The sequence below is a fragment of the Coffea arabica genome, chromosome 1c (assembly GCF_036785885.1).
Source record: "Coffea arabica cultivar ET-39 chromosome 1c, Coffea Arabica ET-39 HiFi, whole genome shotgun sequence".
Taxonomy (NCBI): domain Eukaryota; kingdom Viridiplantae; phylum Streptophyta; class Magnoliopsida; order Gentianales; family Rubiaceae; genus Coffea; species Coffea arabica.
Genome location: NC_092310.1, coordinates 41,903,075 through 41,975,163, shown reverse-complemented (window position 1 = coordinate 41,975,163; position 72,089 = coordinate 41,903,075). Strand labels below are relative to the sequence as shown.

At 34.8% G+C, this 72,089-nt stretch overlaps 1 protein-coding gene and 1 pseudogene across 1 annotated transcript; both read left to right on the top strand.

Moving 5' to 3' along the window:
* The first annotated feature begins 39,215 nt into the window (after window positions 1-39,215).
* Window positions 39,216-41,248, top strand: LOC140006505 (peroxidase 1-like). Its single transcript, XM_072048484.1, has 4 exons — window positions 39,216-39,530; window positions 40,001-40,192; window positions 40,360-40,525; window positions 40,654-41,248. The coding sequence occupies exons 1-4, from the start codon at window positions 39,273-39,275 to the stop codon at window positions 41,049-41,051; spliced, it is 1,014 nt and encodes a 337-aa protein (XP_071904585.1). The 5' UTR covers window positions 39,216-39,272; the 3' UTR covers window positions 41,052-41,248.
* A 9,434-nt stretch (window positions 41,249-50,682) lies between these two features.
* On the top strand, window positions 50,683-61,247 carry LOC113739698 (peroxidase 1-like; annotated as a pseudogene).
* The last annotated feature ends 10,842 nt before the right edge of the window (window positions 61,248-72,089 follow it).

Below are 72,089 nucleotides of genomic sequence, written 5' to 3'. Positions count from 1 at the left end.
TGAGAACTTACCAAAGGGAATGCCATGAGAGTATCTTGAGCAGGAATACCTTTAGAACCTATATTTTCAATGCACTCCTCAAGAGGGGTGAAAAATGAGTCATTAAAACTCACCTCTTGAGGCTCAAAGTTAGTTTCAAAGGTATTATCATGTGAAATGGACATTTGCTCATTGAAATATAATTGAGATTCATCATTTTCATCAAAATGCGACCCATTTTCACATACAACATTCCCACCATTCATGCTAGGATCATTTTGCACATTATTAGAGGAAATAACTTCACACAATGCACTCAATTGCTCATGTATTCTACTAAAGTGAGAAGTCAGTTCATCTATTCTTTCTTCAACCCTATCAAAACGGTCGGAAGTTGCATTAGCTAATTTTTCTAAAGCTAACTCCCAAGATGGCTTAGAATCATTAGCTACTTTTTCTATTGCCAACTCCCAAGATGGTTTTGATTCATATTGGACACATTCAGATTGGTAATCATAAAAATATGAATAATCACTATAAGTACATTGATCATCCCAACCATAAGCAGGAGAATTGCTCCATTTAGCACTATATTGATCAAAACAAGGATTGTAATGCTCTAATTCATCATAATAATCCACATTTTGTGCTTGCATACATGTATGAGTAGCATGATAACCTCCACACAAGTCACAAATCACATGATAAGAATTAAAAACGTTAACATTCCTCCCTTGCTCAATTTCATGCATAATTGTGTCCATTTGAACTTGTAGCATCATAACATCAAATTTAGCCTTTAAGCACCTTAAACCATCTTCAAAAGACATACATTCAGTAAATTCTTGGTTACTTCTGTTGAAGGAGCTTTGCACTTGGTAACCATCCATTGTCATGCTTCCACTTCTCAAGCATTGTCCTCCAAATTGACCTACCCTTCTCATTACCTAAAATTGCTTTTAAACAAGCTCAAAAGCAAAATTAGTAAGAAAAATAGGTAATTAAACACATACACACATAAAACACAAAAATAACAGAAAATAACATCAAACTATAACTAATAAAATGTCTAAACTAATAAAGTTGCTCTTCACACCGATATTGCCAAATCTTCCCCGGCAGCGGCGCCAAAAACTTGACGGGTATTTTACATACGTACAAGTTAAAAAACCGAATTACACCCGTTCACTGCAAGTATACAGGTCAACTAGTAGTTTAGGGTATATATCGGGTCGATCCCACAGGGAAGAGTGAACAATTACCGGTATTACTAAAGCTTCTCTATTATTTAGACTATCAATGAATTATAACAAATTTAACCTACTGAAATTATATAAAATAACAAATAAAAGCTCCTTAGGTTGTGGTATCCCTAACTACTCATGCAAGTGCTATATTTGGATCATTGAGTACTACATCTAAGCTAATTATGGTGTAATTTCCTTAAACATGTGAAACCTACTTTCGTAGTGAATCAACTATACTCATAACTAATCCATACCTATTTTCATGGTTATGAAATTAGCTACAAGTTCATTTCTTCAATGAAATTACATGAAATGAATCACTAAAAACCACATAAGTGCACCTCTACTTTCGTGAGTGTACTCCCTATGTTTAGCACTTCTTGAACTAGTGTTAAATCTCAATTTTCATTGCAGAAATAACACCTTAGATAATCACAATTAATGGTACCAGATTAATCATGATTTAAAGAGCTAAAGTGCTAAATAACTTGCTCAAATCATAGCAGTTAAATAGCCAAATGATAAACACTAACAATCATAGAAAGTTCAACCAAACCCAAGGCATAAACTTTAGAAACACATAATAGACATAAATTCCAGAACTTGCATAATAACCATAGTTAAGAATCCAATACAAAAGATAAAGAATTGGAGTAGAGATAACCCATGTCACTTGAGCTTCAACTTCTCCTTCTTCATCTCCATCTTCATCCTAATCTAGCTATTATACAAGAATGGATTAACTACACTTACTACACTATCCTACACTAAGGAAATGAAAGAACTACATTTCTGCACTTCAAGTTCTCTCCCGTATGTTTCTGAATCTTGCTCTATCTCTGCTATGGACTCCCCCCTTTTTCTTGTTGCAATGAATTTGACTCTTTTATGATGAAAGGTGGTCAAGAAATGAGGATTACATCTCCCTTTTACAGCTGGGAATGTTTCTCACATGTCTAGCAACGCATGTGAGTTGGTGGAGGTGAAATTGAGTTTTCCGCGTAAAAAGCAGACTTCTCTGACCACAATCCGGCCAGGAATCCGGCCACAAATCCGGCCGGATTGCTACAGTAAATCTGGGCTGCTACAGTGATCCGAGCTGCTACAGTACCTCGGATCCGTATGGATCCGAGCTCGGATCCACTAACCCAGAAACAGCCGAGGGTTCGGATGAATAGTTGATCCGAGTGTGGATCACTTGCTCTGTTTTTGGCCCAACTTCAACCGATCTTTTCTTGATGTTAGAGGCTGAACCAGCTCATGTCTAAAACACGAAAGTTGTAGCCTTTTGACTTATCTTTCCAATGCATCAAGAATCACCTCATTTGGATCTGTGTAGGCTGAGATATGACTGAAATACCCTTGCCTGCTCCATGCCTTGTTCCAGTTTCGACCAATAGCAATTGACTCTGTACTTCGGCTTTTTGACCTGGAAAACCTTCAAACTGGATTCAGATGTCTTCACCAAAGTTGTAGATCTATCTCTTATCTTCAAATGGATTCAAGAGTCATCCCAATCCGATCATTGTAGCTCAAGTTATAGCCGAAATACGAAAATGTGTCAAAACTGTCAAAATACACAAAATCCAAGTAAAAAGTGATAAAAACCTCATTTAATCACTTAAAAGCATTTTTCACCAATTATAGCCAAAATGATTCATATTCTTCCAATAATATACCCAAAGTGACTAAAAATAATATAAAATGTCATACAATTATTACGTAAATTAGTCACTTATCAAACTCCCCCACACTTAAATCATTGCTTGTCCTCAAGCAATTCACACATAATCAAATGCAATGATTCAAGAGGTGAAATAATATATGCACTTTGTCCAATTTAATTCCTCAAGACTTGGAAAATAATCATTATACAATTATTCAATTTACACTAAATACTCATAATATCAAGTAAAGGAAAGATAATTATACCCTAAATTCAACAAGTTAAACTTAATCTCTTACCCTAATTTAATTTTACAAATAAGCAAATCACATAGTCAATTTATAGCTTTCCTCCTCCTATAATCATCTTTTTCTCAAAATTCTATAACTAAGAGGGATTTATTCACACAAATTTTACTTAAATAGTGAGAATGCCTTTTTACGCGAAAATCGATACTTTTAGGTGAAGATCCCCGGTTACTCAACATTTCACTTATTCAAGTTGCTATGCATACTCTTAATTCAAGTACCTTTTTGCGCGAATGTCGACATTTGTAGATGCCAACCCCCGGTTACTCGGTACGTGAATCATTGGAGTAGAACAATTTTTATTTACTTTCTTTTCTTTTCTCTTTTTTTTTCTTTTTTTTTCTACTTTTTTTTTCTTTTTCAGAAATAAAGGACAATAAATAGATATTCCCTCTTAGAAAATATATAAGAATAATCAAAGGAAGAATATAACCTTTATCGACTATATCAATCACTTCCTTGCAAAATTAATTAAAGAGAAGAAATCTCATTAAACATGTAAAATTATAGGCATAATTTTCCTCACTTTACCAAATATACTTTCTAAAATGTAAAAATTCTAATTGCGTAATAACAATTTCCAAGTTAAATGAGGACTAAACCTTCCAAAATACATATAACATTTCAACAATTGGAAGAATAAGGTTGGAACAATTAGCCCTTTTTTGAATGAGAATGCAAGAATTTGAAGAACTTTTGGGCCATAGTGAAATATTGGAAAAGATTTTAGAAAAATTTTTACAGAGTTTCTCCTTATAAATGGAAGAAAACTCCCTGCCAACAAACCCAATTTCAAGCAAATTATCCACATGGCAAACATTTCAAACACAATTCCAACATTTCTAAGCATTTATATCCACAAAATATCATCACATGGCAAGTAAATGCAAGTTTAATATTTTCCTCCCCCACACTTAAACTTCACATTGTCCTCAATGTGAGAAAGGAAAAATAACGAAAATAAGAGAAAGTAATACTCCCCTAATGAACTTGCGCGATCCGAATCCATGGCAATGTGATGAATTTCCAACTTTACTTGAAAGAATGGAGACTTCAATTAATGCACCTTGAAAAAAGACAAAAATACAATTCTTAAGAATAAAAGCTTGCAACCAACAAGAAGAAAAGTGGAGTTGAAGGAGGAAAAAGAGGGAAGAATGAGGAAAAGTGGTCCGAGGCTTCGTTTGGAAAGGATCCGAGGTCGTTTTTGAAAGGATCCGAGGTCGGATCATGATAAGTGAGCTCGGATCAAGAAGCTCAAATTTTTTCTGATTGCAGAAGTGGATCCGAGGCCTTGGATCCATATGGATCCGAGCTCGGATCAAGAAGCTCGAAGTTTTTTTCTGATTGCAGAAGTGGATCCGAGGCCTCGGATCCATTGAATCTGCACTTATTGCAGAATTTTTGCAATTTTCAGTTTGACCTCAATTCTTCAAAATACACCCTAGATCATTTCTATGTCAAAATAAACCATTCATGCACATGTAAAATGATCTAAACATGCATTCTAAACCTCTTTAATGCATCAAAAACCATAATTACTGAATTTGAGGTATTGAGATCTTTGATCAAACTTCGCTTTTTCACCTCATTTGGTCACTTTTCTCAAAACCTACAAATGAAAAACAACAAAATTACTCAAACTTATACTTTAAACATAAAATCACTCCAAAGTAACATGAACTTAAACAAACATTGGGTTGCCTCCCAATAAGCGCTTCTTTAAAGTCAATAGCTTGACTATTTCTCCTCCATTTTTCAAGGAGGTTTAGTTAACGAATAATCCACCATTTTAGGCCTTGGTGGATCATTGTAAGGTGACTTAATAGCAAAAGCCACATGATCTAATGATGTGAGAAATGGAAGTGACTTACCTATCCCAAGTGGTTCATAGATATTACCTTGAATATGCACCACTTGAGAACTTACCAAAGGGAATGCCATGAGAGTATCTTGAGCAGGAATACCTTTAGAACCTATATTTTCAATGCACTCCTCAAGAGGGGTGAAAAATGAGTCATTAAAACTCACCTCTTGAGGCTCAAAGTTAGTTTCAAAGGTATTATCATGTGAAATGGACATTTGCTCATTGAAATATAATTGAGATTCATCATTTTCATCAAAATGCGACCCATTTTCACATACAACATTCCCACCATTCATGCTAGGATCATTTTGCACATTATTAGAGGAAATAACTTCACACAATGCACTCAATTGCTCATGTATTCTACTAAAGTGAGAAGTCAGTTCATCTATTCTTTCTTCAACCCTATCAAAACGGTCGGAAGTTGCATTAGCTAATTTTTCTAAAGCTAACTCCCAAGATGGCTTAGAATCATTAGCTACTTTTTCTATTGCCAACTCCCAAGATGGTTTTGATTCATATTGGACACATTCAGATTGGTAATCATAAAAATATGAATAATCACTATAAGTACATTGATCATCCCAACCATAAGCAGGAGAATTGCTCCATTTAGCACTATATTGATCAAAACAAGGATTGTAATGCTCTAATTCATCATAATAATCCACATTTTGTGCTTGCATACATGTATGAGTAGCATGATAACCTCCACACAAGTCACAAATCACATGATAAGAATTAAAAACGTTAACATTCCTCCCTTGCTCAATTTCATGCATAATTGTGTCCATTTGAACTTGTAGCATCATAACATCAAATTTAGCCTTTAAGCACCTTAAACCATCTTCAAAAGACATACATTCAGTAAATTCTTGGTTACTTCTGTTGAAGGAGCTTTGCACTTGGTAACCATCCATTGTCATGCTTCCACTTCTCAAGCATTGTCCTCCAAATTGACCTACCCTTCTCATTACCTAAAATTGCTTTTAAACAAGCTCAAAAGCAAAATTAGTAAGAAAAATAGGTAATTAAACACATACACACATAAAACACAAAAATAACAGAAAATAACATCAAACTATAACTAATAAAATGTCTAAACTAATAAAGTTGCTCTTCACACCGATATTGCCAAATCTTCCCCGGCAGCGGCGCCAAAAACTTGACGGGTATTTTACATACGTACAAGTTAAAAAACCGAATTACACCCGTTCACTGCAAGTATACAGGTCAACTAGTAGTTTAGGGTATATATCGGGTCGATCCCACAGGGAAGAGTGAACAATTACCGGTATTACTAAAGCTTCTCTATTATTTAGACTATCAATGAATTATAACAAATTTAACCTACTGAAATTATATAAAATAACAAATAAAAGCTCCTTAGGTTGTGGTATCCCTAACTACTCATGCAAGTGCTATATTTGGATCATTGAGTACTACATCTAAGCTAATTATGGTGTAATTTCCTTAAACATGTGAAACCTACTTTCGTAGTGAATCAACTATACTCATAACTAATCCATACCTATTTTCATGGTTATGAAATTAGCTACAAGTTCATTTCTTCAATGAAATTACATGAAATGAATCACTAAAAACCACATAAGTGCACCTCTACTTTCGTGAGTGTACTCCCTATGTTTAGCACTTCTTGAACTAGTGTTAAATCTCAATTTTCATTGCAGAAATAACACCTTAGATAATCACAATTAATGGTACCAGATTAATCATGATTTAAAGAGCTAAAGTGCTAAATAACTTGCTCAAATCATAGCAGTTAAATAGCCAAATGATAAACACTAACAATCATAGAAAGTTCAACCAAACCCAAGGCATAAACTTTAGAAACACATAATAGACATAAATTCCAGAACTTGCATAATAACCATAGTTAAGAATCCAATACAAAAGATAAAGAATTGGAGTAGAGATAACCCATGTCACTTGAGCTTCAACTTCTCCTTCTTCATCTCCATCTTCATCCTAATCTAGCTATTATACAAGAATGGATTAACTACACTTACTACACTATCCTACACTAAGGAAATGAAAGAACTACATTTCTGCACTTCAAGTTCTCTCCCGTATGTTTCTGAATCTTGCTCTATCTCTGCTATGGACTCCCCCCTTTTTCTTGTTGCAATGAATTTGACTCTTTTATGATGAAAGGTGGTCAAGAAATGAGGATTACATCTCCCTTTTACAGCTGGGAATGTTTCTCACATGTCTAGCAACGCATGTGAGTTGGTGGAGGTGAAATTGAGTTTTCCGCGTAAAAAGCAGACTTCTCTGACCACAATCCGGCCAGGAATCCGGCCACAAATCCGGCCGGATTGCTACAGTAAATCTGGGCTGCTACAGTGATCCGAGCTGCTACAGTACCTCGGATCCGTATGGATCCGAGCTCGGATCCACTAACCCAGAAACAGCCGAGGGTTCGGATGAATAGTTGATCCGAGTGTGGATCACTTGCTCTGTTTTTGGCCCAACTTCAACCGATCTTTTCTTGATGTTAGAGGCTGAACCAGCTCATGTCTAAAACACGAAAGTTGTAGCCTTTTGACTTATCTTTCCAATGCATCAAGAATCACCTCATTTGGATCTGTGTAGGCTGAGATATGACTGAAATACCCTTGCCTGCTCCATGCCTTGTTCCAGTTTCGACCAATAGCAATTGACTCTGTACTTCGGCTTTTTGACCTGGAAAACCTTCAAACTGGATTCAGATGTCTTCACCAAAGTTGTAGATCTATCTCTTATCTTCAAATGGATTCAAGAGTCATCCCAATCCGATCATTGTAGCTCAAGTTATAGCCGAAATACGAAAATGTGTCAAAACTGTCAAAATACACAAAATCCAAGTAAAAAGTGATAAAAACCTCATTTAATCACTTAAAAGCATTTTTCACCAATTATAGCCAAAATGATTCATATTCTTCCAATAATATACCCAAAGTGACTAAAAATAATATAAAATGTCATACAATTATTACGTAAATTAGTCACTTATCAAACTCCCCCACACTTAAATCATTGCTTGTCCTCAAGCAATTCACACATAATCAAATGCAATGATTCAAGAGGTGAAATAATATATGCACTTTGTCCAATTTAATTCCTCAAGACTTGGAAAATAATCATTATACAATTATTCAATTTACACTAAATACTCATAATATCAAGTAAAGGAAAGATAATTATACCCTAAATTCAACAAGTTAAACTTAATCTCTTACCCTAATTTAATTTTACAAATAAGCAAATCACATAGTCAATTTATAGCTTTCCTCCTCCTATAATCATCTTTTTCTCAAAATTCTATAACTAAGAGGGATTTATTCACACAAATTTTACTTAAATAGTGAGAATGCCTTTTTACGCGAAAATCGATACTTTTAGGTGAAGATCCCCGGTTACTCAACATTTCACTTATTCAAGTTGCTATGCATACTCTTAATTCAAGTACCTTTTTGCGCGAATGTCGACATTTGTAGATGCCAACCCCCGGTTACTCGGTACGTGAATCATTGGAGTAGAACAATTTTTATTTACTTTCTTTTCTTTTCTCTTTTTTTTTCTTTTTTTTTCTACTTTTTTTTTCTTTTTCAGAAATAAAGGACAATAAATAGATATTCCCTCTTAGAAAATATATAAGAATAATCAAAGGAAGAATATAACCTTTATCGACTATATCAATCACTTCCTTGCAAAATTAATTAAAGAGAAGAAATCTCATTAAACATGTAAAATTATAGGCATAATTTTCCTCACTTTACCAAATATACTTTCTAAAATGTAAAAATTCTAATTGCGTAATAACAATTTCCAAGTTAAATGAGGACTAAACCTTCCAAAATACATATAACATTTCAACAATTGGAAGAATAAGGTTGGAACAATTAGCCCTTTTTTGAATGAGAATGCAAGAATTTGAAGAACTTTTGGGCCATAGTGAAATATTGGAAAAGATTTTAGAAAAATTTTTACAGAGTTTCTCCTTATAAATGGAAGAAAACTCCCTGCCAACAAACCCAATTTCAAGCAAATTATCCACATGGCAAACATTTCAAACACAATTCCAACATTTCTAAGCATTTATATCCACAAAATATCATCACATGGCAAGTAAATGCAAGTTTAATATTTTCCTCCCCCACACTTAAACTTCACATTGTCCTCAATGTGAGAAAGGAAAAATAACGAAAATAAGAGAAAGTAATACTCCCCTAATGAACTTGCGCGATCCGAATCCATGGCAATGTGATGAATTTCCAACTTTACTTGAAAGAATGGAGACTTCAATTAATGCACCTTGAAAAAAGACAAAAATACAATTCTTAAGAATAAAAGCTTGCAACCAACAAGAAGAAAAGTGGAGTTGAAGGAGGAAAAAGAGGGAAGAATGAGGAAAAGTGGTCCGAGGCTTCGTTTGGAAAGGATCCGAGGTCGTTTTTGAAAGGATCCGAGGTCGGATCATGATAAGTGAGCTCGGATCAAGAAGCTCAAATTTTTTCTGATTGCAGAAGTGGATCCGAGGCCTTGGATCCATATGGATCCGAGCTCGGATCAAGAAGCTCGAAGTTTTTTTCTGATTGCAGAAGTGGATCCGAGGCCTCGGATCCATTGAATCTGCACTTATTGCAGAATTTTTGCAATTTTCAGTTTGACCTCAATTCTTCAAAATACACCCTAGATCATTTCTATGTCAAAATAAACCATTCATGCACATGTAAAATGATCTAAACATGCATTCTAAACCTCTTTAATGCATCAAAAACCATAATTACTGAATTTGAGGTATTGAGATCTTTGATCAAACTTCGCTTTTTCACCTCATTTGGTCACTTTTCTCAAAACCTACAAATGAAAAACAACAAAATTACTCAAACTTATACTTTAAACATAAAATCACTCCAAAGTAACATGAACTTAAACAAACATTGGGTTGCCTCCCAATAAGCGCTTCTTTAAAGTCAATAGCTTGACTATTTCTCCTCCATTTTTCAAGGAGGTTTAGTTAACGAATAATCCACCATTTTAGGCCTTGGTGGATCATTGTAAGGTGACTTAATAGCAAAAGCCACATGATCTAATGATGTGAGAAATGGAAGTGACTTACCTATCCCAAGTGGTTCATAGATATTACCTTGAATATGCACCACTTGAGAACTTACCAAAGGGAATGCCATGAGAGTATCTTGAGCAGGAATACCTTTAGAACCTATATTTTCAATGCACTCCTCAAGAGGGGTGAAAAATGAGTCATTAAAACTCACCTCTTGAGGCTCAAAGTTAGTTTCAAAGGTATTATCATGTGAAATGGACATTTGCTCATTGAAATATAATTGAGATTCATCATTTTCATCAAAATGCGACCCATTTTCACATACAACATTCCCACCATTCATGCTAGGATCATTTTGCACATTATTAGAGGAAATAACTTCACACAATGCACTCAATTGCTCATGTATTCTACTAAAGTGAGAAGTCAGTTCATCTATTCTTTCTTCAACCCTATCAAAACGGTCGGAAGTTGCATTAGCTAATTTTTCTAAAGCTAACTCCCAAGATGGCTTAGAATCATTAGCTACTTTTTCTATTGCCAACTCCCAAGATGGTTTTGATTCATATTGGACACATTCAGATTGGTAATCATAAAAATATGAATAATCACTATAAGTACATTGATCATCCCAACCATAAGCAGGAGAATTGCTCCATTTAGCACTATATTGATCAAAACAAGGATTGTAATGCTCTAATTCATCATAATAATCCACATTTTGTGCTTGCATACATGTATGAGTAGCATGATAACCTCCACACAAGTCACAAATCACATGATAAGAATTAAAAACGTTAACATTCCTCCCTTGCTCAATTTCATGCATAATTGTGTCCATTTGAACTTGTAGCATCATAACATCAAATTTAGCCTTTAAGCACCTTAAACCATCTTCAAAAGACATACATTCAGTAAATTCTTGGTTACTTCTGTTGAAGGAGCTTTGCACTTGGTAACCATCCATTGTCATGCTTCCACTTCTCAAGCATTGTCCTCCAAATTGACCTACCCTTCTCATTACCTAAAATTGCTTTTAAACAAGCTCAAAAGCAAAATTAGTAAGAAAAATAGGTAATTAAACACATACACACATAAAACACAAAAATAACAGAAAATAACATCAAACTATAACTAATAAAATGTCTAAACTAATAAAGTTGCTCTTCACACCGATATTGCCAAATCTTCCCCGGCAGCGGCGCCAAAAACTTGACGGGTATTTTACATACGTACAAGTTAAAAAACCGAATTACACCCGTTCACTGCAAGTATACAGGTCAACTAGTAGTTTAGGGTATATATCGGGTCGATCCCACAGGGAAGAGTGAACAATTACCGGTATTACTAAAGCTTCTCTATTATTTAGACTATCAATGAATTATAACAAATTTAACCTACTGAAATTATATAAAATAACAAATAAAAGCTCCTTAGGTTGTGGTATCCCTAACTACTCATGCAAGTGCTATATTTGGATCATTGAGTACTACATCTAAGCTAATTATGGTGTAATTTCCTTAAACATGTGAAACCTACTTTCGTAGTGAATCAACTATACTCATAACTAATCCATACCTATTTTCATGGTTATGAAATTAGCTACAAGTTCATTTCTTCAATGAAATTACATGAAATGAATCACTAAAAACCACATAAGTGCACCTCTACTTTCGTGAGTGTACTCCCTATGTTTAGCACTTCTTGAACTAGTGTTAAATCTCAATTTTCATTGCAGAAATAACACCTTAGATAATCACAATTAATGGTACCAGATTAATCATGATTTAAAGAGCTAAAGTGCTAAATAACTTGCTCAAATCATAGCAGTTAAATAGCCAAATGATAAACACTAACAATCATAGAAAGTTCAACCAAACCCAAGGCATAAACTTTAGAAACACATAATAGACATAAATTCCAGAACTTGCATAATAACCATAGTTAAGAATCCAATACAAAAGATAAAGAATTGGAGTAGAGATAACCCATGTCACTTGAGCTTCAACTTCTCCTTCTTCATCTCCATCTTCATCCTAATCTAGCTATTATACAAGAATGGATTAACTACACTTACTACACTATCCTACACTAAGGAAATGAAAGAACTACATTTCTGCACTTCAAGTTCTCTCCCGTATGTTTCTGAATCTTGCTCTATCTCTGCTATGGACTCCCCCCTTTTTCTTGTTGCAATGAATTTGACTCTTTTATGATGAAAGGTGGTCAAGAAATGAGGATTACATCTCCCTTTTACAGCTGGGAATGTTTCTCACATGTCTAGCAACGCATGTGAGTTGGTGGAGGTGAAATTGAGTTTTCCGCGTAAAAAGCAGACTTCTCTGACCACAATCCGGCCAGGAATCCGGCCACAAATCCGGCCGGATTGCTACAGTAAATCTGGGCTGCTACAGTGATCCGAGCTGCTACAGTACCTCGGATCCGTATGGATCCGAGCTCGGATCCACTAACCCAGAAACAGCCGAGGGTTCGGATGAATAGTTGATCCGAGTGTGGATCACTTGCTCTGTTTTTGGCCCAACTTCAACCGATCTTTTCTTGATGTTAGAGGCTGAACCAGCTCATGTCTAAAACACGAAAGTTGTAGCCTTTTGACTTATCTTTCCAATGCATCAAGAATCACCTCATTTGGATCTGTGTAGGCTGAGATATGACTGAAATACCCTTGCCTGCTCCATGCCTTGTTCCAGTTTCGACCAATAGCAATTGACTCTGTACTTCGGCTTTTTGACCTGGAAAACCTTCAAACTGGATTCAGATGTCTTCACCAAAGTTGTAGATCTATCTCTTATCTTCAAATGGATTCAAGAGTCATCCCAATCCGATCATTGTAGCTCAAGTTATAGCCGAAATACGAAAATGTGTCAAAACTGTCAAAATACACAAAATCCAAGTAAAAAGTGATAAAAACCTCATTTAATCACTTAAAAGCATTTTTCACCAATTATAGCCAAAATGATTCATATTCTTCCAATAATATACCCAAAGTGACTAAAAATAATATAAAATGTCATACAATTATTACGTAAATTAGTCACTTATCAAACTCCCCCACACTTAAATCATTGCTTGTCCTCAAGCAATTCACACATAATCAAATGCAATGATTCAAGAGGTGAAATAATATATGCACTTTGTCCAATTTAATTCCTCAAGACTTGGAAAATAATCATTATACAATTATTCAATTTACACTAAATACTCATAATATCAAGTAAAGGAAAGATAATTATACCCTAAATTCAACAAGTTAAACTTAATCTCTTACCCTAATTTAATTTTACAAATAAGCAAATCACATAGTCAATTTATAGCTTTCCTCCTCCTATAATCATCTTTTTCTCAAAATTCTATAACTAAGAGGGATTTATTCACACAAATTTTACTTAAATAGTGAGAATGCCTTTTTACGCGAAAATCGATACTTTTAGGTGAAGATCCCCGGTTACTCAACATTTCACTTATTCAAGTTGCTATGCATACTCTTAATTCAAGTACCTTTTTGCGCGAATGTCGACATTTGTAGATGCCAACCCCCGGTTACTCGGTACGTGAATCATTGGAGTAGAACAATTTTTATTTACTTTCTTTTCTTTTCTCTTTTTTTTTCTTTTTTTTTCTACTTTTTTTTTCTTTTTCAGAAATAAAGGACAATAAATAGATATTCCCTCTTAGAAAATATATAAGAATAATCAAAGGAAGAATATAACCTTTATCGACTATATCAATCACTTCCTTGCAAAATTAATTAAAGAGAAGAAATCTCATTAAACATGTAAAATTATAGGCATAATTTTCCTCACTTTACCAAATATACTTTCTAAAATGTAAAAATTCTAATTGCGTAATAACAATTTCCAAGTTAAATGAGGACTAAACCTTCCAAAATACATATAACATTTCAACAATTGGAAGAATAAGGTTGGAACAATTAGCCCTTTTTTGAATGAGAATGCAAGAATTTGAAGAACTTTTGGGCCATAGTGAAATATTGGAAAAGATTTTAGAAAAATTTTTACAGAGTTTCTCCTTATAAATGGAAGAAAACTCCCTGCCAACAAACCCAATTTCAAGCAAATTATCCACATGGCAAACATTTCAAACACAATTCCAACATTTCTAAGCATTTATATCCACAAAATATCATCACATGGCAAGTAAATGCAAGTTTAATATTTTCCTCCCCCACACTTAAACTTCACATTGTCCTCAATGTGAGAAAGGAAAAATAACGAAAATAAGAGAAAGTAATACTCCCCTAATGAACTTGCGCGATCCGAATCCATGGCAATGTGATGAATTTCCAACTTTACTTGAAAGAATGGAGACTTCAATTAATGCACCTTGAAAAAAGACAAAAATACAATTCTTAAGAATAAAAGCTTGCAACCAACAAGAAGAAAAGTGGAGTTGAAGGAGGAAAAAGAGGGAAGAATGAGGAAAAGTGGTCCGAGGCTTCGTTTGGAAAGGATCCGAGGTCGTTTTTGAAAGGATCCGAGGTCGGATCATGATAAGTGAGCTCGGATCAAGAAGCTCAAATTTTTTCTGATTGCAGAAGTGGATCCGAGGCCTTGGATCCATATGGATCCGAGCTCGGATCAAGAAGCTCGAAGTTTTTTTCTGATTGCAGAAGTGGATCCGAGGCCTCGGATCCATTGAATCTGCACTTATTGCAGAATTTTTGCAATTTTCAGTTTGACCTCAATTCTTCAAAATACACCCTAGATCATTTCTATGTCAAAATAAACCATTCATGCACATGTAAAATGATCTAAACATGCATTCTAAACCTCTTTAATGCATCAAAAACCATAATTACTGAATTTGAGGTATTGAGATCTTTGATCAAACTTCGCTTTTTCACCTCATTTGGTCACTTTTCTCAAAACCTACAAATGAAAAACAACAAAATTACTCAAACTTATACTTTAAACATAAAATCACTCCAAAGTAACATGAACTTAAACAAACATTGGGTTGCCTCCCAATAAGCGCTTCTTTAAAGTCAATAGCTTGACTATTTCTCCTCCATTTTTCAAGGAGGTTTAGTTAACGAATAATCCACCATTTTAGGCCTTGGTGGATCATTGTAAGGTGACTTAATAGCAAAAGCCACATGATCTAATGATGTGAGAAATGGAAGTGACTTACCTATCCCAAGTGGTTCATAGATATTACCTTGAATATGCACCACTTGAGAACTTACCAAAGGGAATGCCATGAGAGTATCTTGAGCAGGAATACCTTTAGAACCTATATTTTCAATGCACTCCTCAAGAGGGGTGAAAAATGAGTCATTAAAACTCACCTCTTGAGGCTCAAAGTTAGTTTCAAAGGTATTATCATGTGAAATGGACATTTGCTCATTGAAATATAATTGAGATTCATCATTTTCATCAAAATGCGACCCATTTTCACATACAACATTCCCACCATTCATGCTAGGATCATTTTGCACATTATTAGAGGAAATAACTTCACACAATGCACTCAATTGCTCATGTATTCTACTAAAGTGAGAAGTCAGTTCATCTATTCTTTCTTCAACCCTATCAAAACGGTCGGAAGTTGCATTAGCTAATTTTTCTAAAGCTAACTCCCAAGATGGCTTAGAATCATTAGCTACTTTTTCTATTGCCAACTCCCAAGATGGTTTTGATTCATATTGGACACATTCAGATTGGTAATCATAAAAATATGAATAATCACTATAAGTACATTGATCATCCCAACCATAAGCAGGAGAATTGCTCCATTTAGCACTATATTGATCAAAACAAGGATTGTAATGCTCTAATTCATCATAATAATCCACATTTTGTGCTTGCATACATGTATGAGTAGCATGATAACCTCCACACAAGTCACAAATCACATGATAAGAATTAAAAACGTTAACATTCCTCCCTTGCTCAATTTCATGCATAATTGTGTCCATTTGAACTTGTAGCATCATAACATCAAATTTAGCCTTTAAGCACCTTAAACCATCTTCAAAAGACATACATTCAGTAAATTCTTGGTTACTTCTGTTGAAGGAGCTTTGCACTTGGTAACCATCCATTGTCATGCTTCCACTTCTCAAGCATTGTCCTCCAAATTGACCTACCCTTCTCATTACCTAAAATTGCTTTTAAACAAGCTCAAAAGCAAAATTAGTAAGAAAAATAGGTAATTAAACACATACACACATAAAACACAAAAATAACAGAAAATAACATCAAACTATAACTAATAAAATGTCTAAACTAATAAAGTTGCTCTTCACACCGATATTGCCAAATCTTCCCCGGCAGCGGCGCCAAAAACTTGACGGGTATTTTACATACGTACAAGTTAAAAAACCGAATTACACCCGTTCACTGCAAGTATACAGGTCAACTAGTAGTTTAGGGTATATATCGGGTCGATCCCACAGGGAAGAGTGAACAATTACCGGTATTACTAAAGCTTCTCTATTATTTAGACTATCAATGAATTATAACAAATTTAACCTACTGAAATTATATAAAATAACAAATAAAAGCTCCTTAGGTTGTGGTATCCCTAACTACTCATGCAAGTGCTATATTTGGATCATTGAGTACTACATCTAAGCTAATTATGGTGTAATTTCCTTAAACATGTGAAACCTACTTTCGTAGTGAATCAACTATACTCATAACTAATCCATACCTATTTTCATGGTTATGAAATTAGCTACAAGTTCATTTCTTCAATGAAATTACATGAAATGAATCACTAAAAACCACATAAGTGCACCTCTACTTTCGTGAGTGTACTCCCTATGTTTAGCACTTCTTGAACTAGTGTTAAATCTCAATTTTCATTGCAGAAATAACACCTTAGATAATCACAATTAATGGTACCAGATTAATCATGATTTAAAGAGCTAAAGTGCTAAATAACTTGCTCAAATCATAGCAGTTAAATAGCCAAATGATAAACACTAACAATCATAGAAAGTTCAACCAAACCCAAGGCATAAACTTTAGAAACACATAATAGACATAAATTCCAGAACTTGCATAATAACCATAGTTAAGAATCCAATACAAAAGATAAAGAATTGGAGTAGAGATAACCCATGTCACTTGAGCTTCAACTTCTCCTTCTTCATCTCCATCTTCATCCTAATCTAGCTATTATACAAGAATGGATTAACTACACTTACTACACTATCCTACACTAAGGAAATGAAAGAACTACATTTCTGCACTTCAAGTTCTCTCCCGTATGTTTCTGAATCTTGCTCTATCTCTGCTATGGACTCCCCCCTTTTTCTTGTTGCAATGAATTTGACTCTTTTATGATGAAAGGTGGTCAAGAAATGAGGATTACATCTCCCTTTTACAGCTGGGAATGTTTCTCACATGTCTAGCAACGCATGTGAGTTGGTGGAGGTGAAATTGAGTTTTCCGCGTAAAAAGCAGACTTCTCTGACCACAATCCGGCCAGGAATCCGGCCACAAATCCGGCCGGATTGCTACAGTAAATCTGGGCTGCTACAGTGATCCGAGCTGCTACAGTACCTCGGATCCGTATGGATCCGAGCTCGGATCCACTAACCCAGAAACAGCCGAGGGTTCGGATGAATAGTTGATCCGAGTGTGGATCACTTGCTCTGTTTTTGGCCCAACTTCAACCGATCTTTTCTTGATGTTAGAGGCTGAACCAGCTCATGTCTAAAACACGAAAGTTGTAGCCTTTTGACTTATCTTTCCAATGCATCAAGAATCACCTCATTTGGATCTGTGTAGGCTGAGATATGACTGAAATACCCTTGCCTGCTCCATGCCTTGTTCCAGTTTCGACCAATAGCAATTGACTCTGTACTTCGGCTTTTTGACCTGGAAAACCTTCAAACTGGATTCAGATGTCTTCACCAAAGTTGTAGATCTATCTCTTATCTTCAAATGGATTCAAGAGTCATCCCAATCCGATCATTGTAGCTCAAGTTATAGCCGAAATACGAAAATGTGTCAAAACTGTCAAAATACACAAAATCCAAGTAAAAAGTGATAAAAACCTCATTTAATCACTTAAAAGCATTTTTCACCAATTATAGCCAAAATGATTCATATTCTTCCAATAATATACCCAAAGTGACTAAAAATAATATAAAATGTCATACAATTATTACGTAAATTAGTCACTTATCAAACTCCCCCACACTTAAATCATTGCTTGTCCTCAAGCAATTCACACATAATCAAATGCAATGATTCAAGAGGTGAAATAATATATGCACTTTGTCCAATTTAATTCCTCAAGACTTGGAAAATAATCATTATACAATTATTCAATTTACACTAAATACTCATAATATCAAGTAAAGGAAAGATAATTATACCCTAAATTCAACAAGTTAAACTTAATCTCTTACCCTAATTTAATTTTACAAATAAGCAAATCACATAGTCAATTTATAGCTTTCCTCCTCCTATAATCATCTTTTTCTCAAAATTCTATAACTAAGAGGGATTTATTCACACAAATTTTACTTAAATAGTGAGAATGCCTTTTTACGCGAAAATCGATACTTTTAGGTGAAGATCCCCGGTTACTCAACATTTCACTTATTCAAGTTGCTATGCATACTCTTAATTCAAGTACCTTTTTGCGCGAATGTCGACATTTGTAGATGCCAACCCCCGGTTACTCGGTACGTGAATCATTGGAGTAGAACAATTTTTATTTACTTTCTTTTCTTTTCTCTTTTTTTTTCTTTTTTTTTCTACTTTTTTTTTCTTTTTCAGAAATAAAGGACAATAAATAGATATTCCCTCTTAGAAAATATATAAGAATAATCAAAGGAAGAATATAACCTTTATCGACTATATCAATCACTTCCTTGCAAAATTAATTAAAGAGAAGAAATCTCATTAAACATGTAAAATTATAGGCATAATTTTCCTCACTTTACCAAATATACTTTCTAAAATGTAAAAATTCTAATTGCGTAATAACAATTTCCAAGTTAAATGAGGACTAAACCTTCCAAAATACATATAACATTTCAACAATTGGAAGAATAAGGTTGGAACAATTAGCCCTTTTTTGAATGAGAATGCAAGAATTTGAAGAACTTTTGGGCCATAGTGAAATATTGGAAAAGATTTTAGAAAAATTTTTACAGAGTTTCTCCTTATAAATGGAAGAAAACTCCCTGCCAACAAACCCAATTTCAAGCAAATTATCCACATGGCAAACATTTCAAACACAATTCCAACATTTCTAAGCATTTATATCCACAAAATATCATCACATGGCAAGTAAATGCAAGTTTAATATTTTCCTCCCCCACACTTAAACTTCACATTGTCCTCAATGTGAGAAAGGAAAAATAACGAAAATAAGAGAAAGTAATACTCCCCTAATGAACTTGCGCGATCCGAATCCATGGCAATGTGATGAATTTCCAACTTTACTTGAAAGAATGGAGACTTCAATTAATGCACCTTGAAAAAAGACAAAAATACAATTCTTAAGAATAAAAGCTTGCAACCAACAAGAAGAAAAGTGGAGTTGAAGGAGGAAAAAGAGGGAAGAATGAGGAAAAGTGGTCCGAGGCTTCGTTTGGAAAGGATCCGAGGTCGTTTTTGAAAGGATCCGAGGTCGGATCATGATAAGTGAGCTCGGATCAAGAAGCTCAAATTTTTTCTGATTGCAGAAGTGGATCCGAGGCCTTGGATCCATATGGATCCGAGCTCGGATCAAGAAGCTCGAAGTTTTTTTCTGATTGCAGAAGTGGATCCGAGGCCTCGGATCCATTGAATCTGCACTTATTGCAGAATTTTTGCAATTTTCAGTTTGACCTCAATTCTTCAAAATACACCCTAGATCATTTCTATGTCAAAATAAACCATTCATGCACATGTAAAATGATCTAAACATGCATTCTAAACCTCTTTAATGCATCAAAAACCATAATTACTGAATTTGAGGTATTGAGATCTTTGATCAAACTTCGCTTTTTCACCTCATTTGGTCACTTTTCTCAAAACCTACAAATGAAAAACAACAAAATTACTCAAACTTATACTTTAAACATAAAATCACTCCAAAGTAACATGAACTTAAACAAACATTGGGTTGCCTCCCAATAAGCGCTTCTTTAAAGTCAATAGCTTGACTATTTCTCCTCCATTTTTCAAGGAGGTTTAGTTAACGAATAATCCACCATTTTAGGCCTTGGTGGATCATTGTAAGGTGACTTAATAGCAAAAGCCACATGATCTAATGATGTGAGAAATGGAAGTGACTTACCTATCCCAAGTGGTTCATAGATATTACCTTGAATATGCACCACTTGAGAACTTACCAAAGGGAATGCCATGAGAGTATCTTGAGCAGGAATACCTTTAGAACCTATATTTTCAATGCACTCCTCAAGAGGGGTGAAAAATGAGTCATTAAAACTCACCTCTTGAGGCTCAAAGTTAGTTTCAAAGGTATTATCATGTGAAATGGACATTTGCTCATTGAAATATAATTGAGATTCATCATTTTCATCAAAATGCGACCCATTTTCACATACAACATTCCCACCATTCATGCTAGGATCATTTTGCACATTATTAGAGGAAATAACTTCACACAATGCACTCAATTGCTCATGTATTCTACTAAAGTGAGAAGTCAGTTCATCTATTCTTTCTTCAACCCTATCAAAACGGTCGGAAGTTGCATTAGCTAATTTTTCTAAAGCTAACTCCCAAGATGGCTTAGAATCATTAGCTACTTTTTCTATTGCCAACTCCCAAGATGGTTTTGATTCATATTGGACACATTCAGATTGGTAATCATAAAAATATGAATAATCACTATAAGTACATTGATCATCCCAACCATAAGCAGGAGAATTGCTCCATTTAGCACTATATTGATCAAAACAAGGATTGTAATGCTCTAATTCATCATAATAATCCACATTTTGTGCTTGCATACATGTATGAGTAGCATGATAACCTCCACACAAGTCACAAATCACATGATAAGAATTAAAAACGTTAACATTCCTCCCTTGCTCAATTTCATGCATAATTGTGTCCATTTGAACTTGTAGCATCATAACATCAAATTTAGCCTTTAAGCACCTTAAACCATCTTCAAAAGACATACATTCAGTAAATTCTTGGTTACTTCTGTTGAAGGAGCTTTGCACTTGGTAACCATCCATTGTCATGCTTCCACTTCTCAAGCATTGTCCTCCAAATTGACCTACCCTTCTCATTACCTAAAATTGCTTTTAAACAAGCTCAAAAGCAAAATTAGTAAGAAAAATAGGTAATTAAACACATACACACATAAAACACAAAAATAACAGAAAATAACATCAAACTATAACTAATAAAATGTCTAAACTAATAAAGTTGCTCTTCACACCGATATTGCCAAATCTTCCCCGGCAGCGGCGCCAAAAACTTGACGGGTATTTTACATACGTACAAGTTAAAAAACCGAATTACACCCGTTCACTGCAAGTATACAGGTCAACTAGTAGTTTAGGGTATATATCGGGTCGATCCCACAGGGAAGAGTGAACAATTACCGGTATTACTAAAGCTTCTCTATTATTTAGACTATCAATGAATTATAACAAATTTAACCTACTGAAATTATATAAAATAACAAATAAAAGCTCCTTAGGTTGTGGTATCCCTAACTACTCATGCAAGTGCTATATTTGGATCATTGAGTACTACATCTAAGCTAATTATGGTGTAATTTCCTTAAACATGTGAAACCTACTTTCGTAGTGAATCAACTATACTCATAACTAATCCATACCTATTTTCATGGTTATGAAATTAGCTACAAGTTCATTTCTTCAATGAAATTACATGAAATGAATCACTAAAAACCACATAAGTGCACCTCTACTTTCGTGAGTGTACTCCCTATGTTTAGCACTTCTTGAACTAGTGTTAAATCTCAATTTTCATTGCAGAAATAACACCTTAGATAATCACAATTAATGGTACCAGATTAATCATGATTTAAAGAGCTAAAGTGCTAAATAACTTGCTCAAATCATAGCAGTTAAATAGCCAAATGATAAACACTAACAATCATAGAAAGTTCAACCAAACCCAAGGCATAAACTTTAGAAACACATAATAGACATAAATTCCAGAACTTGCATAATAACCATAGTTAAGAATCCAATACAAAAGATAAAGAATTGGAGTAGAGATAACCCATGTCACTTGAGCTTCAACTTCTCCTTCTTCATCTCCATCTTCATCCTAATCTAGCTATTATACAAGAATGGATTAACTACACTTACTACACTATCCTACACTAAGGAAATGAAAGAACTACATTTCTGCACTTCAAGTTCTCTCCCGTATGTTTCTGAATCTTGCTCTATCTCTGCTATGGACTCCCCCCTTTTTCTTGTTGCAATGAATTTGACTCTTTTATGATGAAAGGTGGTCAAGAAATGAGGATTACATCTCCCTTTTACAGCTGGGAATGTTTCTCACATGTCTAGCAACGCATGTGAGTTGGTGGAGGTGAAATTGAGTTTTCCGCGTAAAAAGCAGACTTCTCTGACCACAATCCGGCCAGGAATCCGGCCACAAATCCGGCCGGATTGCTACAGTAAATCTGGGCTGCTACAGTGATCCGAGCTGCTACAGTACCTCGGATCCGTATGGATCCGAGCTCGGATCCACTAACCCAGAAACAGCCGAGGGTTCGGATGAATAGTTGATCCGAGTGTGGATCACTTGCTCTGTTTTTGGCCCAACTTCAACCGATCTTTTCTTGATGTTAGAGGCTGAACCAGCTCATGTCTAAAACACGAAAGTTGTAGCCTTTTGACTTATCTTTCCAATGCATCAAGAATCACCTCATTTGGATCTGTGTAGGCTGAGATATGACTGAAATACCCTTGCCTGCTCCATGCCTTGTTCCAGTTTCGACCAATAGCAATTGACTCTGTACTTCGGCTTTTTGACCTGGAAAACCTTCAAACTGGATTCAGATGTCTTCACCAAAGTTGTAGATCTATCTCTTATCTTCAAATGGATTCAAGAGTCATCCCAATCCGATCATTGTAGCTCAAGTTATAGCCGAAATACGAAAATGTGTCAAAACTGTCAAAATACACAAAATCCAAGTAAAAAGTGATAAAAACCTCATTTAATCACTTAAAAGCATTTTTCACCAATTATAGCCAAAATGATTCATATTCTTCCAATAATATACCCAAAGTGACTAAAAATAATATAAAATGTCATACAATTATTACGTAAATTAGTCACTTATCAAACTCCCCCACACTTAAATCATTGCTTGTCCTCAAGCAATTCACACATAATCAAATGCAATGATTCAAGAGGTGAAATAATATATGCACTTTGTCCAATTTAATTCCTCAAGACTTGGAAAATAATCATTATACAATTATTCAATTTACACTAAATACTCATAATATCAAGTAAAGGAAAGATAATTATACCCTAAATTCAACAAGTTAAACTTAATCTCTTACCCTAATTTAATTTTACAAATAAGCAAATCACATAGTCAATTTATAGCTTTCCTCCTCCTATAATCATCTTTTTCTCAAAATTCTATAACTAAGAGGGATTTATTCACACAAATTTTACTTAAATAGTGAGAATGCCTTTTTACGCGAAAATCGATACTTTTAGGTGAAGATCCCCGGTTACTCAACATTTCACTTATTCAAGTTGCTATGCATACTCTTAATTCAAGTACCTTTTTGCGCGAATGTCGACATTTGTAGATGCCAACCCCCGGTTACTCGGTACGTGAATCATTGGAGTAGAACAATTTTTATTTACTTTCTTTTCTTTTCTCTTTTTTTTTCTTTTTTTTTCTACTTTTTTTTTCTTTTTCAGAAATAAAGGACAATAAATAGATATTCCCTCTTAGAAAATATATAAGAATAATCAAAGGAAGAATATAACCTTTATCGACTATATCAATCACTTCCTTGCAAAATTAATTAAAGAGAAGAAATCTCATTAAACATGTAAAATTATAGGCATAATTTTCCTCACTTTACCAAATATACTTTCTAAAATGTAAAAATTCTAATTGCGTAATAACAATTTCCAAGTTAAATGAGGACTAAACCTTCCAAAATACATATAACATTTCAACAATTGGAAGAATAAGGTTGGAACAATTAGCCCTTTTTTGAATGAGAATGCAAGAATTTGAAGAACTTTTGGGCCATAGTGAAATATTGGAAAAGATTTTAGAAAAATTTTTACAGAGTTTCTCCTTATAAATGGAAGAAAACTCCCTGCCAACAAACCCAATTTCAAGCAAATTATCCACATGGCAAACATTTCAAACACAATTCCAACATTTCTAAGCATTTATATCCACAAAATATCATCACATGGCAAGTAAATGCAAGTTTAATATTTTCCTCCCCCACACTTAAACTTCACATTGTCCTCAATGTGAGAAAGGAAAAATAACGAAAATAAGAGAAAGTAATACTCCCCTAATGAACTTGCGCGATCCGAATCCATGGCAATGTGATGAATTTCCAACTTTACTTGAAAGAATGGAGACTTCAATTAATGCACCTTGAAAAAAGACAAAAATACAATTCTTAAGAATAAAAGCTTGCAACCAACAAGAAGAAAAGTGGAGTTGAAGGAGGAAAAAGAGGGAAGAATGAGGAAAAGTGGTCCGAGGCTTCGTTTGGAAAGGATCCGAGGTCGTTTTTGAAAGGATCCGAGGTCGGATCATGATAAGTGAGCTCGGATCAAGAAGCTCAAATTTTTTCTGATTGCAGAAGTGGATCCGAGGCCTTGGATCCATATGGATCCGAGCTCGGATCAAGAAGCTCGAAGTTTTTTTCTGATTGCAGAAGTGGATCCGAGGCCTCGGATCCATTGAATCTGCACTTATTGCAGAATTTTTGCAATTTTCAGTTTGACCTCAATTCTTCAAAATACACCCTAGATCATTTCTATGTCAAAATAAACCATTCATGCACATGTAAAATGATCTAAACATGCATTCTAAACCTCTTTAATGCATCAAAAACCATAATTACTGAATTTGAGGTATTGAGATCTTTGATCAAACTTCGCTTTTTCACCTCATTTGGTCACTTTTCTCAAAACCTACAAATGAAAAACAACAAAATTACTCAAACTTATACTTTAAACATAAAATCACTCCAAAGTAACATGAACTTAAACAAACATTGGGTTGCCTCCCAATAAGCGCTTCTTTAAAGTCAATAGCTTGACTATTTCTCCTCCATTTTTCAAGGAGGTTTAGTTAACGAATAATCCACCATTTTAGGCCTTGGTGGATCATTGTAAGGTGACTTAATAGCAAAAGCCACATGATCTAATGATGTGAGAAATGGAAGTGACTTACCTATCCCAAGTGGTTCATAGATATTACCTTGAATATGCACCACTTGAGAACTTACCAAAGGGAATGCCATGAGAGTATCTTGAGCAGGAATACCTTTAGAACCTATATTTTCAATGCACTCCTCAAGAGGGGTGAAAAATGAGTCATTAAAACTCACCTCTTGAGGCTCAAAGTTAGTTTCAAAGGTATTATCATGTGAAATGGACATTTGCTCATTGAAATATAATTGAGATTCATCATTTTCATCAAAATGCGACCCATTTTCACATACAACATTCCCACCATTCATGCTAGGATCATTTTGCACATTATTAGAGGAAATAACTTCACACAATGCACTCAATTGCTCATGTATTCTACTAAAGTGAGAAGTCAGTTCATCTATTCTTTCTTCAACCCTATCAAAACGGTCGGAAGTTGCATTAGCTAATTTTTCTAAAGCTAACTCCCAAGATGGCTTAGAATCATTAGCTACTTTTTCTATTGCCAACTCCCAAGATGGTTTTGATTCATATTGGACACATTCAGATTGGTAATCATAAAAATATGAATAATCACTATAAGTACATTGATCATCCCAACCATAAGCAGGAGAATTGCTCCATTTAGCACTATATTGATCAAAACAAGGATTGTAATGCTCTAATTCATCATAATAATCCACATTTTGTGCTTGCATACATGTATGAGTAGCATGATAACCTCCACACAAGTCACAAATCACATGATAAGAATTAAAAACGTTAACATTCCTCCCTTGCTCAATTTCATGCATAATTGTGTCCATTTGAACTTGTAGCATCATAACATCAAATTTAGCCTTTAAGCACCTTAAACCATCTTCAAAAGACATACATTCAGTAAATTCTTGGTTACTTCTGTTGAAGGAGCTTTGCACTTGGTAACCATCCATTGTCATGCTTCCACTTCTCAAGCATTGTCCTCCAAATTGACCTACCCTTCTCATTACCTAAAATTGCTTTTAAACAAGCTCAAAAGCAAAATTAGTAAGAAAAATAGGTAATTAAACACATACACACATAAAACACAAAAATAACAGAAAATAACATCAAACTATAACTAATAAAATGTCTAAACTAATAAAGTTGCTCTTCACACCGATATTGCCAAATCTTCCCCGGCAGCGGCGCCAAAAACTTGACGGGTATTTTACATACGTACAAGTTAAAAAACCGAATTACACCCGTTCACTGCAAGTATACAGGTCAACTAGTAGTTTAGGGTATATATCGGGTCGATCCCACAGGGAAGAGTGAACAATTACCGGTATTACTAAAGCTTCTCTATTATTTAGACTATCAATGAATTATAACAAATTTAACCTACTGAAATTATATAAAATAACAAATAAAAGCTCCTTAGGTTGTGGTATCCCTAACTACTCATGCAAGTGCTATATTTGGATCATTGAGTACTACATCTAAGCTAATTATGGTGTAATTTCCTTAAACATGTGAAACCTACTTTCGTAGTGAATCAACTATACTCATAACTAATCCATACCTATTTTCATGGTTATGAAATTAGCTACAAGTTCATTTCTTCAATGAAATTACATGAAATGAATCACTAAAAACCACATAAGTGCACCTCTACTTTCGTGAGTGTACTCCCTATGTTTAGCACTTCTTGAACTAGTGTTAAATCTCAATTTTCATTGCAGAAATAACACCTTAGATAATCACAATTAATGGTACCAGATTAATCATGATTTAAAGAGCTAAAGTGCTAAATAACTTGCTCAAATCATAGCAGTTAAATAGCCAAATGATAAACACTAACAATCATAGAAAGTTCAACCAAACCCAAGGCATAAACTTTAGAAACACATAATAGACATAAATTCCAGAACTTGCATAATAACCATAGTTAAGAATCCAATACAAAAGATAAAGAATTGGAGTAGAGATAACCCATGTCACTTGAGCTTCAACTTCTCCTTCTTCATCTCCATCTTCATCCTAATCTAGCTATTATACAAGAATGGATTAACTACACTTACTACACTATCCTACACTAAGGAAATGAAAGAACTACATTTCTGCACTTCAAGTTCTCTCCCGTATGTTTCTGAATCTTGCTCTATCTCTGCTATGGACTCCCCCCTTTTTCTTGTTGCAATGAATTTGACTCTTTTATGATGAAAGGTGGTCAAGAAATGAGGATTACATCTCCCTTTTACAGCTGGGAATGTTTCTCACATGTCTAGCAACGCATGTGAGTTGGTGGAGGTGAAATTGAGTTTTCCGCGTAAAAAGCAGACTTCTCTGACCACAATCCGGCCAGGAATCCGGCCACAAATCCGGCCGGATTGCTACAGTAAATCTGGGCTGCTACAGTGATCCGAGCTGCTACAGTACCTCGGATCCGTATGGATCCGAGCTCGGATCCACTAACCCAGAAACAGCCGAGGGTTCGGATGAATAGTTGATCCGAGTGTGGATCACTTGCTCTGTTTTTGGCCCAACTTCAACCGATCTTTTCTTGATGTTAGAGGCTGAACCAGCTCATGTCTAAAACACGAAAGTTGTAGCCTTTTGACTTATCTTTCCAATGCATCAAGAATCACCTCATTTGGATCTGTGTAGGCTGAGATATGACTGAAATACCCTTGCCTGCTCCATGCCTTGTTCCAGTTTCGACCAATAGCAATTGACTCTGTACTTCGGCTTTTTGACCTGGAAAACCTTCAAACTGGATTCAGATGTCTTCACCAAAGTTGTAGATCTATCTCTTATCTTCAAATGGGTTCAAGAGTCATCCCAATCCGATCATTGTAGCTCAAGTTATAGCCGAAATACGAAAATGTGTCAAAACTGTCAAAATACACAAAATCCAAGTAAAAAGTGATAAAAACCTCATTTAATCACTTAAAAGCATTTTTCACCAATTATAGCCAAAATGATTCATATTCTTCCCATAATATACCCAAAGTGACTAAAAATAATATAAAATGTCATACAATTATTACGTAAATTAGTCACTTATCAAACTCCCCCACACTTAAATCATTGCTTGTCCTCAAGCAATTCACACATAATCAAATGCAATGATTCAAGAGGTGAAATAATATATGCACTTTGTCCAATTTAATTCCTCAAGACTTGGAAAATAATCATTATACAATTATTCAATTTACACTAAATACTCATAATATCAAGTAAAGGAAAGATAATTATACCCTAAATTCAACAAGTTAAACTTAATCTCTTACCCTAATTTAATTTTACAAATAAGCAAATCACATAGTCAATTTATAGCTTTCCTCCTCCTATAATCATCTTTTTCTCAAAATTCTATAACTAAGAGGGATTTATTCACACAAATTTTACTTAAATAGTGAGAATGCCTTTTTACGCGAAAATCGATACTTTTAGGTGAAGATCCCCGGTTACTCAACATTTCACTTATTCAAGTTGCTATGCATACTCTTAATTCAAGTACCTTTTTGCGCGAATGTCGACATTTGTAGATGCCAACCCCCGGTTACTCGGTACGTGAATCATTGGAGTAGAACAATTTTTATTTACTTTCTTTTCTTTTCTCTTTTTTTTTCTTTTTTTTTCTACTTTTTTTTTCTTTTTCAGAAATAAAGGACAATAAATAGATATTCCCTCTTAGAAAATATATAAGAATAATCAAAGGAAGAATATAACCTTTATCGACTATATCAATCACTTCCTTGCAAAATTAATTAAAGAGAAGAAATCTCATTAAACATGTAAAATTATAGGCATAATTTTCCTCACTTTACCAAATATACTTTCTAAAATGTAAAAATTCTAATTGCGTAATAACAATTTCCAAGTTAAATGAGGACTAAACCTTCCAAAATACATATAACATTTCAACAATTGGAAGAATAAGGTTGGAACAATTAGCCCTTTTTTGAATGAGAATGCAAGAATTTGAAGAACTTTTGGGCCATAGTGAAATATTGGAAAAGATTTTAGAAAAATTTTTACAGAGTTTCTCCTTATAAATGGAAGAAAACTCCCTGCCAACAAACCCAATTTCAAGCAAATTATCCACATGGCAAACATTTCAAACACAATTCCAACATTTCTAAGCATTTATATCCACAAAATATCATCACATGGCAAGTAAATGCAAGTTTAATATTTTCCTCCCCCACACTTAAACTTCACATTGTCCTCAATGTGAGAAAGGAAAAATAACGAAAATAAGAGAAAGTAATACTCCCCTAATGAACTTGCGCGATCCGAATCCATGGCAATGTGATGAATTTCCAACTTTACTTGAAAGAATGGAGACTTCAATTAATGCACCTTGAAAAAAGACAAAAATACAATTCTTAAGAATAAAAGCTTGCAACCAACAAGAAGAAAAGTGGAGTTGAAGGAGGAAAAAGAGGGAAGAATGAGGAAAAGTGGTCCGAGGCTTCGTTTGGAAAGGATCCGAGGTCGTTTTTGAAAGGATCCGAGGTCGGATCATGATAAGTGAGCTCGGATCAAGAAGCTCAAATTTTTTCTGATTGCAGAAGTGGATCCGAGGCCTTGGATCCATATGGATCCGAGCTCGGATCAAGAAGCTCGAAGTTTTTTTCTGATTGCAGAAGTGGATCCGAGGCCTCGGATCCATTGAATCTGCACTTATTGCAGAATTTTTGCAATTTTCAGTTTGACCTCAATTCTTCAAAATACACCCTAGATCATTTCTATGTCAAAATAAACCATTCATGCACATGTAAAATGATCTAAACATGCATTCTAAACCTCTTTAATGCATCAAAAACCATAATTACTGAATTTGAGGTATTGAGATCTTTGATCAAACTTCGCTTTTTCACCTCATTTGGTCACTTTTCTCAAAACCTACAAATGAAAAACAACAAAATTACTCAAACTTATACTTTAAACATAAAATCACTCCAAAGTAACATGAACTTAAACAAACATTGGGTTGCCTCCCAATAAGCGCTTCTTTAAAGTCAATAGCTTGACTATTTCTCCTCCATTTTTCAAGGAGGTTTAGTTAACGAATAATCCACCATTTTAGGCCTTGGTGGATCATTGTAAGGTGACTTAATAGCAAAAGCCACATGATCTAATGATGTGAGAAATGGAAGTGACTTACCTATCCCAAGTGGTTCATAGATATTACCTTGAATATGCACCACTTGAGAACTTACCAAAGGGAATGCCATGAGAGTATCTTGAGCAGGAATACCTTTAGAACCTATATTTTCAATGCACTCCTCAAGAGGGGTGAAAAATGAGTCATTAAAACTCACCTCTTGAGGCTCAAAGTTAGTTTCAAAGGTATTATCATGTGAAATGGACATTTGCTCATTGAAATATAATTGAGATTCATCATTTTCATCAAAATGCGACCCATTTTCACATACAACATTCCCACCATTCATGCTAGGATCATTTTGCACATTATTAGAGGAAATAACTTCACACAATGCACTCAATTGCTCATGTATTCTACTAAAGTGAGAAGTCAGTTCATCTATTCTTTCTTCAACCCTATCAAAACGGTCGGAAGTTGCATTAGCTAATTTTTCTAAAGCTAACTCCCAAGATGGCTTAGAATCATTAGCTACTTTTTCTATTGCCAACTCCCAAGATGGTTTTGATTCATATTGGACACATTCAGATTGGTAATCATAAAAATATGAATAATCACTATAAGTACATTGATCATCCCAACCATAAGCAGGAGAATTGCTCCATTTAGCACTATATTGATCAAAACAAGGATTGTAATGCTCTAATTCATCATAATAATCCACATTTTGTGCTTGCATACATGTATGAGTAGCATGATAACCTCCACACAAGTCACAAATCACATGATAAGAATTAAAAACGTTAACATTCCTCCCTTGCTCAATTTCATGCATAATTGTGTCCATTTGAACTTGTAGCATCATAACATCAAATTTAGCCTTTAAGCACCTTAAACCATCTTCAAAAGACATACATTCAGTAAATTCTTGGTTACTTCTGTTGAAGGAGCTTTGCACTTGGTAACCATCCATTGTCATGCTTCCACTTCTCAAGCATTGTCCTCCAAATTGACCTACCCTTCTCATTACCTAAAATTGCTTTTAAACAAGCTCAAAAGCAAAATTAGTAAGAAAAATAGGTAATTAAACACATACACACATAAAACACAAAAATAACAGAAAATAACATCAAACTATAACTAATAAAATGTCTAAACTAATAAAGTTGCTCTTCACACCGATATTGCCAAATCTTCCCCGGCAGCGGCGCCAAAAACTTGACGGGTATTTTACATACGTACAAGTTAAAAAACCGAATTACACCCGTTCACTGCAAGTATACAGGTCAACTAGTAGTTTAGGGTATATATCGGGTCGATCCCACAGGGAAGAGTGAACAATTACCGGTATTACTAAAGCTTCTCTATTATTTAGACTATCAATGAATTATAACAAATTTAACCTACTGAAATTATATAAAATAACAAATAAAAGCTCCTTAGGTTGTGGTATCCCTAACTACTCATGCAAGTGCTATATTTGGATCATTGAGTACTACATCTAAGCTAATTATGGTGTAATTTCCTTAAACATGTGAAACCTACTTTCGTAGTGAATCAACTATACTCATAACTAATCCATACCTATTTTCATGGTTATGAAATTAGCTACAAGTTCATTTCTTCAATGAAATTACATGAAATGAATCACTAAAAACCACATAAGTGCACCTCTACTTTCGTGAGTGTACTCCCTATGTTTAGCACTTCTTGAACTAGTGTTAAATCTCAATTTTCATTGCAGAAATAACACCTTAGATAATCACAATTAATGGTACCAGATTTATCATGATTTAAAGAGCTAAAGTGCTAAATAACTTGTTCAAATCATAGCAGTTAAATAGCCAAATGATAAACACTAACAATCATAGAAAGTTCAACCAAACCCAAGGCATAAACTTTAGAAACACATAATAGACATAAATTCCAGAACTTGCATAATAACCATAGTTAAGAATCCAATACAAAAGATAAAGAATTGGAGTAGAGATAACCCATGTCACTTGAGCTTCAACTTCTCCTTCTTCATCTCCATCTTCATCCTAATCTAGCTATTATACAAGAATGGATTAACTACACTTACTACACTATCCTACACTAAGGAAATGAAAGAACTACATTTCTGCACTTCAAGTTCTCTCCCGTATGTTTCTGAATCTTGCTCTATCTCTGCTATGGACTCCCCCCTTTTTCTTGTTGCAATGAATTTGACTCTTTTATGATGAAAGGTGGTCAAGAAATGAGGATTACATCTCCCTTTAACAGCTGGGAATGTTTCTCACATGTCTAGCAACGCATGTGAGTTGGTGGAGGTGAAATTGAGTTTTCCGCGTAAAAAGCAGACTTCTCTGACCACAATCCGGCCAGGAATCCGGCCACAAATCCGGCCAAATTCCGGCCGGATTGCTACAGTAAATCTGGGCTGCTACAGTGATCTGAGCTGCTACAGTACCTCGGATCCGTATGGATCCGAGCTCGGATCCACTAACCCAGAAACAGCCGAGGGTTCGGATGAATAGTTGATCCGAGTGTGGATCACTTGCTCTATTTTTGGCCCAATTTCTCCCTTTTCTTGTTTCCTCCCTTGATCCTCAGCCGTCACCTTCTCTTCCTTTTCTCTCTTTCTCTCGGTTTCTTTTTCCTTCCTTTTCTTCCTTGCCTGCCAGCTCTCTCCTAGATTTTCCTCCTCAGTTCGAAAACTCTTTTTCTTTCTTTCTTGGTTTCAGATTTTTCCAATTCAACAAGTGTCCTTGCCACCTAGTCCCTAAATGTTGTGGTGTGCAAAAAGCCAAAACCACATGGCTCATTTGCATGCATTCCACCTAACTATTTTGCATGCATTCCACATATTTTTGTTATTCCACATATTTTGTTTTTTAAAACAAATATAGGGTAAACAAAATGTTAAATTCCTAATTGAAATTGTCTTGCAAATTTTCATTTATTTTGAAGAAATTAAATTTGAAAAGATTAAAAACAAATTTTTGTAAGATTTTTCTTTTTTTTCCGGAAATTATTTAAAAGAAAATGAACCCTAATTCAATAAAAATAGCTAACTATCATTTTACGACTTTTTGATTAAATAAAAATAAAAATAAAAACAAGAATAAAATTAAAATTAAAATTAAAATGAAATTAAATGTAATTGAAATTTTGGTATTTACAGTAGTCTCCAAAACACACCCACGGAAGACGAGACATAGTTGAAAGCTTGCGAAGAATGTCCAAAGATAATTCCCTTTTTGTAGGTTTAGGGTGTCCATAAAAACCCATTAAGTGCCAAGAGAGACCATCCCAATTCACTGTGACATCAATGAAGCTAGATGATTAACAATTAAGGGAGATATCCAAATTTTTCCTCCAAAAGAAAGCTAGACCACCAGAGTTTCCTTGAACACTTGCGCCAAAGCCATACCATCCAAGCTGCAATTTCAGTTTGTCCACAGATTGATTAATTACTGCACTTTGTTTCTAAGAGAAAAATAATTGAAATATTCTCTCTCCTGATGAGGCTCCGGAGCTCCTGAATTGTCCGAGAGTTTTTCAATCCCCAACCGTTCCAACTTAGGACATTCATGGCTCTCGATAGGACTGGGAACCAATCTCCACCGCTATATTCTTTGAAGGAGAAATGGACATCCCCTCCCCATTCTTTGTTTTTTTTAGCCATATTAAGAGATATAGACTAAATAGTACCACTTGCACCCAATTTACTATTTAGCTATTTAATTTCCAACAATAACAAAAAAGAGAAAACATAAATTATTGAGTGTATAACAATGGAAGTTAGCACTTATTTGTATAGGGCACAAGATTTTACCAAATCAATAATTACTACATTTTCAAGCTAGCAGATATGAGTTTGTCGCAAGTGCCCAGGTTAAATAGGGCTCCAATTTTGCAACAAAAATAAAGCAAAATTGGAGAAGTGTCTAAATGCAGAAGAGGATAATAAATGTATTTGTACCTAAAAATGGAAAATATTTTATTTTTTAGGCCCATATTTATATAAGCTACTTGATGATTATCAATCATGTTATATTTCCTTAATCTATATTTCATTTTATTAGCAATGTGATTTTTTTTTATCATACTGTAATAGTCGCTAATATTTAAGTTAGTGTTTTAAAAAATCAGTTATTGTAAACAATTATGCTCAAATCGGGAACTCTATGCAGTCGTTGTAGTTACTGCCTAGTCTTGGGCTCAATGAGTGAACAAAGAAAATCTAGTGTCCCTAGTACCTCCTGTACACTTTGGTAAAAACCTTTTAATTAACAGGTTATTTGTTTGGAAGCAATCTCTAATCAACCGTGACTTCTTTTTTTTTTTTTGTTGAACAAACCATATTGAATTATTGCTTTTGTGAAGACATTGGTGAAAAACAGATTGATTAATATTTTCATTGGATCGGCCAGTGTGTTACTGTATCTGTGCCCAATATGTAGAAAAGTGTCTAATTCATTCGGTGTCAAAAAAAATACTTTTTTATGTTACACTTGTTCATTGATTAGAAATGTTTGTCTTAAATATGCTTTGTCTCAAAGTTATTTGGCAGAATAATTCTTCTACTGTGTATAAGAGAAAAGTTACATTTTTTTTTTTTTCAAATTATGTAATTTTGATTGTCACAATTATTTTCGTTTTCTCAAAAACAGTTTCTGGAGAGCTAGGAATCCAAATGGAGCCAGTAGTAGGGCTGTTGTAGTCTTAGCATTATCTTATTTTAAAAGAAAGTCCATTACATCTGAAACATGTAAACTTTGGATCCAAGGCCTCTCTAGCTGAGGCTTTGCCTGGCTCCATCCAGTTGTAAATGGTGTAATCATGACTTTTGCATCAATTTAGTTATAATTCACATTTACATCAAAATTATATAAGTTTACATCGAAATTCTGTCAGTTTACATACTATTGGAAATAACTAGAACTGCTGGTCTGGAGAGGCCCATTTTCGTGAACTTCAAGTTTGCCTTGGCTGTTCGCTTGGTTTTTACTTTCATGTTTGTGTGTAAGTTTACTTCATTATTCTATTCATATTTAAGGGTTACAAGTAATAACGTTTTTGTTGTAAACTTTCTTTGGCCATGCTTCCAAAAAGTCTTTTTCACTGTTCTCAAGAGAATCTCAATTATTGTAGGACATTAACCAAACAAAACCAGAACTCGCTAGTATAACGTAAGAAGCTTAGAGTCTCATTTTGGTAAATCTTGGAGCTGATCGGAGGAAACATTTGGCAGGATATATGTGCAACAACTGTCACTGATCATCTTTCGTTTTTTTTTTTTTGGTCAAACGATCTTTCGATTTCAAGTTGACGAACTGAGGATCATTGAAGCACGATCATATAACCAACAAGCTATGATAACACCCCTAATTAATTATTTGAGGGAGCAACCAATCAAAGATGTTGTATCTGATAAATTATTCACGTCACACAGCAAAAACGGGGATTAAACTATTCTAAACATGTATAGTATTTTAATTAAACTGAACAAATTAAGCTCCACCACTAATCGCTCATTTGCATCAAAGCTTGCTAGTCCAAATATGCCGCGGATTTGACAAGTTGAATATTTAACTTTTCAAATAATGTGCTTTTGAAAAATAATTAATGATGTTCAACAAGGTAAAGATATGCTGTTAGCATTGTCTAACTTCCTGCAAATGACTTTCAGGATTCTTTCCAACAACTTCCCCGAGGTTCCTGGAAGGAAATATAAAATTAGGATAGCTACATAAATTAATTTCCATGCATTTTTGGAAAAGAATTCTCTACACCGGCAATTGGATGAGTTGGGTAGTTTTTGGGTGGGTTGGTGTTGGGTTTTCATTTAGATGGGTTATTCCCAATCCGACCAAATATAGATTGCCTTGATGTTAGGTTTGGTCATATTGAATCAACTAAAATCCATGACCTAACATATTATTTAACACATTTTGATATATAATACTCTTGGACACACACATTTACATGTACAAAATGATTTTTTCTTACACATAAACATAGTTTCACATATATAGACATATTTTAACACACCAAGACACTTTCATACATACAAATACACATTCACCTCTTAACCTTCTTATATGGAAACACACATATTTTCACACACAGGGACACACTACAACACATACTAACATACTTTTGCACGTACAAACACTAACATACTAATTTTTTAAACTACTCGGATGGACAATTAAGAGCGGAAAGTCCTTTATCAAAAGTAAATCAAATCATGTAAAATGCAATCAAAAGAATCACCAAACTGAATTGAAGAATTGTAGAATTCAAGCAAGTTGAAATATCCAAAAGGTTTTTGTTTTTAATGATTCACAAGGAGCAATCATTTTTGCAAAATATGCTAAATATTATGCTATCAAAACTCCAACTACTGTAAAAATTGTTGTTAGAATTTTGGTGGATTATTTCTTCCAAAAACTAAACTGGGGAAAAGTTTTTCTAAAATTATTAAAAAATGGTACAAATATTATTACAAATGCAGAGACCCTGTCAGAAAAATTAGGATTATACTTGTACTCCTTATGTGCGTCCATTATCAAATTTTAATAGATAACTCAAGTAAAATGGTAGTTTGAAGGAAGTAAAAAAAAAAAAAAATCAAAGGATCAAATAGCCATGTTTATTCTTATTGTATTTGATACTGAGAACTTCTTGATAAATTATCGTGACCTTTTGATATCCTTATTGCATATGTAGAGCTCTAACGGTATATTCTCTATTTTTTTTAAAGATTTAGGATAATAACTTGAAAAGTGCACCTACTAGAGAAATTTTGGACTTCCCACTGGTACATTAATTTAATTAAACTACTTGACTGGTGTTGACAAACCACTTTAAAATGAGTAGCTTGTCTAATGGTCACTCGTTAAGAGTGGTGTCAAATGTTAAATTTTTTTTTAAAAAGTGTAATATATTTGAAAAATTGTTTAAGTGCAGGGGTGTAATAATTGTAATTATTGTATTCATAAGGTAAGTTACGTATAATTTAGGTGCATTAATGAGTTTCTATTTGGACACTCGTTACAAAAAATCCTATAGGAAAACTTGGATAATAATAACTACTCTGGTGGAACAAGTTAAATTATTCAATACTGTTTTCAACCTCATCAATTACAAAAAAGTATAACCAACAGAAATTGTCAATGAACTATTTGAATTTTTCTATTTGTATCACTAAACTTTTTATGTAGTCAAAATGGTCATTCAAGTAATTAAAACATAAAGTTAATATAAAAAAAGTATAAAGTTTTATAAGTTAAGTCACTCAAAGTGTAAATCTTTGTTACTTGTAGAAAATATACGTTGACATTAGTAAAATTGATTACTTTGGATAACATAAATAATTCGGTAATATAATTACGGAGTTCCAAATAGTTAAGGATAGATTCCATTTGCTCCAACACAAAATTAATTAACTGATAGTTTCTCGATAACCCTATTGCTACCTTCCTCTGGTGCAGTGTCAATTCAAAAATGAACATGGATATGATATTAAAAACAAGTAGAGATTAAAGTTTTGAAAAGACAGTGGATTTGACTGGGTATTTTTATCGTTTGTCGGTAGCTTGTTATGCGTGTTTTGTAAAATTACTCAACATACAAGGAGAAAAGTAATTTTCTTTCATTTACTAGATTTAAATATTTTTGCAATTATGTTTGCACCGTATGTTTTTACTTCCTTATATTTTGTATTGCAAAGAAATTTTGCAATGGCAATTGAAAAAATCCTATTTATGTCTTAGTCTGTTGGCTGAACACTTTTGTAAGTTCGAGATTCTTCTAATGATAAATTTTCACTAAAGGGTAAGGAGAAAGCATAAACACATACTGATTTATGTAGCATTTATTCCCCATGCTATCGTTGGAATTTTGGTGGATTTAATAAATGATCAGTTGGAGCTTTCCATGATTTTCATATGTGAGGCTAATGTTATTTTACAAGGGTGAAATACAAGAAAAAGTGATTTAAGTATCTTAAGTTGGAGGATACTAGTACTTGGATTAATGGATACCCAATTTAAAAATCCAAACTGCGCAAAACTCATTTGGATTGTTCTCACCCAACACTCAATTGACCCAATCCAACCTCTCAAATTAGTGGGTGGGTTGAGCGGATTGTTGGATCTTGGGTATTTTTGCCCGGAATATTCTATATACCTGTTTTGCTCGGACACTTGTCACCGTAACAAGTTGTGTAACACAGTGTCACATGAAAATGTTTGACAGAAGACCCTAATTTTTCTCGGAGCGACGATACTTCACGATTGTTTTCTTTCTCAACATTGTTGACATTTGATGGAATCCTATAGACAGCTCAGAATATCTCAGCACATGTAGCTTATTCTTAATTATCCTTGTTTATGACCTTTCTTGTTATTCAAATGATCATGATTGGTAGAGTCTATTAAATTTGGAAAGAAACACGGACTAACATAGTGGCACAGCCCATGGAATTGTATATTCTTACTCTGATGATCTGATCCAGCTCCATTTCTAAACAATCAAGTTCTTGGATCCAAAGGACGCCATTGGCCACGTATAAAATGACACATACTTAATCGCACTTTGCACCCAAGTTACAAGCAAGTTTAACAGAACAAGTATTATTATAGTGTGGTTAACTGGTTATCAAGTTTTCCTAAAAATGAAGCTCTGCCATGTTTTGACATTCTTGGGGGCATTTCTAACTTCATTTGTTTTAGGGGGTCGAGGTGGTCTAGTTTCTTCTCTTTTAGGAGAAGTTTCTTCTGTTTTAGGACATCTTCTAGTTGACAATTGCTACCAGACATCATGTCCTCAAGCCCAGGAGATTGTAAGAGAAATCACGTGGAGCCACACGTCCAAGAATTCTGCCTTGGCCGCTAAGCTTCTGAGAATGCATTTCCATGACTGTTTCGTCAGGGTAAGTGGGTAACTAGTTACTGATTAGTACTATTATTAGTATTTCTCTGTGTTGTTATGCATCAAATTGTTGTTGTTCTCCTAATCGATTCGAACCCAAGAATCTGAATTCTAAGATATGCATGCATCTGCATCCCTGGCATGTGTGCTGAATCTGTGTATATCTAGCAGTTTGAACCGGAATCAGAATTGCTGACTCCAACTTTGGTTCCGTGTAAGATCCAGAACCGAAACTTTTATCTGTTGTTACTTTCCCGATTCCGGTTCCAGATATAAGAACAGTTCAAACCAGAACCTTGGTCACTCCTAACCCGATCCATAACAAAATTGCCAACTTTGGTATTATAAGTTCCCACATAAGTAAATATCTATATCGACAAATATATAGACTAGCATTACTGCATATAACAAGACTGGTTAATTTTTTATGCCTTTGTATATAGACCATTAACCTTAACATTTGCTGTTCAGGGATGTGATGGCTCAATATTACTGAACTCGACCGCAGATAATACTGCCGAGAAGGACGCAATTCCAAATCTATCACTGGCAGGTTTTGATGTTATTGACGAAATCAAAAGAAAGCTCGAATCAGAATGTGAAAAAACTGTGTCTTGTGCGGATATTTTGGCTTTGGCAGCAAGGGATGCTGTTTCTTATCAAGTACTTAAAAATCTCAAAAGAATCTTTGGTTTTCATCCTTCGGTTTCTTGTTTATACTTTCGCAATTAGCTGTCTGATATATCATGTAATAGGACTTAATTTTCTCATGAAAAATGAGACCAAGTGGCTTGTATGGTGTAATACTTGACTATATTTTCCTGTTGCAGTTCGGAAAGTCAATGTGGGATGTGAAAACAGGCAGAAAAGATGGCAAAATTTCTCGAGATACAGAAGCCTTGGCAAACCTTCCATCCCCTTTGTCCAGTTTCTCAACTCTCAAACAAAGGTTTTCTAGCAAAGGACTTAGTGTCCGTGACCTTGTGGTATTATCAGGTTAGGTCAATACCATGCATGATGAACTAAATGATTTCTGCTCAGTCCCACAAATCTGCAGTTCCATGCATGCATGACTTTAATATTTTAATCTTTTCTTTAAGGCTAAGGAATGATGTGTCCTGCAGGTGGACACACGATTGGAATCGGGCATTGCAATCTGTTCAGCAACAGGTTGTACAATTTCACAGGGAAAGGAGACCAGGACCCTTCCTTGAACTCCACATACGCTTCATTCTTGAAAACTAAATGCCCTAACCTTGCAGCCACATCCCAGGTGGATATGGATCCTGGAAGCGCTCAAAATTTTGATCCCCATTACTTTGTTGGCCTAAAGCAGAACTCGGGGATGTTCCAATCTGATGCCGCCCTCTTAACTGATGCCGAGGCACGTCAGTATGTGGATCTCCTCGTCGATCCAAAAGTGTTCAATGCAGAATTTGCCAAGTCCATGTTGAACATGGGAGCAATACTCACAGGAAATGGTGGAGAGATTAGGCGAGATTGCAGAGTAGTCAATTCCTGATCAAGATGCATGTACGTGCACATGCATGCATGCAGCAGTCATTTCTCCTGTTGGGTTTCTTGTGATTTCTCCAAGTGCTCTCTTATGTGCTTTTTTCTCTTTTCTGCTAAGAAAGGGGAAAAATTAGGTGTCTATTCTTATTTTCTTTTCTACTATTTTGAAATTGAAGGTAGAATGGAAAAGAATAAACTTTTGGATATTGCGTTGTAATTTTGTGCTAATTCATGAGTTCTATTTTTCATATTGAATCTCGCTATCATGCTCTTTGAAGAAAAGTATAAACTATTTTACTAGGCTAGTGTTAATGCCAGCCAAGATTTTATTTATTTATTTATTTTTGTCGAAATGATAAGATGGTATTGATTGAAGTAGAAATATATATAGGCGAGATTTGCTCGATGCTTTACAATGTGCATTTAGCACAATAAATTGGGGTTAACCCACTCTACATCAAAATAATTGCTCAAAGTTTGAGCACTAAACAAACAACTTAGATCATTCCTTTTATATTTTCCTAGGCAAAAGGAGCATTTGTAAAACATATTGCTCAGCTCACGGATGTCCTCTATCAGGGTAGTTAGCCACATGTCTACTATTTTTTTTCCCTGAATTTGGTGCAAAAGGTCTGTACCAGGAACTCCAATGCATACCAGTCTCCAACCTTGTTCTGCTGCTTTGATCAAAGCCCACTTTACACCTTCAGCTTCGTGTTGAAGTTGGTTTGAGCTTTCGCTTTCCCTCATTTTCCATCCCATCACATCCCGCCAAGATTTTATTCCCATAGCAATTTTTGGATCAAATGTCAAGTTTACTGTTCTCAAGTCCATTTACAATTCAGACTTGAAATGAAAAATTGTCATTTTAACAAAAAAAAAATCTGTAAAAATAAAATTCGGCTGTGGCAATATGGTTTGCCATTTTATTAATTTAAAGTCTCGTACAGTGGCTCTATGAGCAATCAATTAAAAAAGGAAAAATTAGCAGCGTGCAAGAAGAGGAAAAGGAGATAGAAGAGAAAGAAATCCTTAAAAAGAATGAGGAATTAAGAGCAGAGCCTAGTCACTAGGATCAATGAGGTCAGTCATTATCTTATAAATTTATTTTACTGAATCGAAAAGCGAACTCAGGAGTATAGGTAAATAAGTTCATACTTCCCATTTACTCCCCTTATTTGAATAAAAAAATCTATTTAGTCCTTAAATATACAAATTTGGCTCCATGAATAATCAATTAGAAAAAAAAAATTAGCGGTGTGCAAGAAGAGCAAAGGAGATAGCAGAAAAAGAAGTCCTTTGAAAAAAGGAGGAATTAAGACTAGACCCAAGTCATTAAGGTCAATAAATTTAGGCCCTTTGATAACCCAATTCAATAATTGATTAAGATCTTAATATGTTCAAATGTAATTGATAGCAAAAAAAAAAAAGAATATTTTAATTAATTAATTGAGTCTGAATTGTGTAAGCAAAATTTATCTAAAAAATAAATGATAAGTTATTCAATTATCACTTGATGCAAAATGTCCTCAGATACTAAGATTTTAGTATTTACAATTCAATAATTTAATAGATTCAAATTTCAAATTTTAAATTTCAATTTTATAAAACTCACCCTTACTCTTTATCTTCTAAGTTTGTTACAATTATTAGGAAATCGAACTTAGACTCAAGAGTAGACGAGCTCATACTTCCCAAAATTTTAGCGATATCCTATTTAGTCCCCCAATTACCAAAATGAACAAAAATCTTTGTAGACCTCGAATTCACAAAATCGATCAAATTAAGAGCATTGAAGATAGCATGTGCAAACCATGTGGTACTAGATAAGGTCAATAACAGAAATTAATTAGTAAACTAGCTACACACCAGTTCTCTCTTGACCAAGTCATGTGAATCAGCATTACCGGTTACCAGCAGCAAATGATATTGGCGTGGTTCCTCCCCACTACCTTTCTCTCCATTTCTTTATCTTTTTTTTTTAATTTATATTTATACAACTAAAATTTTTGACAATAATCTGTTTATGTCAATAATTTTATTTTACAAGTAAGCCAACGTACTTAAAAATCAAACTCATCTATAAATGTTTTGTCATTTGATTTGCACAATATCTAATAGTAAAATTTAATCAATTTAATCTCAATATTTGCATATAATTTAAACAACTGGAGAACTATCATATGGATGGTTTTGATTTTCAAAAACTAATATTAGAATTATATTTATTCAGGTGTAATGGAGAAACAATCCTCTCCAATAAATGAAGAAGTACCTAACTCACTTTTAATGGCCAACAATTATCTTTCTAAATAACAAATGTACCTCAATACGCAAAGAATATGTTCTGTCGTTCACCTGGAACAAAAAAATTAAAAACAGATATGCAAAAAAAAAAAAAAAGATTAGATAATAACAATATATTAGTACTCAAGTGTGGAGGGTTGAGGCACGGGTATCTCGCGCTTTTTTAAGGTGATTCAAGCCTCTGTGGAAGAATTAACTCCGGTGCAACAAGTTCTCTAGCTTGTCATCCCCAGGATACAACAGCCCAGCCACACTTGCTAACACTCTCTCTAGATTGCACAACTAGGAGAGTAAAGCTTTATAAACACTTTTTGTCTCTTGCCTTACTATGAGATAGAAACTAGTGAATTTGTACTAAAAAGACATAAGTTGTTGTAGTGGAACTTTTCTATCTCAACTATGCATATATATAGGTGAAGAAAAGTTAGACAAAAAAAACAAAAAAAACTTATGTTACTAATAAGACACCAAATAAATTCTGAAATTATTGGCCATTCAAAACACATTCAAAGTTATAGGTTACAAAAAAAAAAACTTATTGTAATTAAAAAATCATAATTTCACATAATGATTCTTTGGACAATACTCATTCAAATCCAAATTTGAATTGAAAGTTACAAAGCTTCAATGTAATTGAAAGGCCATAACTTCATACAATAAACATTTAGTAAAACCATTCAAACACCTATAAATTTTAGAAAATTTATTTCCCTTGTAACATGCACATTTAATTGATAATTTATTATTTTATTAAAATACTACAACAATCCCCCACTTATTTTTAAAAAAATAGTATAAAATTTAAATGGCAAGAAAGGACTATCATACTTAACATAGGTGGCAATGCCTTGAACCTATATTTAGTGTTGCAGTAATTTCTAATACCAGAGCTAGTAGTGAACTACAGTCTTGAACTATGGCTGCTTATGGGATATTAGATATTACCTTACACATATAATAGTCCAGGTGTTCTCATGAGCTCTTAAAGCTGGCACTTTTCGGCTCTGTGCTCAATCCCAGTTTCATGAGTGGTTTAGAGAATAAGTCCCAATTCTCTTCAGGGCGGCCGTACCCATAACACTCATATAGGTGAAATCCATCAAGAGTGCTCCTGTAATTCAAACACTCCACTCATAAGAGCTATAGATTTCATTAAGAGTAAAGAAACTCAACTTTACTTACATTACAGGATATATGCACATACACCATGGAGATGGAATATTAATAAGGTTGTGCACATTTTTATTCAAACCACTATGTAATTCATTTTTCCCTTTGAAGCTAATTCTTGGGATCTCCAATCATTAGATTGGGTATCCTTACATATGATTTATGTAATTATGGACTTTAATTCCATCCCTCTCGAGGTATCCCAAACTTTTTCTCTAGCTAGAGGTTTTGTCAAGGGATCAGCTATATTATCCCTTGACCCTGTATAATTCACATTGATGGGACCATTTACAATATATGCTTGCACAATACTGTGCTTTCTTCTTATTGCTCTTGATTTTCCGTTGTAGTATCGATTATTTACCCTGCCAATGCCAATAGCTGCAGTGCTGCCACAATGTATTATAATTGGTGGCACTGGTTTTTGCCATAATGGAATCTCATGTGTAAGATCCCATAGCCAACTTGCTTCTTCACAAGCTGAAGCTAATGCAATTAATTCAGCTTCCATTGTAGATTTTGCTATAATTTGTTGCTTCTTTGATTTCCAAGATATAGCACCACCAGCTAAAGTAAAAATATATCCAGTAGTGGATAATGAATCTCCAGATAATGTATTCCAATCTGCATCACAAATTCCTTCAACAACAGCAGAGTAATTTGTATAAAATAAACCATAAGATTTAGTCTTAGCTAAATATTTCATCAGACGGTCAATTGCATGCCAATGAGTGATGTTTGGTTTGCTAGTAAATCTACTAAGTACTCCTGCGGCATATGCAATATCAGGTCGTGTACAATCGGCTGCATAGCGTAAACTTCCAATTATACTAGCATATTCTTTTTTATTACACACGTCATTTCCATTTTCAGTTGGAAATAAGTGAACACTAGGATCAAACGGTGTACTAACATATTTAGTATTACCATAATTATATTTCTTTAGTAATTTTTCAATATAATGTGTTTGATCTAAAGAAATACCATCATTTAATCTAGAAATTTTCATTCCAAGTATAATATTAGCTATACCCAAGTCTTTCATATCAAAATAGCTTTTTAGTAACATTTTTATTTTCTTAACTACACCTAAATTAGAACCAAATATCAATAAATCATCCACATATAAGCAAATAATCACATATAGATCATCAATATTTTTAAAGTATAAACATAATAATCTGGACCAAAATCTTTTTCTATTCTAACTCTTTTACTTCTTCTAGGTTCAATATCATTCATATGTTGGTTTTCCAAAGAAGAAGTTGATGCAAATGCATTATCTTTTTAGCAGTAGGATATGAATTGTCATAAAAATCATAAAATTCATCAGAAAGACAATTTAACAAGTAATTCTTGCAATGAAATTCATCGTCTTCCCATTTCTTGATTTTTCCTTCAAGAACTTTCTTGTCCTCATCACTCATCTCAATTGTTGAAATTTTTTTGGGATTTTTATTCGTTAGAATGTAAGCCACTTTCATCAAACTAAGATAGAAGAGAACTTTTCCCTTCCATCGTTTGAAGTGGACTTGATAAGTGACTAATTTACGTAATAATTGTATGACATTTTATATTATTTTTAGTCACTTTGGATATATTATTGGAAGAATATGAATCATTTTGGCTATAATTGGTGAAAAATGCTTTTAAGTGATTAAATGAGGTTTTTATTACTTTTTACTTGGATTTTGTGTATTTTGACAGTTTTGACACATTTTCGTATTTCGGCTATAACTTGAGCTACAGTGATCGGATTAAGATGATTCTTGAACCAATTTGAAGATAAGAGATAGATCTACAACTTTGGTGAAGACATCTAAATCCAGTTTGAAGGTTTTCCAGGTCAAAATGCCGAATTACAATAGCAAATTTCTACTGGTCGAAACTGGAACAGGGCAATGAGCAGGTAAGGGTATTTCAGTCATTTCTCAGCCTACACAGATCCAAATGAGGTGATTCTTGATGCATTGGAAAGCTAACTCAAAGGGCTACAAGTTTTATGTTTTGGTCAAGAGCTAAATCAGCTTTTATCATCAAGAAAAGTTCAGTTGAAATTGAGTCAAAATCGGAGCAGAGCTGGAAATTGAACCAGAAGTGACCAAATGGTCACTGTAGCAATCCGGCCGGAATTTGGCCGGATTTGTGGCCGGATTGTGGTCAGAGAGGTCTGCTTTTTACGCGGAAAACTCAATTTCACCTCCACCAACTCACATGGGATGCTAGACATGTGAGAAACATCTCCAGCTGTAAAAGGAAGGTGGAGGCCTCATTTCTTGACCATCTTTCATCATAAAATAGCCAAGATTGCAATAGAAGAAAAGAGAGGAGATAGGGAGTAGATAGAAGAGAAGAGGAGATAGCAGAAAAATAGAGAGGGAGCTACGGGAGAAGCTTGGAGTCTGCAGAAATGTAGCTCTTTCATCTCCCTAGTGTTAGTTTAACTTAGTATAGAGTAGTGTAGCTTTTCCATTCTTGTCTATTATCTAGATTAGGATGAAGATGGAGGATGAAGAAGGCAAGGAAGAAAGCTCATGTGACAAGGGTTGTATTCCTTTCAAACTCTTTATCTTTTGTACTTGATTCCAAGTTTAGCTAATATACAAGTTCTGGATTTTGTGTTTAATATGTGTCTTTAAAGTTTATACCTTGGGTTTGGTTGAACTTTCTATAATTGTGAGTGTTTATTCTTTGGTTATTTGACTGCTATGATTTAAGCAAGTTATTTAGCACTTTGGCTCTTGAAATCATGATTAATCTGGTACCATTGATTGTGATTATCTAAGGTGTTGTTTCTGCAATGAAAATTGAGATTTAACACTAGTTCAAGAAGTGCTAAACATAGGGAGTACACTCACGAAAGTAGAGGTGCACTTATGTGGTTTTTAGTGATTCATTTCATGTAATTTCATTGAAGAAATGAACTTGTAGCTAATTTCATAACCATGAAAATAGGTATGGATTAGTTATGAGTATAGTTGATTCACTACGAAAGTAGGTTTCACATGTTTAAGGAAATTACACCATAACTAGCCTAGATGTAGTATTCAATGATCCAAAAATAGCACTTGCATGAGTAGTTAGGGATGCCACAACCTAAGGAGCTTTTATTTGCTATTTTCTTGTATAATTTCAATAGGTTTTAATTTGCTATAATTCGTTGATAGTCTAAATAATAGAGAAGCTTTAGTAATACCGGTAATTGTTCACTCTTCCTCGTGGGATCGACCCGATATATACCCTAAACTACTAGTTGATCTGTATACTTGCAGTGAACGGGTGTAATTCGGTATTTTTTAGCTTGCACGTATGTAAAATACCCGTCAGGACTCCATTAAAACGGAATGGCTTGTTCAAATCACTTGACTCTTTGATATGAACTTGTGAGTTGGTTTCCATTTGATCTGAATCACCTTAAAATTGTTGTTCACCTGGAACAAAAAAATAAAAACAGATATGCAAAAAAAAAAGATTAGATAATAACAATATATTAGTACTCAAGTGTGGAGGGTTGAGGCACGGGTATCTCGCTCTCTTTAAGGTGATTCAAGTCTCTGCGGAAGAATTAACTCCGGTGCAACAGGTTCTCTAGCTTGTCACCCTCAGGATATAACAGCCCAGCCATACTTGCTAACACTCTCTAGATTGCACAACTAGGAGAGTAAAGCTCTATAAACACTTTTTGTCTCTTGCCTTACTATGAGATAGAAACTAGTGAATTTGTACTAAAAAAACATAAGTTGTTGTAGTGAAACTTTTCTATCTCAACTATGCATATATATAGGTGAAGAAAAGTTAGACAAAAAAAACAAAAAAAAACTTATGTTACTAATAAGACACCAAATAAATTCTGAAATTATTGGCCATTCAAAACACATTCAAAGTTATAGGTTACAAAAAAAAAAACTTATTGTAATTAAAAAATCATAATTTCACATAATGATTCTTTGGACAATACTCATTCAAATCCAAATTTGAATTGTAAGTTACAAAGCTTCAATGTAATTGAAAGGCCATAACTTCATACAATAAACATTTAGTAAAACCATTCAAACACCTATAAATTTTAGAAAATTTATTTCCCTTGTAACATGCACATTTAATTGAGAATTTATTATTTTATTAAAATACTACAACATGTTCGCGCTAAAAATGGTACTACAAAATATTTATCATCCCCTCCACCACCACTCTCAATGTCTCTCTTCCCTCCATAGATCCCTTAAGTAAAGTTTATTCTTCTGGTTTATTCCCTTTCTTCTTCTTCTTCCTCTCCATCTCTTTTCTCACCTAAACCCCACCAATATCGGCTATCTTGCCCTACTATCTGCCAACCGGCCCAGCCTAGCTTAGCTCTCTATAGTCTCAAATCAAACTCATAATACACAAAACAAGTTTTTTTTGCAAGCTTTGATACATCACAAAAGACAGTGTTACGTATCTGAATGTAGAAAAGGGGAAACAAAAAAGGAAGAAAAGAACTGCTTGTGGCTTTATGCTTGCCTTGATAATTCTTAGATGGTTGGATGATTGTCTGGCCTGTTTGAAGCAACCTTCAGATCAAATATGTTTCAATTTATATTTGTGTGTATACATGTATCATTAACTGTGTCTTAGTTATTTAGGTATACTTTGAATATATAGGATAACATAATAAAAAGTGGAACAAAAAATTCAATCCTACATGATGGCATCAGAGCAATGTGAAAGAAATAAGCGATTCTCTTCAAGAAAAGAGAGAAGAAGATAGAGAATTTTCCAATTCACTGGTTGATAGGCTTGAAAAATCTAAAAGCGTCTTTCTAAATGAATATGTTTATATCAAAACTTGAACAGAGGAACCACAAAATCATGCCAAAGTAGCTCAAAAAGTGCTATTTGAAATCCAAGTTTAGGAATTCCCAAACATTTCTTCTTGTTTTTGGTTTATTAAGAAGTATATTGTTCAAAGGGGGAAAAAGATAATTTCTTCGTAGTTGCTTAGTTATTTGTACTAAGTAGTGCTCAATCTTGCTTTACATACTGATTGAGAAGCATTGGACCACCAAGAAGCTAAAGTATCATTAATTAATCTATGGAGAGATCAACCAAGAAAAATTATTGGTTCCACAAGTAAAACGGGAATTAATCTAATAGAGGACGATAACAATGTGGCTTATATACTATATTATTAGATTAAGTATATTCCTTTACTTTCCAGCTACAGTTTGGAAAGTCAATGTGAGAAATGCAACATATCTTACTATCACAAAATTAAACACTTTTCGTTTTCCTAATGAAAATTATGCAATAGAAAAACTATGTGATGTTTTGAAAGCCTCAAAGTTACCCAATACAAAAAATCTGAATACTTGATGAAAAGAAATCACCAGAATGTATAGGCTTCCTACATATATTGCAAGATAGCAATATATCTAATGGATATTGAAATTATTGCTATAAATTTTATATTAAGGTTAAAGAGAAACCCTCCTATAAAAGTAAATAATATTCTAAAAGTATCTCCGTAATCTTCGAAAACATTTTCAATTTTGACGTACTAGCGAATAACCGGAATCATGCAAAAATAAGCTCAGAAGGAAGTCTAACAGATTAGTTCGAGTTTTCAATCTTCAAGCACGGTTTCTTTTTTTCCCCCTATTTGCAAGAAAAAACTACAATTTTTTCTTGGATTTTTTTCCAAGTACAAGAGATTCCAAGTGGAAATTAAAGCTTGTTACTATCTAAATGTACTAGGAAAGAACAATCATCTGTCATCCTTTATTCAATCTATCTTCATTGGCTGACAGGAGGAAAAATTATCCATTAATCATCTTGAATAGAAAGACAATCAATTCGTACTTATAAAGGCCATCAGCTTAAACAAGAAATTTACTCATCCAAGATAATCCGATCGAACAAGCACACTTAAGTACATACACTAATTGTATTAATTAATTTGACACCCTCCACAAAGAAAATTAATAACATTAACCCACTTCCTAACTATTTCTAGTTCCACCATTTTTAATTCAAATTGTTATGTGTGTTTATCTAAACATCCCAACTGCAGATGCTGTAATGGCAAATAAAGAATTTAACAACATTCACGTTACGACTTTCAAACCTAATCATAGTTAATCCCCAGCAATTAGTTTAATCCGAAGAGATAAAAGAAGTAGATGACGGTATTCACGTTTTCTCACGATTCATTGGAAGCATTATTTTATTTCGCTAGGAGTTATTTGAATTTAAGGAAACAAAAAAGAATTTAAATATAGAGTTTATGAAGAAGAAACGACAATATAATAAAAAGTGAGACAAAGAATGGAACATGGAGTGAGAAAGAAGATCTTCAGTATTTTGATGACATGGACGCTGCAAAGGATCTTTTGTCCCACTTTTTATTATATTGTTATTTCTCTTTCATAAATATCATATTTTAATTCTTTTTTATTTTTTAAAATCCAACAACCATTAATTGAGTAAAAAATAAATATAACATCTCAAAAAAGCAATATATAATAGAGAATTTAAAAAAAGAGCAGAAAATTCATAAAAAATCTCATTTTTTATGTATTTTGATTTTTTGAATTTGTTAAATTTTGTGTATTACTTAGCTAATAGTTGTTGAATTTTAAGGAAATAAAAAAAATTAAAATATGATATTTATAAAGAAGTAATAATAATATTACAAAAAGTGGGATAGAGTGTGGCACATGAAGTAGAACAGAAGATCTATTACGCATTCCAATATTAGTTCATAATGCATGGAAATCGACAAACTCATAATTCAATCTCCTATTTCGTTTCCATTCTTTACAACGTTATTAGTCTAACTGATACGTATAATACTGGTTTGGAAAAACAAGGCCCCCCGATAAGTTGGAGGAATCTTGGATTAATATTCGAAACACGCAAAACAAAACATGGTCTCACATGAAATTAAAGAAATGAGGAGATATGATTTGGTCGGAGGTGCAACTGCTAATGGTAATTAAAGAGAAAAATTGAGCCAATTAGAGAAAGGGAATACGCGTACGGATTTAATTATGTATAACTAAAAGAGCAATCAAAGCAATTTTCAAACTTGTGATAAGATTACAGTAATCACACACAATGATGGAATTAATGCCAATAGATTAAAAATAAGCATTTCAACAATTTTAAAATCTAAAACCTATACTTGGTGGGATGAACACTATCACATACTTATGCCATGTTTGATAACCAAATTCACCATTTAAATTTAATGGATTCAAATCTTAATATGTTCAGATATATTTAATAACCAAAAATTGAACATCTGAATTAATTAAGTGGTATTGAATTTTTTAGACAAAACTTGTTTTCAAAAATAAGTGATAAGCTATTCACTTATTACTAGATATAATATACACTTAAATGTATTTGATTTAATACTTAACAATTCAATAATATAATAGATTCAAATTTCAGATTTTAGATTTTAGATTTTACTTTTTAGTTTTATCAAATGCACCCTTAGACGGTTATTTGTATTTTAGGGCAATTTTCAAAATTTTACTGAATAGAATAGTAGACTACTTTGACTAATTTAATTTAGAGATAATTTCAAAAACCTCCCTTGAGGTTTTTTCTAATCACACCTAACACCCCTCAAGTTTCTAAAATGACACTTAACACCCTTAGAATGACAACTTTTGCAACATGTCAGCCCTTTTATGTAAAAATAATTTAAAAATACATTTAGTAGAGGGACTATAGTATTCTTCCAATTTTGCCCTTTTGTAAGTTGATTTTTGAATTTTAAAAGATGAAACTAAAAACAAATAGGACTGCAATATTTACATAGAAATTAAGGGGGTGTAAGTATAATAACTGTTGAATTGTATAAGTTTTGTTGATTCATATGACCGTTATAAGATCTGTGCCAAAGTTTTGGATAGAAAGGAAATAAAATTTTTTGAATACTATTTATTAACCAATTTTTCAAAAATTTTGTTTTTGATAATTGAACACCATTATAAGTATATTTAATATTCATTTTTTCATGATTTCAACAGCATCCTAGTCTTTTTCTTCACCAAATGAATGATTTTAACCTAATTTTCCCTCAGCTCTTACTGATTAAATTAGATAACAAGATAAAATCGTAGTTAAAAAAAGATAGATTTTCTATGTTTAGATTGTCTAAATACCTTAAAACCTATCTTCATTTGCATATGCAAAAAAAAAAAAAACCCCAAAATGTGCCCAAAATTTATGGCGTTTTTGTTACTTTATTTTTACATAATTGAACATAAATGTTTTTCCTTTTTCTTGCCTTTTCCTGCATAAGAAATATAAAAAGGGCAAAAAAAGAATCAATTTGTTTTTATTTTCATCTTTTAGTTTTCAAAAATCAACTTGCAAAAGGGCAATTGTGGAAGAATATTATAGTCTCTCTCCTAAATACATTTTTAATACTATTTTTTACCTAAAGGGGTTGATATGTTACAAAAGTTGTCATTTTATGGGTGCTAAGTGTAATTCTAGAAACTTTAGGGGTGCTGGGTGTGATTAGAAAAAACCTCAAGAGAGGTTTATGAAATTATCCCTTTAATTTAGGTGGAAAAAGATTAAGGGAAGTCCCAAACTAAACGCATGTGACTTATGATAGATACAAATTAAAAGATGATTCACTTCTTAGTATTTAAGATTTTCCATATTTAAATATGGATAAATTATGTATAATCCCCCTGTTAGTTCATTTATTGCCACATGATTCTTTTAACATTTCAAAATGTGCACTTCACCCCCCATAGTTTTATGTAAAGTAGAAACTTGACGAAAAATAACCTATATTGTGAGAACCCTGAAAAATATATATAAGCCAGTGCATAGTTCAATTTCATTTCTTTTATTCCTTAATAATTTCTAGCATTATTTTTACTTTTTTTTTTTTTATGTAAGCGGGAGGACTCGAACCCGAGACCTCTTGCTTACACTCCCTCCCCCCGTACAACCCAACCCAACCCTCCCCCCTAGCATTATTTTTACTTTTTTGCAATTAAGTACGTAAAAACAAGTTTATGTGAAAAATAATAAAATTTTCCTAAGTTATGAAATTTCTTGGTTTTGCTAGACTAAATTAATATCTTTAGAGTTAGATTAATTGTCCGCCTTAACATAAAACGTTGGAATTCTTAGTTGCCATTATGCTAAATTAATGACACTTGAGTCGATAACCTTACTATCTTAAAACAAATTATTTAAAATCCAATGATTAATTCCAATTAGTTGCTAACGTTAAATGTTAATAGGAATTTCCGCGTTAAGATGAAAACCAATGAATTTTAGATAAACATGATACTAATATACTAAACATACTTAAGGCGTGAAAATTTCGATAATTATAGTCTTATCCTTCTTTGTTTTCACAATAAGTGCGTAAAAATAATTTTTATGTGCAAACTGACACACTTGTATTAAATTATTATTTCACTTGACTTTATTATACTAAATTGATAAATTTCGAGTTAGACTAACTCTATTTCTTGAGAATAAATAATTGGAAATTATGATAACTAATTTAATCGCTAAATAATGTTAGGAATTACTAGGAACCTTAATATTAAAGTGTAATCGATAAATTTTCGATAAAAATGGTTTAAGTATACTAGTGTATAATTAGGCGTTCAAATCACACTTGGGGATAATTTTTGAAATTAAGTTAGAATTGAGGATTTAAGTAGAGGTTAGGAAGAAAAGTGAAAAGACTAAAATGCCCATACAACCACAACATTTCCATGCAAAACCAAACAATCCCTCTGACAGCATTACAAGCACCGCACATCCGACCAATAGAAATTTTAACCATCTCAACACGCAATCTCCTACTCAAAACAGCGGCACCATCCCTCTTCCTCTTCATTTCATATCCCAAACCACACTCCACCATTCTACTTAGCTCCGGACCAAGAACAAAGAGGGAGAGAGAGACTTACCTTGTGAGCAGCAAAGTGGAACCGTGAGAGCTGCAATCCGCGAGCTGCAAAATTTTCTGCTTCGGGCCGCAAGCTGAGGGAGAAAACCGTGAGCAAGTCCCACCATTCTGCACTTCCAGTTCTGCACCCTTCACATCCAACCAACCGAAATCAACCCCACCACAACACCACTCCAGCCGCAACTCAGGAACCAGGACCAACAAACCTGCGCGTGAAGCCGAGAGGAAGGAAAGAAAAATTTCTAGATTTTTGCGTGTGAGCTAAGTTGTTTCTGAGGTAATTTCTGTGCCAAGTTAAGCTAATTAATGGTAGATGATAGTGATTAGTAGCATGCATGTTGAATTTATGTACTGGATGATGACTTAGAGAAGAAAAAAAAATTCTGTTGTGCGCACCTTTGGGATTTCCGAGAGTTGATTATGAAATGTTGATCTTAAGTTAATAATTTTCTAAAATCTGCGCTTGCATGGTTGATTAAATAACTAATCACTAACCAATTAAATTGTTTAAAACTTTGCATGCTGAGTTAAAACCATCGGATGATGATTTTGGAAAAGAAGATTCTGATTATAAGAAAGAAAACTTTTTGCCGAGTGTTAATTGGATAATGCAGCCTTAATCTGGTCTAATTGGTGTAAGCCGAGCTTATTGTGGTGATTAGATAGTTCATAACAAGTTAATTAGGCTCTGCATGTAGTTAATTAATTAGTTTAAACCAGAAAAATAAAATCAAAATGTAACCTGCCACATGCATGTTCATCCGAGCCAAGCTGGAATAATTTTTAGAAAATGTTGATGTTGATGGCTGTTATTCGAACTTGATTCGGTACTGGAAATGTTAAGCCGTTAACTAAGTGTTTACAGGTCAAATTTGAGTAAGTAATACTATGTTTTAACCAAGAAAATAAAATGAAAACAGAAAGTTTCTTCATACATGTTCATCCGTGACTAGCTGGACAGATTTCTGGATTTTTGGGATGTTTGAAGCTGTTATTCGAATTCGATTTTGAACCAGAAATGTTAATTAGCTAGCCAAAGGTTCACATGACGAATTTGAGAATCTAAAACCATGTTTTAGCCAAGGAAAAGTTGGATTTATAAAACCCTAAGTGCTGGAAAAGTATTGATAGCCGAGGGGTATGAACCAGAATTTTCAGTTTGTCTTTGGAAATTTTAATTGGTTTCTGGAAATTTATTTTATTTTTCCCTTGGAATATAATGGTTTAGTAAAACATAAGAGATGTAAATTTTAAGTTGTTTAGCAATGAAATATTTGATATATTGAAAGATTGAACCAAAAATGTTGGTATATAAAGGCTAGAATTTCTTTTGTGATAGCCGAAGGTTGAGTTGGAATCTCAGCTTGGTTTTGAAATTTTTCTTTGAAGCATAATGGTTGGAAATGCCTAGAATATGTAGTTTTAAAGTTCTATAAGATATGTTGATGTGAAACATTTGAATTGTGGTTTGAATTGATCAAAAATGTTGAAGTGTAGACCTAGAAAATTCTCAAGCAAGTTGATAGAGATAGTAAAGGTTTCCAGATTTCTTGTGGCGAATTTTAGTTCTAAAAATGTTGTTTTGGGCTGAAAATTTCGTATTATTGCACAATACACTCTGTAACTTAACAACCATCCTCTGCATGTCAAGCTAGTGTTAACAAAGGAGTTTTTCACAAGTGAAAAATGAGTTTTCAGATTTTCGGATTTTACTGACCAGTCTTAGTAAAATGCTTATATCTTGGTGTAGGAAAAATCCGTTTAAGGTGCCGTCAGTGGCATTTGAAACTAGAATCATGGGCCTTTGTTCTGTAGAAATTTCATATTTTTCCTCTATGTGTACTGCTGTCCGTGACTCCTCAAAGTAGGCTGTCCTGCTTGAATGTCCTATTTCTTCATGAAACTGAATTTTGACCTGGATCGAACATTTAGCTTATTTGTGATTTGAATTCCTGATTGAATTGTGGTTGGAAGTGATTGATGGTTGTCAAGGGCTAATGATTGATGAAGCCCTTGGCCATTTGAATGATTTTATAAGTATTAATGGGTGATAAAATTTAATTGCTGGAATTTCTTGGAGGCCTTACCTTCATTTTGATTTAGTCAAGATGTGACATGAGCTTGCCAAAACCAAGTGCTAATGATTGACGAAGCCTTGGTCATTCGTTTTATTCTTGATCAGAATTGAATCTGTTGAAACCTAGGGCTAATGATTGACGAAGCCCTAGTGAGATTTCTATTTGAAATGTGAGTTGGTTATATTGACAAATCTGAAATATTATGTGCTTGTAAATCGGAATCGTAAGGAATCCATTTTGGTCCTGTGAACTTGAGAAGTTTTTTTTTTAAGCAAGCTATTAAATATATCTTTACTCTAGTATGGTACGATAAAACTTAGCACTGTATGTTAAAGTTAGAAATGTCGTGTAGGGATTTTCTAAAACCTTGCCAACTTGATATTTCTCCTTTAAGCGTAAACTAGCCTTATTACTTTTAGAAAATGATTTCACTAGTTTTAAAACCCTAAGTCTTGATCTATTTCCTTTTCTTTCCTTAAAACTGTCCCTGGCTAATTGTCTAGAGGAAAATTTCCAAAATACAAGATTTTAGTGACTTTAACTAAAAATAGCAGAAAACTTCCTCGGCAAGAAAACTTATTCTAAATAAAATAGTACTAGCCGCACTCGTATAGAGAAAAATATTTTTAAGGAAAGCCATATAAAACATTTCCTACTTTTACTAAATTTCAATCCTAAGTGGATGGTCGAATTGTTTCAAGAAAATAATACTAGTTACCCTTTTCTAAGGAAAAGTATCTCAAGGAAAACTATAAGAAACATTTTTACTACTTTTGTCAAGTTTCAACCTAAGTAGATTTTTGAAATTACTTGAGAAAGTAAACTAGTAATATATCAGATAATTCCCTATACGAATAAGTTTAAAAATTGAATAGAGAACTTATAGTTTCAAATTTTGGTTTTTAGGATATTGCGAGGACGCGGAATTCGATTCCCAACTTGATATCTGAACTTCACTCTTGGTGAGTGTCCCTGCTTGTTCTATTCCTACTTGATTAAAGTGCTTTCTTGACTTGAAATGTGATACTTGCAAAACTAGTTTTTGATACATCGAAGTGAGCAGTGTGTACTTTATCGCACTAGCCGTTCGAGTGTTGACTTGCGTGAATCATTTTCTCGTGAATCCATGAATCTAAATGTAGTTGCGTCGTTGGGTGAATCCCTCGACTTCTGAATCCAACTACCATAACGTCGTTGGGTGAATCCCTCGACTAATTTTCTAAAGGTATATATCGAGTATACTGCTTCCTTAGTCGGTGTTCGGGCCCGGGACAGGGGTACGTACGGTGACGGGTTAGGATTAAAATGAGTGGATCTACATGGATTATAAGTAGTGAGAGTTGACGGAGGGTCAACTACGATGAATGGTGACCAAGCGAGGAAAATGGCTCCTGAGAGCCCATGTATCCTACCTTGTGCTGTTATACGCTTTCCTAACTGTTCAATTTGGTTAAGTTATTACTCGCTGTTTGATTTACGTGACTGCATGTTTTGGGGCACCACTGAGCTTTAGCTCACCCCACGTTTATTTGTTTTCCTTGACAGGTTCTGGAAATTGAAAACTTTGAAACTTATCCATGTTTCGTTTTGGGATGTATTTGTATACTATGACTATTTGTGTGGGCTGTAGTGTGTTAAATTTGGATAATGTACTTTTTATTTTGGATTGCCACTTGAAGTTGGAAAATGTGTAAAACTTAATTTGGATGTTTGGCTTGATTGTTGTATTTTGTTGTATGAATTTTTTTTTTCTTAGTTGGGACGGTACGATTCTATTCCGCAGTTCGCAACGCGTGAAATGTTTAGGAGCCGTCGTTTGGCTATTTTAAATCACTGCTATCTCTGAAGTTAATGTGGTTTTAGTGACGGTCTTCTTCGGAGGAATTGTTTTGTAATAGATTAGGTTATTCTTCGAAAGGTTTTGGGTTAGAATGCTTGCGTGAGTCCTGGCGAGAGTTGGGCAGACGGCCCGCCAACCCTTTGGTTCGCCTTAGGGGGAAGTGGGGTCGCCACATATATAACATCGTTAGTTAAAATATTAATAGTGGCCTTATTTAAATGCTAAATCAATCAGTGATTTAATCATCTTGTATAAAACCATCGGGAGATTACTTGCGTAAATGCAAAAATCATAGGGAAAGAAGTGGATATTTAAACAAACCATACAGTGGTTACATGGTTATTAAGATTTTATCATACTTGCTCTTAAAGCCTATTTGGTATAAATGCCGGAATTGATCGTGCATTCCATCTATTTTTCACTTTACATAAAATTATAGGAGGGCTATGTTGCTATTTTAAAATTTTAGAGAGGTCATCTGGTATTATATAAAATCACAAGGGGATAATAAGTAATTTACTCTTTAAATATATCTCTTAGCTATATCATATTTTTTTAGGTCGCTTTTTATTTGTAGATTCAAAAATTAATTACAGGGCTTGCGAAATAAAAAGCAAAAACAAATCTTAGCACGGATCTTATACTTCCAAGCCAGGAGGGAGGATTTGCCGTTGATTAACTGGAAATTAGATAACACGCATATGGAATTAAACACTCAAATTAATTCCAGCTCTATTGCTTTGAAAATTTGTACGTCTTAGTTGGATTTGAATCCAAAAAGACCCCATTAACGAGCATGAAATGCTGATTTTCTTGTCTCCTTGTGAGATTGCAGCTTTTTTAACTAGATATATATCTAATTAGCAAGTCAACGATCCCGCAATTTCAACCAGGCCGCCATCTGATAGAGAATTTCATCATTTCAGGCAGCTCAGAACTAGGATGGTTTTCAAGAAATCTTGGTCCTGGTACAACATAGTTTAGTTTTAACTAATCCTCGTATGCTTTTTCTGGCTTATTAGCCAATAAATCATGATTTGCATAGTTTGAATTAGGTAGGAAAATTGAGAGTGGTGTCATATACATGGAATTCCACTATATTGTTATTCTGATCTGGGGTCTATTATATATCCCGCACAGGATCTCAAATGAAAAATGAAGCCATTATAGATCTCTATAAAAGACAATATAGTTGCTATTCCCCACAGCACTTTGATTTGTCACTAAAACTGAAGTCTAAAAATTGAAGTTTGAAATCTGAATCCGTTAAGTTATTGAATTGTTAAGTATTAAATGTAATACATTTGAGTACGTATCACATTCAGTGATAAGTGAATAGTTTATCACTTAATTTTGGGAGAAAATTTTGTCTAGGAAATGTAGTACAACTTAATTAGTTCAGATGTTCAATTTTTGGTTATCAAATGGTCTGAATATATTAAGATCTGAATCTATTAAGTTTAAGTGCTGAATTAGGTTCTTTAATAATACAAACAAATATCACTAGCAGGTAAATAACGTCTTTCTAAGTATTAGTCTCATGTTTAGAGTATAGATCATAGTTTCTTTTTATTCAAACAATTGATCAATACAGTTTCAAGAGAAATAAACAGGAAGAAAATTTGCATGTGCCTGTCCATTATAGAATATTTTTGTCCCCTTTTTCAGGGATGCGATGGTTCAATATTACTAGATTCCACAAAAAATAATACTGCAGAGAAGGATACAATCCCAAATCTATCTCTTGTCGGTTTGGAGGTTATTGACATGAAAACAGAGCGCCAGGGATGCTGTCCAAAACAGAGCTAGAAAAACAATGTCAAACGAATTGTATCTTGTGCAGACATTTTGGCTTTGGCAGCCAGGGATGCTGTTTCTTTTTTGGCAGCTAGACATGCTGTTTCTTTTAGAGTAAGGCCAAATATTGCTAGAACCTTGTTTGTCTTCCCTTTTTCCTTTTTTGTTTTTTAAACATATCCGATACTAGCTAGTACATGAGTGTATAAAATAGGACAAACTCGAAGAACGGATCCAGGGCCTCTATACTTGATGTAATTCTTATTCTTACAGCATTTGATATAAACTTATATAATTTTGGTATAATTCTTACAACATTACATTATATTAACTGGGCTGAATTGGATATATTTCCTAAAAGATAAAAAATGTGGCTTAGGTAATTGTACTAACCTACTATGTTGGGTCAATTGCAGTTCAAAAAGTCATTGTGGGAAGCGCCAACTGGGAGAAAAGATGGCAATGTTTCCAGAGATACCGAAGCTCTTGCAAACCTTCCTTCTCCTTTCTCTGTTTTCTCTACCCTCCGGCAAAGTTTTGCTAATAAAGGACTTAATGTTCGTGACCTTGTAGTATTATCAGGTACCAGAAATCTCTAACGCACCTTGCCAGTCAGTGTATGAAGATTATCATTAATCAATTATCACGAATGTAATGTTAAAATCCATCATTTTGTAGGTGGACACACAATTGGGATCGGGCTCTGCAATCTATTCAGCAACAGGCTGTGCAACTTTATAGGGAGAGGAGATCAGGACCCTTCGTCGAACTCAACATATGCTGTATTCTTGAAAGCTAAATGCTCCCGGAAGCGCTCAAGATTTTGTTCCCCATTACTTTGCTAGCCTGAAGCAGAACATGGGAATGTTTCAGTCTGATGCTGCGCTCCTAAGCCTAGCAAGAGTATTTATGAATAGTCTTGGCAATCCATTTATATTCAGAATAGAGTTTGCTCGCTCCATGGAAAACACGGGAGCCATTGGAGTACTCACAGGAGAATTTGAAGAATTGCAGAGTCGTTAATTCCTGATCTCGATGCCTTGTCATGCATGTGCATGTGTGTAGCAGCCATTTCTCCAGTTAATTTCTACACATTTCTCCAAGCTTTTTCTGCTTTTCTTTGACAATTTTAAAAATTAAACAGAGAGGAAAAGGAAAAAAATTCCAAAAAGGGTATTGTAATTCTATGCACAAGTCATGAATTGTATCTTCATAATGAATCTTGTTATCATGTTTGAACAAAAGCAAACACTATTTTGTTAAGTTACTACTTGTGCTGCTGTACAACTTTTATAGGTGTATCAAATTGTGTCCTTTAGTGTGCATGATAGTAATACTTTTTTAGGCATATTAAACTTTTTTACACGGTCAATGTATACACTGGCACGATTGGATAAATACCACATCATCAAAATTTAAATTTGAATATCAAATTTTGTATATATGACATACATCTAGACTTGCAAATATATATACCATTAGTGCATGAAAGATTCACCCTATACACACACATATATAAGTATATATACATATACATATTGCATACATATATATGTATATATAAGTATACATACAAACATGTATATATATATATATGTATGTATGCATATACGTAGGAATTTATGTATGTATGTATATATGTGTCTGTGCGCATATGGATGCATCATGTTACGAAAGGGTATGCCTAAAGTAACATGTTGTCCTAAATCTTTTGTTAAAACAAACGGAAGGCAAATGAAATTATTTTCTTAATAAATAATGCAAACATTTGACAATTTTTGTTGAATATCCAACTTAGATCCTTGAGCGGCATGCATAACAATTGAAGTTTTCTCAAAATATTTAGAAAGAACTAATCCCTCTCTAATGCAGTTTGAATCAGCACCAGAATCTAAAAGTGCAACAGTTGAGAGAACAAGTTCTTTATTGAAAACCAATTTTACATTAATATAATATTTTTGTATTGTAATTAAAGCATTAATTTGAAGAAATTTTCTGGTTTCTTGTACATTTGAAGCACTAGCATTTTCTTCTACTTTTTGTTTTTCTTTAGAATTAATTTTTTGAATTTCTTATAGCAAGTTTAATTATTCTATATTATTTAATCTCTATTTATCTATTTTTGTTTCTTCTTTCAATTCATTAATGTCCTATCTTAACATTAGTATTATTAAAGGTTTAAAAACATTTTCTTGTTGAATATGATTTAAAGCATCTTTAATTGTAAAGGGCAAATTTCTTTGTCTAATTCTTGTTTTATTTTTTGATCACATATGTCTTAGAGGTATTTTTCTTATTCTCATTTTGTGCCATATTAAAATATTTTTATAAGTATATTCATTTTTGTGATTCATCTGATATTTGATCTATTAACTCTAAATTAAGATGTTGATTTTTAGATATTGTAAAAATTTCATATCCCTTATTTAATCCATTTGCTTGTATTATTACTTTGTAATATTCGAATCTAGTGTACAATTACTACATGATGCATGATTTGATTCTTCTTCTTCTGAACTAGATTATTCAAAAATTTTTTTTATAATTTTCATACTGTTGGGATTCAAAGCACTCATTTGTTCTACTAATTGGTGTAATAATTTTTTTTTATTTCTTCACTAATTTCTAGGGTTTCTATCTTTTCTAATAATTCATTTATTCTATTATTCCTATTTGAGGGACAACGATTGGCATAATGACCTTTTTTCTTGCATTTACCACAAGTGACATTTCTAAGCCATTCTTCTCCAAATTTTCTTTCGTATTTTTTTTGTCCTATCATTGGATGTGTTTTATTTTATTTTTATTTTATAAAATTTTTTATATATTTTAATTTTTATAAGATATTTTGTTAATTCTTTAGGTATAGATGTATCATATTCAAATTGTTCACAAAAATCATCTAATTTAGATCTTTGCTTTATTTTTCTAATTGTTCTCTTAATTTAATATTATTGCACAATTTTAATCCTTCATCTGTACAAACAACTATTAAATCACCATATGTTAAAACATCATAATTAATACTATGTTGATTTTTAAGTGTTGATTTAATTTTTTCAAAAAACAAAGAAGGCAAGCCAGAAATAAATTTTTCTTTCCAAAAGGCTACTTAAGCATCATCCTTGCTCATTAATTTTGAAAGGAAAAACTTTTTATGCCATCTAAAATGAGATAATATTGGACATTTAAAATTCATTAACAATTCCTTATGAGCATGAGCTTGATCAAAAGAGTGTCCCATAAAATGTTTAATAATTGCAGCTATAAGGACAAAAATAGCATTAGACTCAACATGATTGATAATTTGACCAGTTACTTCATGTTTTGTTTGTCCTATAATTCTTTTAGATTCCATTATGTAATTTCTTTGAGATGCATTTAAATAGTGATCCCACCATCCTTTAATTGTATAGAGAGCCCAGAAGTGCAATTATATGCTGTAGTTTTCTCGATAGTACCATCAATTTTAAAAATTTGAGTTTTTTTTTTATAAATTTGATTTTATTGATCTAAAATGGACAGAATACAACTCTCACCGCAATCTTCTCCTTCGAAAACTGGGGAAACCTAACCGCTCCAGTTGAATCTCCCCCCTAACCCTATCAGGCAATTCGCGATAACTCTCAAAAATTGTATCTTCCTCTGTGTTTGCCCCTAGGTTAGCTAAGCAGTCCACTGGCTTGTTCGCCTCTCTATAGCAATGCGTAATAGCCCGGAAGTATCGCTTATATCTGAGTAGATCGTTCATCTCCCGTTGCAGTCGCCACGGGCACCCCCGTTTCCCTTGCAGAATCTGCACCAAGACGAGCGAATCAGCCTCAATGTGCAAGTCCTGAAAACCGCGCTCTACACATAATTGCACCCCAAATGCCATAGCCTTGAGCTCCGCGTGCAAGCTCGTCAAGTAGCCAAAGAAGCAGGAATATCCAACAATGAACCGTCCTCCCGGGTCTCGCACCACACCCCCACCCCCACTACTCCCCGGGTTCCCCTTAGTACAACCATTTGAATTCAACTTGTACCAAAGTGGAGGGGCCTCCCATCGGACCGGAAGTATCGAGATCCTCCGTCTTATCCCCACCAAAGATGAATGGAATGCCTACCACGAAACAGCCGACCACGGTATCTCCGGAAAGTGGCAAAGGAATAAGTCCCGTAGGTGGTGGAAAACTTGTCACACCACCTCATCGCCCCCCACACGCTTTCCTTCGAAGACTCCCCTATTCCTCGCCTGCCATAGTTCCCAGCAGACGAGCATAGGAAGTAGCCGATAAACGAATTTGAGGTACACATTTTGTCCCGGGCGCAACCACCACCATAGCACCCTGTGCCGCAGAGTGAACACCCCTCCTCTGTCCCCCGGCTCCTCGAAACAACTCCAAACAGCCTTTGCTACCCCTCCCGAACAAAATGTGTGGTTAAGCTCCTCCTCGTCAGGCTCATCGCAACAATGACACCTAGATGGGCCCTGAACACCAAATTTACGTAATATATCCGTCAGGGAAAGCCGCGCCCGCAGCAGTCGTAACATGAAAAAAGAAATCTTGAGCGGGCATCCCTTGAACCAGACCTGAGAGGCCACCCAGGAGCAATTGGCAGCCTGTGCCATCAAAGAGTAGGCAGAGGAAATCGAAAACCCCCCATCCTGCGTTAAAGCCCAAACCATTCTATCAGATCCTCGAGAGGAAGGAGGGGGAACCTCCATGACTTGCATCGCCACCACAGGTTCCAAAACTTGGTGGAGCAGCCCCACATTCCACCGTGCCTGACTGACAAAATCTGAAACTAAATGTTCATGAAAAATCTCCACCCGATGACACAAAGCTCCTGTACATAGCCAATTATCATGCCAGAAATCCATCGATCCCGTACCCATGATCCAACTGATGTGCTCCTCCGCTAAATGCTGAACCGAACATAACCTCCGCCACATGGCCGACTGTGAAAGGCCACCATCTGCCAGGCATGGATGTACCCCCTTACAATATTTTGCTGCTAGAAAAGTCGCCCACAGGGATTGCTGCTGCCTGAATTTCCACCAGAGCTTAACGGAGAAGGCATCGTACAATTTTGTAATGCTACGCACGCCGATCCCGCCTTCCCCTTGCGAGCGGCACAAGTCACTCCAGCTAATCCAATGAAACTTAGGCCCAAGGTTCGTCGAACCCCACAAAAAATCCGCCATCACCTTTTCCAACAAAGAAAAAACTCTCCTTGGCGGCGACGCTGCTGCCAACAAATGAACCGGCATCGAAGACAACACACTCCGCAACAGTATTATCTTGCCCCCCGTCGAGAGAATCCGGTGCCTCCATGATAAAATTCTAGTAGTTACTGCATTGCAGACCTCTGCAAAATAACTCGTTCTGCGTCGTCCAATAAATAGAGGGCAGCCAAGGTATTTGCATGGGAAGGTTTTGTGCGAGAAACCTGTTACCGTGCCAATCATTGAACGGCGTTGTAGGGGCAAAGCTGGGTGCACCAAAAAGCAGCTCTTCTGACAATTGACCTTCTGGCCCGACACCTCGCAATATCCATAAACAACCCCTTTGACCAACTTGACAGAGGTCTTAAGGCCGCTCGTGAAAATCACCACGTCATCAGCATATGCCAAGTGAGTCACCAGAGGGCAGCCACTTGGGACTTTGAATGGTCGAAAGCTACGATGCTGCGCTAATGCATTCAAAGACCGAGAAAGAACCTCTGCTCCAATCACAAACAAGGCCGGCGAAATTGGATCTCCTTGCCTCAACCCACGCGTGAACTTAAAGAAACCGTACGGCAATCCATTGACGATGACCGAAAACCAGACATTAGAGATCAAACGCCACACCATGTCAATCCACTCCTCACTAAACCCAAATCGCCGTAGAACCTGAACCAAGAAGATCCAGGAGACCCTATCGTACGCCTTCATCATGTCCAATTTGAACATCACGTTCCCACCCCGATTGGGCTTTTTAATGTCACTCAGCAGCTCTTGAGTTAGAAGAAAGTTATCCGCCATTTGCCGCCCAGGCACAAAGCCACTCTGCTGCGGGGATACTATACGCGGTAGAACTCTAGCCAACCGAGAGGATAAAATTTTGGAAATGACCTTGTTGATGAAATTGCATAGGCTTATCAGTCGATACTGGGTAAAATCTTGTGGACACTGCACCTTGGGGAGTGAGATGATGGCAGTAGCGGTGACACTTCTTGGCAACATCGCCCCACAAAAGAAGCTTCCAACCGCCCTGTGAACATCCTCAGCCACCACCTCCCATGCCTCCGTAAAAAACTTCCCCGTAAAGCCATCCGGCCCGGCCACACTATCCCCATCCATCGAAAAAATGACATCCTTCACTTCGCTTAATGACGGAACTCCAGTTAGCTCCGCATTATCCTGATCAGTGACTATCCTCGGAATAATCCCTAACATGTCATTCGATGTTCTGTCTCCATCCTCTGTGAACAGATCCTGAAAGAAAGAAGCGGCTTTAGCACAAATACCTGCTTCATCATCCACCCACTCCCCATTGGCCTTCCGAATTCTATGAATAACCGACTTCCTCCTCCTCTCTGTCATGACGGCATGGAAAAATGCTGTATTCTTGTCCCCATCGGAAAGCCATTTAACTCGAGATTTCTGCTTCCAGAACTCTTCTTCTACTGCCACAGCCCTTCTCAACTTTGCACGCTCCCCCTATAAGATTGATAGTGACACGTCCGATAGATTGCTATCATAAGCCATCTCAGCTTCCAGCACCCTTTGCTCTGCAGTTCGGCTTGCCAAAAAGATGTCACCAAACGAGCTCTTAGACCATTGCCGAAAGGCGTGTTTCACCCTGCGCAACTTATCTGACAACACTTGGAGAGGCGACCCCTCGAAGGTAGAAGTCCAACTTCCCTTGACTACATCCAGGAAACCTGTGTGTTTTGTCCAGAAATTTAAGAAACGAAAAGGCAAAGGCTTGCCATCCAATCGCGTAGCGGCCGACAACAGGAGTGGGGCATGATCCGACGGATCTCTCCCCAAGTGTTGCACAAAAACCGAATTCTCCATAGCCATAGCCGTCGAATTGACCAAGAGGCGATCTAGTCGCTTCCTAACTCTAGCCCTACCCTGCCTATTGTTAAACCAAGTAAACCTGGAGCCCGAGAAGCCAGCATCTCCAACTTCTGCCAAAGACATAAACTGTGCCAACTCAACCCCGTCGGAGTGCCTAAACGGTACACCGCCCCGTTTTTCCTCTGTCTTCAAGATCACATTGAAGTCACCCACCAAAAACCACAGTTTGCCTTCCGGCTTGTCTCGTAACAAATCTACCCATAAACCTACCCTCTCCTGGCCAGTGCACTTTGCATGAACGAACGAAAAATATATCTTATCTGCCAAAAATTGGGAGCCGATACCTAGCGAGATATGCTGGTCTGAGTCCCCAACTGTGTGACAACTAACAGATGCTTTGTAAAGTACCCAGACCCTGCCCGACTGATTTGCAACAGCATAAATCCATACCAATTTTAATCCTAACCATGTCTATGTTTATGAGGGCTGTCTTAGGTTCACAAATCGCCACCAAAGAAATAGAATGTAACTTAACCAATTTGCGAAGTCTTTTAAGATTAGGGGCCCGTGAGACACCCCGAATGTTCCAAAAAAGAAATCTAATCATCAGACAAAATGGAAAAAGCATTCGTTGATGAGGTTATCCGTGGCCGTAACGTTCGATCCGTCGGAACATTGACCCGAGTACCTCGCTTCCTTGCTTGGGGAGCCGCAACGGACTCAACCTTATGCACTGATGACATTATACCCTGCTCCAGATTAAAAGCCAAAATCGAGGAGCGAACCTCCCCCAAACGCGGCCTCTGAGCTTCACCCCTGGGTGAAAGATTGCCAACCCACCCCTGCACCTCCTGTAGCTCATCCTCCCCTGTCACCGCCTCTGTGTCTGGGCCTTCCCAAGGATCACGCATTGTACCCACAAATCCCTCTCGGATTGCTGGTAGCTCAATAACTAAACGTCCATTCCCTGGCGAGTCACATGTTTCTGACACTGTGCATGCAGCCGCAGCCACCGCATCAGTTGTAGCTTGATCATAAGCCTGTAATTCCTCCTGCCCACCCAAAACCAACAGGCCGCCCTGTGGGTGCTCATGATGTTTCGTCGCTGACTGGCTCTGAGGAGACGCCATGTCCCCATGCACCGTTGGTTCCGTATGCTCTTGGTATTGTGCCGTCACAACTGGCAACTGGTGAGTATCAAGCGCCTCTACCACGGGCAGTGATAGCTGCTTGTCTTTTGGTTCCATGACGAGAGCCTACTGCAGGTCAGCGACGGATACCTTCTCCGTGCTCCCATGGGTGTTGGACACATCTTGCCTGGGCCTATACACTTGCTTGGGTGGCTGCCTTGCCACCTCCACGATGCCCTCCTGCTTCCCTGATCTCAGCCCTGGGTTCAAGACATGACAATCTTCCTCTGTATGACCCTGCCGATAATAATGAGAGCAGTACTTGGGGAGGTTCTCTGGCACTATGTCTTGCCAAAATCCATCGTGCGCTCCATTGCCTATCCAAATTCTCGAAGGTCTCGGTTTCAGCAGGTCCACCTCCACACAGACCCTCGCCACACTCGGTCTAGACACCGCCATCGTCGCTGCATCCACCAACAAAGGAATGCCTACCACCGCTGCTACCTGAAACAAAGCTTCTTTGTGGAACAGATGAAGGGGCAGCTTGGGCAGCTGGAACCACACCAGCACCACTGAAGGTTCTCGATCAACATGAAAAGTCGGAGACCATTTAAAAACCCTCATTGGGTATCCCAAAACATACCAGATCCCCCTGGCCCATACCCTGTGGAAATCAGCATCATTTCGGAACTGCAACAGGATGTGCCTGGAATCAAGAAGGCCAACCGTAGCAACCTCGCGCAGGTCAAGCTTGAGCAGAAATTTGCGGATGTCCTCTAGCTTAGGACGACCTCTGGAAAACTTGCCCACCAGCGCCAATCGATAAGGCGCAGCGAGTTTGTCCAGAGCCTCTTGCGAGAAGATAACAGCGGGCTCTCCTTTATGAGTAGAGGATGTTGCCTGAATCGATATCGATGGACCTGAAGATTGGTTGGAAAACAAAGCAGCAAAAGACTTTCTGTGAAAAATCGGAGAAGATGGTAACGAAGAGGAAGGCCCCCTAGCAGGAGGCTGGAGGGCAGCCATGGCCACCCGTCCCTAGCCGCCGCCGCACCCAGCAGCCGTCGCAAACCCTAGTGCAAAACCCTAGACTTTTTGTGTGCTCCGATGGGTACTAATCGCTAGAATTTCACTTTTACATTACTATTTCAAGTAAACATATTCATCCTGTATGTATAGATACATGCACATACACGCACATACACACACACTTGCATACGTACATACATGCATACATTATATATATACACATACATACATACATATATATTTATGATATATATGTGTGTGTGTGTACACATGCATACATATATAGTACTCTTGGGTTTCATAATTAATGTGATTTGCACCAATTAAATTTTGAAAAGACATTTTGTTCCTCCCGATACCCCTCTAGATCTAAGTTTGAATCCATATTGAAGCATCCAAATGTGCTAAGTTTTATAAGTTAGATTAGGAAAATTTTTGACTAAATTTCACAACTAGTTTCTGCTAGTTTGAAAGGGTGCCTTAGATTTAATTTTCGCCTTCCCTTTCTTCAACCATGACTCCCAAACTCTTTTATCTTATTTTCAAAGATTTGGAGTCATCTAAAGGGTTTTATTTTTTTTCATTTAAAATATATTTTGGTTGATTTGGTATATCTAAATTCGATACCAGGTGGTGACTCTCTTTCTAAAAACCCTTTTTAGACTAATATTTTGAATCCAAACCGTTGCATTATTTAAAGTCCTATTTTAGACCCTTTTTCTTTATGTTCTAAAATCCAAAAATTCATTTGTAAACACCATTTCTCTTTTAATCCAAAAAATAGGGCGCGACAATTTTGGTCAAGTAACACTACTTGTATGAAATATAACTTATAAAGGAACTCAATTCTTTCATTTTTATCTAAAAACTTAACCTAAAACCTAATTAAAAATAGGTAAAATAAAGACTAATCAGTATGAATAGTGCAACAATGAATAAATTCAGTTTTATGAGGCCCCATGCCATTGGCATTTATATACCTCATGACGTGGTACAAGATGATGAAATGCTGGGTGATGAATAAAAGGTCTAGAAGAGCATCGAGCCGAGGAGTTCTAAAAATTCTCACTCCTCAAGTGCTGAGTATAACAATTTCGTCATAGGAAAGGTTTATCAAAGGCATAGCAACAATGTTCCATCCGCTTGTTCTTTCTGATGTCAAATTTGATGACTAGTTATTATTGCGATCAAGAAATTGATGTGGAATAGATTTAAGGCCATATTTTTTTGACATATTTGCCCACGCGAAAATATTCTTCTAGCTGAGATGCCCATTTTACCAGATGGTTCACCGGTAGAAATTGACAAAATGATCTAAATGATGTGTTTTTTCAAGTTCAATGACCTTTTTGCCTACAAAAAAAGTTGAATGACTAAATCATACCATTTTAAATAATTTAGTGACTATTTTGGCCATTCACTCTAAAAGTTATCCCAAAACAAGGATCAAAAGCTTTTAACCATGAAAAAGGAAGAGGAAATAGCACAACCTAAAGGATTATATTAAAAATCAATCCTTAGACATTTTTGTTGTAGTATTTAAATCTACAATTTAAAAATAAATGCCCAACTTCCACATGCAAAAGAAAAGAAAAGGAAAAAATTTTGAAAATATTCAAAGTAAGCCTTTTTCTTACACTAATTTATGGTCATTTAGTAGTAAAACAAAAAAGCAGAAGACTATTTTAAGAGCCTTAATTATGTCTTTTAGATTTAGGAAATTGAAAACTTTTGCTAACAAGAGTCAGAGTGATTTTCTTGTATGTGTATTTTTTCTGAAATCTTTCTATCAACTTTCTAGTTCATCTGAAATTTTTTCAATATGACAATTTGATTTCTTTCCCTCTCATTAATTCTGATTTTTGAATCATTTCAATGTTCAAAAACTTTTTGAAGGAAATCCTAAAATCCATTTAGAATACAATCAAATGCTCAAAAAGTCACCGAATGGAAATATATCTGTCTTAGTTGCTGCCAAGTGAAAATTTTATGTTAAAAATTTAGGACCTAGAAAAACTTGTACCATCTTGTACTCTTTGTTCCACAAATATTTTATGTGTAATTTAATTTTTATTCTTTGCCAATTAAATCATCTAAAATTTACATTTCATTACCCCTTTTAGAGAGGTTAATCCTATGAGAACACATCATTTAAATTCAATTTGAGAATATATCTCTTAGAATGACCCCTAATCAAACAAATATCTAATGCTCACTTCATCCCCTTTGACGAAATAAGATATAAAATGACCCATTAATGGTCCTATAAGAATTTTATCTAACACTATGAATGATAGTGTCACTTTGTCGTGAATTCAAACTTGTAATTTTCTAGAATTTTCAATAAATTAAAGAAAATAATCATTCCCATAATGTACTTGAGATTATGATATTTATTTCCATTTTGTAGCTCTCTTGTTTGGGATATTTTGTTCATGGAATTAGTCTTTTAATGTATATTGAATAATATGAAATTGGATAACACCATTTTATCCATGTATTTATTATAGAGACATGTTAATAATTAAAGTGTGCGTGTGTATATAGTTTTGTTTCATCTAATCTTTCAAAAAGCATCATATGCATTAGAAAATTCTATAATCTTTTTAGAGAACTATTTCTCATTTTGTATTTCTGATGATGATAGTATTCAATGTTTTAAATAATTGAAATTGCTATAATTTAAGGACCAAA

Excerpts from the sequence above, each read along its gene's own strand:
- LOC140006505 (XM_072048484.1), top strand. The coding sequence starts at position 39,273 with ATGAAGCTCTGCCATGTTTTGACATTCTTGGGGGCATTTCTAACTTCA. Across the intron at positions 40,193-40,359 it reads GGGATGCTGTTTCTTATCAA|TTCGGAAAGTCAATGTGGGA; the intron begins GTACTTAAAAAT and ends TTCCTGTTGCAG. Across the intron at positions 40,526-40,653 it reads TGACCTTGTGGTATTATCAG|GTGGACACACGATTGGAATC; the intron begins GTTAGGTCAATA and ends TGTGTCCTGCAG.